This window comes from Symsagittifera roscoffensis, chromosome 8 (genome assembly GCF_963678635.1).
Source record: "Symsagittifera roscoffensis chromosome 8, txSymRosc1.1, whole genome shotgun sequence".
NCBI classification, from domain to species: Eukaryota; Metazoa; Xenacoelomorpha; order Acoela; family Convolutidae; genus Symsagittifera; species Symsagittifera roscoffensis.
In genome coordinates this window covers 33,848,756-33,920,844 of record NC_087069.1, presented here as the reverse complement: position 1 = coordinate 33,920,844, position 72,089 = coordinate 33,848,756, and the positions used below count along the sequence as shown (strand labels likewise).

Here is a 72,089-nt window from a genome sequence, read left to right as displayed (position 1 = left end):
AGAGTAGAGCTGTCCTCACATTTCTCTTTTCTAGTCTTCGATCGTGCGTTCCTCAGCTCCACTAGCTTGTTCAGCAGCTCTTTTCTTGCTTTCTCATCCAGGCCCGTTCCTATCAGGAGCGGTTCCCCGAATCTCACTACTGCGTCCCACAGTTCCTTCTTGAACTTGTCCAGCGTCGTCTCGCTGCCCACTTCTCGATTGAATTCCCCCAGGAATTCCTGCCAAGCGTCATCCTCGAGAGATCCCAAGAATATGTCCCTGTTCCCTTCGAACGTGTTCTTCTCCCTTTCCTCCGAGCTCAAGAGTAACATCCCCATATTGAAGGTCTCACCTGCCAATGGCAACTCTAGGTTCTTCCGCGGGGACGGGTTCAGAGGTGGTGTGGCAGTATCTGCCCAATTCTCTTCGCTCAAGTCTTTCAACAGCTCTTGAGTGGTGAGTTCCTCCCCTGATGGCCCTGGTTCAGGTGTATTCCCCACCTCCATGTCTTCTCCAGCTTCACTGAGAGTTTCATCCATACTCTCTTCCTCTGATTCATTTCTTCTTCTCTCGAGAATTCTTTTGAATCGATCCTCAACGGGTCCACTCCTCTTGTCTCCAGGCGTGTCTACAGACAGTGGTGACGGTGTCGTAGGATCCAGCTTTTTATATTCCGTCAGGGCTACATGCAGTTGACCTGCTGCATCTAGTTCTGTTCCCTCCTGTGTCACTTCTACTTGTTCCAAGCCATAGGGTGCCTTGTATTTTCTCGTGGCAAATTTCATTTCGTCCACCAATGCGACGTGTCCCTCCATCACGATCATCCTGCCATCATCCCATATGGGTAGCATATTCTCAAGTCCTTCCTTCTCAAGAGTCCTCAAGACTTTCCGCACCTCATATCCAGGGGGCTGCGAACCTCTACTCTTTTTCGCTTGCGTCGTCCACGAATTTACCTTCATCTCGCTGGTGTGGAAGTAGACTGCCGCCGTGTAGCCGATGAACAGGGGATCCCAGCCATCCGTGAAATGCCTCTGCGTTTCCTCCGTCATCATCTTCGCCATTATGGAGGGAACCACCAAGGGACTATTCATTCCCAAGGTCATCCTCCTGACTGTCGGGAACTCAGGCATGGTGGCTGGTAGGATTTCTTTCTCCATTATGGCCTCCAGCTCCCTCTTGACTAGCGCAAAGCACTCCTTCCAGGCGGGGATTCTCAAGACTTCTCGTCCGTTGGCCGTCAATGGGTTTAGGTTCCAAAACTTTGGATACATTTCAATGGGGCCCTCTCGCTTGCCTCCCATTCTACATTGCATTTGTCCCCTGAAGTTGCACACCATCATCTCGGCATCTTTCACTTTTCCGAAGAGTACCGTGTTGCTCATACGCGCCCTGAGCACCTCCTGCTGACACCAATTCAGCGCTGTACCATCCAGTACGCTGATGAGACTCAAGTGCGTCACCGAGTGACGATACGTTATCACCAGGGGATCTGGAAACGCGTACGTCACTGCTGGACCATAGATGCAGGTCACCACCTCCTCTAGACCCCGGATTATCCCCATTGGGTCCGACCTCATTGCCAGGCACAGGTCCGTCAACAGAGGCATCCCTCTGTTCGCCTTCTCCCATTCTTCTCTCGAGGTTGGGTTCTCATCTTCACCCGTCATGTATCGATTCTGCATCATGAGGTATTGCACCAGCAGTGTCTTCAACCCTGCGGCACACTTGTAGGAGCTGGTTTCAATGCTCGTGTGGACTCTCCCCATAGACAGAGGTTCTCCATATTCCATTAACCGATGAAACGATACCAATTCCCCATGGGTCAAGAGTACTAGTGCCAGATACCCATCAACTCGAAGTGTCTCCACTCCTCGACTAAACATGTATGCTGGGCCCATGTTGAACAAGTATCTGGGGTAAACCAAATACAGGGCCAAGAGCAGGCTGATGGACATGCCCAGTATCTCCTGTACGAAGGCTCCGAAGATAGTCGCCGTGGTGCCGAACACTCCTGCCAAGAATTCTCTCTCCCAGCAAGGACTCAAGAACTTGAGAATCTCGTAATCTCTCCTAGTCTTCAATTCGCCGTTGGCGTGCTCTCTCCAAAATCCTCCAATCGTCACTTCATTGGCGGCCGAGACAAATCTAGCCACCGTCATGTTTCTCGTTTCAGCTAGCTCCAGTTGCTTCTCTAGAAAACTCCAGATTTGTTTCACGAGGAGTGGTGCTTCCTCCCTCGTCTTACTCGTGACGTTCTCCAGCCTTGGTGTCAGGAATGGCCACCAGCCATTCTCTTGAGTCAAGCGATATTTCATCGATTCTAACTGTTTCTCCGTCTCGACCACATTTCTTCTCTCGTTGCTGGGACCTCTAGTCCTGCTGGTGGAATTTGCGACTTTCACATCCATACTCCGGAACCACAGGCTGGCCGTCAACTGGTTTATCGCCGGGTGGTCGTCCCCGATGACTGGGCTGAACTTGAGTTGTCTAGCAAAGTTCGATATCTCTAGCAAGAGTACCTCATCCAATACAATCAGGACGTCGGCCAGTCCGTAAAAGCCCCTCAGTGCATGAGATATGTCAGCCCATGCGGCCGGCAATTCTGATTTGTAAAGCCTCAAGTTCAATTGCTCCAGCTCTCGATTGGGGGCTGCCATCAGAATCCGTCATTCACTCCCTTCTGCTATCAGGATCAAGACCGCGTACACGAATTGTAGGGCGGGTGGCATATTTGCGTATCCCGGGGATGTGGTAAACACCACCTTCGTCTTGGACCCAAATCTCGAGGCTACCTTCTCTTGTACCTCATTCATCGCCGCAAATAACGCCTGAATAGCCTCCCATATCTTCTTTGATGTCGGAATCTCCTTGCCCTTCAGTTGCTCAAGAAGTCCCATCGCGTGCAGGTGATCATTCATTCCTGCAAACATTAGCAGCTCAGGTTCACAGGGCATCTCCGACTTTATTGCCACCACTAGAGTCAACATTTGGTTCAATTCGGCTCCTGGCAAGGAGTATACCAGAGTCTCCGGCCAGAACAACTTGGGAGACGTTCCTTCGAAGTCCGATCCCGCCACAATGACTACTCTTGCAGCAGCTGGATCTGCTCTATCATAAACTGCCAGAGTTTTGGCCAGTTGGGTGCCACCACAGGGCTTCCCGTACCTGGGATCTTCTGCCAACTTCGGACCTTCGTAAGCGGCATCAGGCAATTCCATTCCCCCCGGATTGAGTAGCTTGTCTACCACCTTCAACTGCGCCGGTGTTGCCAACCTGATCCTAGCGATGCCAGTTCGGTGCTTGGGAGGTTCTGTTATAAGTCCAGGACCCCCCAACAGTTTGAGAGGCCTGTAGTTAATGGGTCCCATGATCGTTTTTGTGGGAATTCCAGTCAGGTCTGTGGTCTCCATTAACTTCGCTCTCGAGAAGTGCGCTTCGTGAGCTTTCAACCAGTCTATGCAATGATGTCTATTCAAATCCTCGTGCGACACTCGTTCGTTTGACCTGGCTCCCTTCTGTGCGTCAAGCTCGCGTTGTCGCTGTTCTATCCTTTCCAACTCCGACTTCAGTTGATCACGATTTGCGACGTTCTCCCGCACCCTCAGCTCCTGCTGATGTTCAGCCCTTAGCATCTCAAGTAATTTCGACGTCTGATCTCGCTCGTCGACTGCCTGGTCTCTCTCCAGCTGAAGCTTCTCCCTGTCCAGCTTCGCCTGATCCCGATCGAGGTTCGCTTTATTCCTTTCCTTCAGCGCCTTCTCGAGCTCTTTCTTTAGAACCCCCAGATCCGGATATGCCTCTGTCGTCTGTTGCGCTCGCGACATCGACGGCACCTTACTCGAGCTCTGGCCTGTGGATCTTGCTGTTGGTCTCGTCGGTAGCGGAAACTCTCCTGCGCCGTGTTCGGTGTTGTTACTCAGGCCAGGATTTCTTGCCAAGTCAAAGCCCCTTACTCCTCCATCCGCATTCCAAGATAACCATCTGGTCTGTTCTCGATTTGATATGCCCTCGGTGGTGTAGCCGACCATCAAGACAGCCTCCGTCGCAGACTCCCTGCACTCACCCTGGTCCTCCAACTGGAGGATCGCATTCAGCATCACCGCCATTCTCTCGTCTATCTGGGTGTAGTCCAGGTCCCTCAAGCGTCTGTACAGCTCGTCAAGAGTGGGCTTCTTCAGAGCCGCGGGCACGGAGTTCCAGAATCGGTCTGCCATTTTTGCAACTTCGGGATGTATATAGGTAGATGTTAACCAGCTCAAGAATTACCTTACCAACTCAAGAATTACCTTACCAACTCAAGTATTACCCAATTCAAGAATTCTCTAGAAATGCTCTCTTGCAAGTACTTGCTGTAGATTCGGATTATTGCGTGTTCAATCAAGATTCTCTCTTTCTGTTTCTCGCTTGAGTGTAGTTGGATTTTCAACTTTGTTTTTCAAACTCGATCTGAAAACAGAAAGCTCATTAAAACTTAGCATGTCACGTTCCTAACCTAGAGACCCCCCTTCTACCCATATGGTTAAAATCTTATCATTCTCATATCACTTAAAGCAATTCGATTGGATTTTCCCTTAAGAACATGCAGATTCATTTTATGTTTTAGCACCATCAATTCTTTCTTTTAAAATTCAATTGTCATGCCAATCACATCTTAAGATCCCTTTACCTGCGCCGCACCCCAGTACCTAACTCAAGACTCCTCCCTCACACCCGACCTGATACCTCCATGTACCCGACTCAGGCAATGCTCAAGTAGTACTTCTTGTGAAGATGCACCATTATCTCTGTTTCTGCAAAGACCACATGTAGGATAGCGTACAATTCCCTCGAGCTCAGTTTGCCCCTGTTTGGGTCGTACACCGGCATCGAGACCTCCACTATTCCTCTTTCAATCATCAAGTTACGTAGTCTTGTCAGTGCCAATATCACGTGTTCGGGATCAATTGTGTTTCTGTCGTTGACTCTCGTTACTAGGAAGCAGAGGTATTTGCCCGGGACTTGTGCCACTGACGGTGGAAGCGCTGCTATGCCTCCCAGTCCTGGCCTCTGTCTGAACAGAAACTCTACGTTCTGGTACTCTCTTTTGAAGTCAGCCTCCAATCTTGATTTGAAACTCATGTCCGCCGTGATGCAGATCGCGCTGGTCCTGTTTGACAGGATGAAGTCGCTATCCGTTATCATGATGTTCTCTGAGTATTTATTGGGTATTTCGAATTTCGTTTTGAAATTCCTTCCTATGGTAGGCTCTGGTTCTTCTTCCTCCAGTTCCAATCCGCTTGTTTCCCTCACTTCCTTGAGCTTCTTTATCATCAAATTTTCGGTGTGGGTAAGTCCTACCCCCACTCCCCGGACAAAAATATTTATCGACGTCCCCGTCGATGTAGTCGGGTCTGAATTGTCCTTGGGGATGTCCAGTGGCCTGTCTGTTGCTGTCCATCCGAAAAGAGGGTCCTCTGTCTTCATGTAATTTGCTGCTGATACATCGATTTGCTGAATGCTTTGTCCTTCGCGGCTCTCGTCTTTGACATCACGCATCCACTCTAGAATCCTCAAGTTCGTGTTCTCCCTCCTTTCTATTTCACTCTGCTCGAGATCCGTCTCCAATTCTGGCGTCGAGTAATCATCCTGCGGATAATGTCCACCATCGTCAATGACCTGCCATTCCTCTTCGGCTTCCAGTTCGCCTGCACTTAGTAGTTCATCGCCCAACTTGTCTGGCTGTATCTTATCGATCAAGAAGTCATCCCCGTACCTATTGTACCTCATACCTGTTCGTTTACGATTGCCAGTCCTGGTTTCCGGTGGTGTTGGTCGATCCGGCTCCATCCACTTCGGTACCTCGTTTTGCTCTGGGTCGTTCCAGTCTTCTTCTACAAATGAACCTGCATCCGACTCCACTTCTATCTTTTCGTTGTCGTCCAAACTCAAGTTCTCATTACCATCATTTTTCTCTCTAGTGCCTTTCTCATTCACTTCGCACGCTGGTTCCACCACCAGGTACTCAAGACCTTCCATGTCTTTTGGTAGGCACCAGTCCTCCGGGGACGGGACGTGAGGCTTCAGATTTTCGTAATGTGCTGCTCGCCCTGTACTCAAGCGATAGAACCGTCCTTGTTGATGTACTTCCGTAATCATGAACGGTCCTCTCCATTTCTTGAGTAGTTTCTTTGTTCCCTTGGGCGGTATGACATTTTGGAAGACCCACACGTATTGGCCCACTTCGTATGGCTTTGCTCTTAGTATCTTTTCGTCATATTTCTTGCGTTGCCTCATTTGCGCTTGCGCCGTGTTTCTCCGACATAGCTCGTTTAGCTCTTGTTGTCTTTTGATCGCTTCCTTCACGTATGCTTGAGGTGACGTCCTCTTCCCCTCGTACTCCGGGTAGAAGAATGTTATAGGCATTGCCCTTTCCCTGCCTGTCAACATCATGAAAGGACTGATACCCGTCGTTGAGTGCTGAGTACTATTATAGGCTCCTACTACCTGTGGCAGGTATTTGTCCCAGTCCGTCATGTATCTCGAGCAGTACACCCTGAGCATGTTGACCAGTGTCCTGTTCTGTCTTTCTACCAACCCATTGGTCTGTGGATGATAGGTCGTCGAGTGTGCTTGAGCAATGTGTGATCTCTTCATCAATTCTTTTGTCAAGTCCCCCACAAAAGCCTTGCCGTTGTCCGACTGGAAAGTCATTGGACAACCATACCGCGATATCCAATGCGTTATCAGGTGATCACATGTCTCCTCTGCTGAGGCTGTCTGGCACGGAACCGCTTCCGCCAACTTGGTGAAGTGATCTATTATAACTAGTATTTGGTTATAACCCGACTCCGTCATGCAGATTTTCTGATGGTCTATCTGCACCACCTCATTGAATTCCGAACTCTCGACAGACTTGAGGGGAAACTTCATCTTCCTTGGGTCTTTTACTTGAAGGCATGCTAGGCAGGCATTCACCCATCTCTTTTCTCATTCCCGGCCAGTCAAACCTGTGAAGTATCCTTTGTTGTACTTTATCTATCCCCTGGTGGCCCATCTGGTCGTGTGATCTGAAAAGCACCTCCGTTTGGTACAATTGTGGTAGTATGATGAGGTTGTGTTTGTGTAATATTTTTTCCTCATCTCTTCTCTTGCACGCTACCACCCCTTCAGCTGTGTGATAAAGTAAGTCTCTCTTTTCTTTGTAGAACTGGCTCAAGATCTTGTAGCTGTCTTCCTCAAGTTCCCCCTTCTCCTTGACTCCCAAATGGATCCATTTGGAGAGGTTACTTGTCATTTTGTCATTCTTCTGGGCCCTTATTAGGTCAGACAGCCTGTATCTCGCCTTAACGTGCTCCTTTAGCGCCATGATCTGTCCATTCATCTCACCAGGGTTGTGGATGTCATCGCTCAGTTTCACACATATCATCCTTTTCACGATTTTCATGTCGTCTTCTGGTACCAGATTCGTTCTGACGTTTGAGTTGCACGATAGTTCCCTTAGTGGTTTTCTTGAAACTGCTATTTTCTCGAGCTCTTCACCACCTCGTACCTCTTGTATTTCCAGATTGTACGTCCCTGAAGATGGATCCGTCTGTAATTCCCTGTCGTGCTGTCTTATCTTCTCTTCCGCCAGTATCATGCATAGACTGTCTTGGTCTTCGCTGCTCTCATCCGAGTCTTCATCCCATTCTTCACGCTCCCCGGACAATTTCCCTTCTCCGGTTTCGTCTTCTTCCATGAATCTGGACCACTCCCCGGACTCTTGATCTAGTCCCAGGTGTTCAACTTCTTCTCTGAATGTTACTTTCTTATCCCTGACTTTTGTCTGCTCCAGAATTTTTTCGGGGATTTTTTCAACTAGTGATCGCACAACTTCCTTGCTATCAGTGATGCTTCCTTTTGAGACGTCAGTATTGTTCACTGTTTCTTCTCTCCGAAGTATGGTTAGTTCCGGTGCCTCCTGACCTTTCCCTTGGATCACGGGCTTGTCATCTGATAGTTTCTCAAGCAACCTCATTAAGTCTTCATCTATTCGGACCGTTCCCTCCTCTACCTGGATGAGATCATAACCTTTTGCCTTGAGTGTTTCCCTCACGATCTTGGACTTGAGCATTATTCCTATCGGAATCCCTCTGCTTTTCTTCAAGATGGTCTTTTCAAGAGGCTCTTTCGGCAATTCGGGATGATCTTCAATCGGTTTGCCTGATTTGTCCAGCCATCTCGTGAGTGGAAGACTGTCGTACGTTTCTTTGTCCATAAAGGAGAAGCCGTCTTTGATCTCAGGTCTGTCCGCCTCTCTTTGTTCTTGCCTCTCGTAGAACTCCGTCTTCTTACTCAAGCTGTCAGCATTTTGATGTTTATCTCGTGTTCTGTGCTCAATTATCATGTTGTATCCATCCAAGCGAACTATCCACCTCCCAATATAGCTCTGGTCCATTGAGTACGTTTTCAGCCAGCTTAGTGCTCGGTTGTCGACTCGCAGCTTGAAGGGCTCACTGCCTAAGTATGCTCTGTATTTTTCGACAAAGGTGACCACCGCGAACATCTCTGCTTTCGGTGCTCCGTACTTCATTTCTGTGTCACTTAGGACCTTGCTCCCGTATGCTATTGGTCTCAAGACTGTCTTCCCATTCCATTCTTGTTCTTGATGGAGAATCCCAGAAATAGCGACTACTGACGCATCCGTGTCTAGCACGTACATCCCCTTCTCAGTCGGCATACCCAGTACTGGTGCCTCACACAGCTCTTTCTTTATTCTCTGGAATGACTCTTCTGCCGCGTTGTTCCACGTGAACTTCTTGCCCTTATGTCTCATTAATTGTTGCATCGGGTATACCTTGTCCGCATAGCCCTTGATGAATTCTCTATAATAGTTGGCGAAACCCAGGAAGCTCATCAGCTGGTGTTCCGTCTTCGGTGATTTCCAGGTTAGGACTGCTTCCACGGCGTCTGGGTCAGGTCTGATACCGTGTTTATCTACCATCCTGCCCAAGTATTTAATCGAGTCCTTGAGTATCTCGCACTTTGATGGTTTACACTTCAGCCCCGATCTTTTCATGCACGCGAACACCTCGTCAAGCCTCTCGATGTGGTCTTCTAGTGTTGGCGTTGCTATTACCACGTCGTCCACATAGCACATTACCAGGTTGCCGTACTTCTTCGTCACGCCTATCAACGCGTGTGCCATCAGCCGCTGAAACGTGGCTGTTGCATTGCAGAGTCCAAACGGCATCCGTTTCCATTGAAACAGACCCAACTCGCAGGCGAACCCTGTCTTGTCCCTGTCTTGCTTCCTTAATGGTACCTGCCAAAAGGCCGAGCCTAAATCAAGAGTCGTAAAAAATTTCGCATCACCTAACTTCGAGAGGCTCTCATCAATTCTAGGTATGGGATAGGCATCCTTCACCGTGACGGAGTTCAGGTATCGAAAGTCACAACAAAACCTTAACTGGTCGCCTTTCTTTTTGGCCATCACTACTCCACACGCCCACGGTGACTTGGATGGTTCTATCATGTCATACTCTAGTAACGTTTCGATTTCTTTTCTACACGCGTCCGATTTGTGTGGGGTCATGCGCCTCGCCCCCTCCCTGTGTGGCACCGCGTTTTCCTCAAGTTCTATTTCATGTTCAACAAAATTACAACACCCGATATCCGCCTTATGCCTTGAAAAAACCTCCTCGTTCCGCTCTAGTACGTCCTTGATAGCTTCGAGCTGTTCATCTTTCAGTTTGCCCCTTAAATGTTCAATCTCCGGCAGAACCGGTTTATCAGTTTGCATTTCATCTAGCGTGGGTCGCTCTGGAAAGTTCGAACAGCTCGAAAGCCCATCGTCCGTTTCTGACTTAAGTGATTTGATAAGACTTGAAGAATCTTTTATTCTCTGCAATCGTCTCAGGATACAAATTTTGTCCCTGTGATTAGGACAATCAACAACTTCATTTTGTTTTGAGTTTTCAATTGTTTCGTATCGAGTTTTAACTGGTAAAGCATATCCCAGCTTCCTCCCTCTCTGTATCGTGATCGGTATATCAAGGGTATTCAACAAGACACTGACGCAGAGGCCGCTCTTCGTTATCGAAAATGATCTTCCTAAAACAGCAGCGCTTTGACTATTGGGATTCGGAACTATACACACTTGCTTGTTGTCACTTAGTTCATTATAATTTTTCATCCTCAAGCTTACGATTGCCGCTTCATTAGCTTTTAACCTCACTCTCCTACTCAAGAATACCGGTGCTTTGTTTTCATTCGCCATTATTAAATTTACCGGTTTGATTGCGTACCTCCTATCCGGGTTCCGTATCCTGAACATTGCATTATTTAGATCAATCGTTACGTCGAAATTCCTGATGAAGTCTCTGCCCAAAATGAATTGGTCAGATTCATCTAGGTTTTCTACCACGATGAAGCTCATCCACAGGTTACGTTCCCCCAAATTGAGGGCTATTATCGGCGTCCTGCCCAACACCCGAAGGGCCCCTTTGTTTGCAGCTGACAGCCGTATTCTCGAGTCTATCAAGTCACCTTTGTCAAAGCCCATCTTTTCCCATGTTTCGATTGGTATGACGCTCAAGACTGCTCCCGTGTCGAGTAATCCACGTAACTGAGTCTTTTTGCCATTTATGTCTAGCACGTGCCCTGTCACGTCTGCTTCCGTCCCGATGTGCATTGCATCTTCTTCGAGCATAGCACAGTGTCCAATCGATCTTACTTTCAATTCTTCTTTCCCTACATAGATTTGTCCAATTAGGTCTTCGTCGCATGTTATCATCGTCTTGGTATAGATGTTGATTCCATCTATATTTAGCATGACCTCGTGTGGACCATAAGCTTCAGTGTACCTATTATCAACACGTACCGATTTGCTGCCCCCTCTCGTGAGTAGTGCCCTGAGCGCTCTAGAAGTCGTTTGTGGACTTATTCCACTCAAGTAGTCTGCATACACGTCAATGTGCATTATCGTCTGGTCGCTCGGCTCGCTCAAGTTTCTGGTTACCTCGTGTCCGCCCACTGTGATTATCGACATTATTCTTGCTCCGATTTTCGATATTCCAAAAGGTTTACCTGTCACCATTTTCACGGTGTTACAATTCCCGGTCTTCATTGAGCCCGTTCTAGCCTCTGGTATTGAGTTCGATCCGGTTAATGCTTCGTTAAAATTCTGTCTTTCGATCTCCAACTTTAGTCGTTGCTCTATTTCTTTCGCAGCCAGATCTTGTTTCACTTTGGCAATTGCTTCCGTCGCCGCTTTCTCATAATTTATCTCTAGAGAGCTTCCGGCCGCGGACTCTAACGCACCGCTAACATGTGTAACAGCTTTCACTGTCTTCGTCGGCAATTCGGTGTTTGGTGCCCCCAAGTTCCTAGATTCAAACTCGTTTTGCCTGTTCCGCTGATTCTGCACCGCCGCTAATGCCAACTTATGTTTGGGGTGATTCTGGTCTTTGACCGCTTCCCAGAACAAGGGACAATCCATTCTGAAGTGCCCCTCCTGGTTACAGAAGAAGCATCTGGCGCCTATCTTGATGATTAAGCCATTATAGTACTCGTGTTCCTCCATCTGGCTCATATCCTCTTCATCCGGTGCATAACCTAGGCTCTTCATGCCTTGTTTGTACGTTGTGCAGTCAGCCACATGATGATCCGCTGACCCGCAGTTCGCGCATGATCTGCGCTTGTCCATATCATCTCTAGGTTTGTACCATGATGACCTCTGGGGTTGGCTTCCCCCTTGCGTGTTCCTGTTTTCGGAATATGAGTACTTCTTAGGTTTCATCAGCATGTATTCTCTTGATTTCTGTCTCATTTCTTCTGGGGTGGGTGCGCTGTCCTTTGACAATGTGTAGTATGTTGCTAACATTGTCCTTAAGTCATCACTTTTCACCCCATCGATGAACTTCGAGGCAATGCTAAAGTTCCGTCTATTTGTCGACTCCTCTGGGTCACTCCTCCTTCTCAAGCTCTCGAGGTCATCTAGGAACCGATCTATTGACTCGTCGTCCCTCTGCCTTCTCTTTTCAAATCGCATCATCGCTTGGTGACCCTTCATGCCTGACCCGAATCGATTCAGCAATATCTCGAAGATCTTGTCCGCGGTGTCGCGTTCCTCCTCCTTCTTTGCGACCACGCATTTTAATGCCGTTCCTTCCAAGTTGCTCAGTATGGCTGTACATGCTTGTCTTTCGTCACTCAAGTTGTCTTGTTCTAGATGTAATCTCATCACTTCCACCCAAGTGTCAATGCATCCATCGGAGTCGTCCTTGAATTCTTTTGGCTTCTTGAATGTCTTTCTTGATTTTCCCTCTCTCCTGTCGCTCGAGTCAGTGTTCCTCGTGGCGAAGGCCTCTAGAGTCCTGTTCATCATCTCCCAAGTGCTGGCCCATGTCATAGCATCCGGTCCTGTGTTGCTGTTAGCTGTTGAATCTCCCGGAGCAGTCGTTGTATTCGACGTTCCATTCTTCATTATTGTTTTCGCAGCTGTTGGTGCTATGCTTATCGCATCCCTGGTTAAGGGCAACGGTGTCGATTGCCGTTTGTTCCTTTGTGGTTCTACAAAGTCAACTCTGGTGCTTTGCGTACGATCCGCTGCCGGTCTTTCTTGTGGAGTGGAACCTCTCAAGATTGCATCCAACTTCGCCTGTATTGCACACGAACTCTCGGCTTGACTCTTGCTCATTGTGTCCATTCTCCTTTCCAGGCTCCCTAATTGGCTGTTGACATCATCATATCGGTTCTTCAACTGTTGCATGTCTGTTTTGATGTTCTTTTCTCGTTCTTCATTGGTGGCTTCTACCTTATCTGACATTTCCTTGAGTCTCTCATCTGTTGCCTTAGCTAGGTTAAAATAACTGTCTAGATACTCGTGCTTGTTGTATCTTATCTCCTTTTTTATCACCTCTCTGTCTTCTTCACTGTGCTTAAGTCTTTTGTCAATCTGATTTAATTTCGCCAACAAGTCACCCAGCTCAATGGTAGTCTCTTCATGGTCAGCTGTCGGTCTCTCTTCGGCCGTAGCCTCTGCTTTAGCTTGTTCCTCTCTTGGATTGGCTTCTGAGGTCTTCGTGCTCACTGTCCCAAATGTTCGTGCTCTTTCTGCTTTTGGTTCTTCAGTCACGTTTTCTTTTGTTTTTATTCCGAACATTATTCCCAATTTTTCCGTAAAAGATGTCCTCTTTACTTGAGAGTCTTCTTTCACCGTTTCTTCGGTGTTGCCTATTGCATCTTCCGCGTCATCTATCGGTGAGAACTCTATGGGTTTCTGGTTCGGTTCCTCTGCATTGGGCATTGGAGTTGACTCTGTCGCCATCTTCCTTGTTTCATCCACACTTTGATCGGGTGTCTCTAGATCAATCTCGATGGTGGGTTCTACTCGCTCCCCTTCCGTGCCCTCTTTCGCCCTGTTCTCCGCTGTACTCCTTGTGCTGACCATGTTAACTGAAAAGTTCGTCTTCGTTATCTTTGGGCCCGTTGATGTCGTTCCGCGCAGCGATGAATTATATTTCGTGTTTGATCCACTTGACCTTTTTTCGAGCACCGGTACCCTACTCCGCCTCATTATTTCTATTTACAACTGCTCCTATTTACAATTTTATTATATACCCGATTCTATTCTAAGGGTAAAAAAAATATTTTTTGTGGTAACAAATTCTGTACAACGTGTTAAAAACCTTATCCAATTCTCTTTCTAAAACCTCCGAAAAACTTTCCTTAATTTGGTCTTAACCGTACCTATTTCAATTTGTCTTATTCTGTCTTAAGACACACTTGTTGTGATTCTACTTCAATTTTTATACCGTCCCAAGACTATTCGTCACTATCACAGTACTCTCCGCTAGTGTCCTAAGACCCTTGTACCAAGACTACTGTCCCAAGACTAGTGTCCCAAGGCTAGTGTCCCAAGACTACTGTCCCAAGACTACTGTCCCAAGACTAGTGTCCCAAGGGTAGTGTCCCAAGACCAGTGTCCCAAGGCTAGTGTCCCAAGACTAGTGTCCCAAGGCTAGTGTCCCAAGACTACTGTCCCAAGACTAGTGTCCCAAGGGTAGTGTCCCAAGACCAGTGTCCCAAGGCTGGTGTCCCAAGACTACTGTCCCAAGGCTAGTGTCCCAAGACTACTGTCCCAAGACCAGTGTCCCAAGACCAGTGTCCCAAGGCTAGTGTCCCAAGACTAGTGTCCCAAGACCCTTGTCCCAAGACCACTGTCCCAAGACCACTGTCCCAAGACCCTGTCCCAAGACCACTGTCCCAAGACCCTGTCCCAAGACCACTGTCCCAAGACCCTGTCCCAAGACCCTGTCCCAAGACCACTGTCCCAAGACCCTGTCCCAAGACCCTGTCCCAAGACCCTTGTCCCAAGACCACTGTCCCAAGACCCCGTCCCAAGACCACTGTCCCAAGACCCTGTCCCAAGACCACTGTCCCAAGACCACTGTCCCAAGACCACTGTCCCAAGACCCTGTCCCAAGACCACTGTCCCAAGACCCTGTCCCAAGACCACTGTCCCAAGACCCTGTCCCAAGACCACTGTCCCAAGACTGCTCTGTCCCAAGACTTCTTCGGTACTGTCCCAAGACTCGTCACGGAGTGTCTTCCTCGTTGTAGGGTCTTCTTGAATCACCGTACCTTGTACCACCACTCAAGCTCTAGTAAAATTTTCCCAAAAACCCTCTCTTAAAAGCCAAATGCTGACCCCCCTCTTCTTTTTGGTTGTTTCTATTTCAATGTAGGTGCGCAGGTATCTTGTGATCACCTGTTCGTATAAAACCAAACACAAATCCTCACTAAAATGCAACAAAAATCTAAGTAAGAAAAATAATAAAAACAGAAAAATGAGCCCACCTGAAATTCAAAGGTGACCAATGTCTACCTTTCGTCGAAAAAAATGTCTGGTACCTAATTGCCACGCGTTTTCCTCCCCCCACTAGTGATCTTATGGGGTTTCACAAAAGCTGTTTATATCCGGTCCCCCCTACCAAACCAACCAGCGTACCAGTCTTAACTCGAGTTGAATTTTGGATCTCCACCTAATATTACCAACGCGTGTTAATTTCTAATGTAACTAAGTCAATGATGTCGACTAATTAGTTACTCTAATTTCCCCCTTTTTACAATTTACAACCGCCAACCTCTAACTTAACCAGTCCCCCTTCTAACCTCCCCCCTTTCTAGCCCCCCTTCTTAAGCCTAAAAATTACTTTAAGCGCCGGGTGCTAAACCTCTCAAGAGAAAACCGTAGACCTGTTTCCAGGCCTGCTCAATTAAAAACGTTCCTCAAAACTGGGGGATTTCGCTTATCCAATTTTACACTTATCTCCTATAATGTAATGTGGATTCTAACGATACCCGTTCTGCCCAACTTGAGAACTCGAGAATTGCCAAATCCTTCTTGGCTGATTTCCCACTCGACTGGTCACCTGTTCCAGTCCAGTCTCCTATTGGTTCAGCTCAAGTGTCCCTGAACCACTTTCCCACTCGGCTGGTCACCTCTTCCAGTCAAGTCTCCTATTGGTTCAGCTCAAATGTCCCTGAACCACTTTCCCACTCGGCTGGTCACCTCTTCCAGTCAAGTCTCCTATTGGTCCAGCTAAGTTCCAAGCTATCTGAAAACCCTTGACGACGCCCCACTTCGGGCACTTTATTCAGTTTACTGGTTTAAATTGCTAGGTTGATCGAAACGATGGAACTTGTAAAACAGTATGGGTATACTATTTAATTAATATAAAGGTTTGATCCAACTAATCTGGTGTCAAAGTCACTGTCTTTTTTCGTTTTATGGTTTTTATTCCTTTTTCTATTCTTTTTTGGTTTTTGTTTTGCTTTTTGTCTTTTTGCTCGTGTTTTTGTCCCCCTAGTTGCCCCCTTTACTCGGTTAGCTAAGCCTCGTTCGGAGAGCGTACCAGGAAATTTTCTCGAGTTTTCTTAAAAAGCTATCACGGTACAACCGGAAGGTTTGCACGTTCCTGTCGAACCGTACCGCCGGTACTCTAGAATGGGCATTCAGCCCGAAGCTGTCTCAAGTGGGTTCGACTCCGTAGTCTTGATGTCGTAAACACCCAGGAGCGCCATAAAAACACTATGTAACATTCGTCTACTGCAGTCACACATGAGGCTTAAGAAAAATAGGCCCTATAACCACTGGCTCAAGGGTCAGGGACACTATCTCTTGTGTTTTTCTACCTCAAGAACGGTCGGAGCCAGTTCGGTTCGCTTGTGACATGAGACTACGACCCGTTACAGCTTAAAGGCTACTACTAAAATATCCCCCCACTCTAGAATTAGAAACGTCCCCATACTTAGGTCTCTAGATACCCAAAATACATGAACGCCGTTAAAAACCGGGTTGGAACAATCCGTTAAGTTGCTTTTTTCTTAGACAGTGGAACTTTGATCCATTTCAGATGGATCAACCTAAAACTCGCCTTACCTCAACATAACAATCATAAAACACACTCTAGAAATTTAAATTAAGTACTCACATTGTAGCACGCTCAAGAACCAGGAAGTAAATAAGTCGGTAAACAACTCAAGAATTAATAAAGTAACTAATATGAGTTTAATGTTAGTCAGTTTTAACAACAAGAACAAGTTTTTACTCTAGACTGCAAGTTCTCGTGAACCATTGGGACACTCAAGCTGTCCACCTTTCCACCGAAGGTTCACTCTAGTCCAGTCAATAATAGTATTCCAATCGTAACAATCCAATTCGTGGGAATGCTCTCGTCTCTGTTTCAGATGGGACAGCTCTACTCTAGGCTATTATTGCTATTGAAATTGCGAATAGCAATTTCCCACCGATTTTTCTAGCAACTTTCCCGCGATTGTTATTCAACTGTTCTGAAATTGTTCTGATCTCTTTTTCTGATTTTCAGTTCTCGCGAGAAAATCGTGCATGACAGGTTCCATTCGAAATTTTGAAAAATTAAATTTCACTCCAAAATCAAGTGTTTTTTTCTTCTCTCAAGGTCAAAGTTCCAAATATGACCGACTGGCACATTTGGCAACTATTTTCTACGCTCGATTGTTTTTAAATTTTCATCAAACGCTGTCGAATGGGTTTCAGAAAGTGTTTTCCGCAAATAGAAGATCCTCCCAGACAATTTTCGAAGTTTTTTAATTGTGGTTTTATCGAAAGTTTTCCGTTTTCTCTGGATTTAATCGCTTCCTTTCCTGTCTGCTAGATTGGAATGCTACTTGTCTGGTATCGCAAGTGATGCGAAGCTCTGCTTGGCCGCTGTGTATAAAAAAAGAAATTCCCAATTTTTTCGAATGGATGAAAGGATGAAGGATTAGTGTAGTAACTTCGGTTACCATGATAATTGCGGACCTTCTGAATTATAAAAGTTTATCGAAGGAGTTAGAAATGTAATTTATGAAAGTTTTGGCACATAAGTGCATCACCAGCTTTGAAAGAATCAAAATTTTACAGAATAATCCTCGATAATAGAATTATCCTATAAAACACATAAGTTTATCAGTATTAAAAATGATTTTTTTTTCAGATCCATGAGAAGCTAAAGCCGATGAAGAAGGTCCTCCCGTCCCTGAGTGGTGCCGACGTATCGTTAAGAGCTTGCGTGGAGTCCACTCAGTCGTTTGGATTGTTTATAAAATTTTTGCTAGTTGAAGTTACCCTTTTCTATTGCCTGTCATTTATAAATGGTATCGAAGAGCATCTTGGTATTACTCCGGGAAATCTCATTCCGAGCTTCAAAGTTTGGACTTTGTTCACATACGCTTTGATCGATGTGCATATTTGGAATTTATTCAGAAATTGGTTGTTCATATTTTTAGCTGGCAGATATGTGCAACCTTTGTGGGGAGATTTAGAGTTGCTGTTATTCTACTTGATTACAAATACCATCAGTGGGCTATGGACAACCTTCATGTATTTAGTCTCCTTCATGGCAGTTGGGAACGAACAATTTCTTTTCGAAACCAGAGTTTGTGGCCTAGCTGCCTTTATAGGAGGAGTCTTAGTGGCCCTTAAGCAGCTGCTTCCTGAAGAAGTTATTTCTTCACTTCCCTTTCTGCATATCCGCGTAAAACATCTCCCTTTTACAGCTGTCATCGTTTGCTTGTTGATGACATTACTTAATATAACATCAGGTAATAATTTTCTTCAAATTTAAATAGAACAAGACTGCTCGTATCAGGGCGAAGCTCGTATCAGTGCGAAGCCCTGAATGTTCCGACTGCCTTTTAAGGCTTATGGAGCAGCAGTAATAACGTAAAAAAATTAAATGAAATAAAATAAAATGAAAACTTTTTTTCTAAAATATGAAATTTTTTATGAAAATTATCCCCCACACGCCATATAAAGATTTCGTTCCTTGCAACAAATCAATTTTGGCAAATAAGCTTCGCTCAACCATTTTGGAACGATTTCTAGAACGGATTAAATCTCCGCTTACGCGTTAATAGCTCGAAATATATCGCGCGTTAATTGTCCCAAATTGGCCAAAATGGCAATCTTTAAACCCCCATAATTTTACGAAAAATGATCACAGGTGAAATGTGAAATATCTTTTCAAATTTAAACTCAGGACAACAATACCTTTTGAATGATAAAAAAAAATTGCGTCAAAAATGGATAGTTAAAAAGTCAAAATATGCCTGAAAAAAACCCACCCCCGAGCACAAATATTCCGTTACTTTCGTATCGAAAGTCGGAACAATATAACATGCTGATGATGATAGAAATCAAAAAGAGCTCTTTTCTGATCTTTAGCTCCAACGCTCCTGTTGCTGATAAATGGTGTGCTAGTCAGCTGGATATACTTGCGCTTCTATCAACTTCATACCAGCACAAGGGGAGATCTGTCCGATGGATTCACTTTTGCTTCTTTTTTCCCAGAAATTGCACAGCCCATTGTCGCAGGTTCGTGAAAATTTAAATTTTAACAGTCTATGATATGTTTAATTGATTTGATAGATTAGTAATTCTGGTTTCTCTTAGTTTTTAATTCAAAAGTGGATTTTCATCCTTGCGATAAACAATGGTATTGCAATCGGGTACGTGACTTTTTCTCCCGTATAGAAATTTTTTTTCACAGGACTCATCTACTGGGCCTTTCTGTTGCAGCATTTATATTTTGAGCGGGCCTTATCGAAGTTTGCTCTTTTTGTTGATTGTTGTTTTAAATGCATTGAAAAAGATAGGGAACGTAAAGTTTCTTTCTTAGTTAAGAATTTTTTCTGGCATGAAAAGTTTCTGCTCAAATATTGTCGGCTTTGTTACCGCTTGGTAACTATAAATTCAAATTCGGTCAACCATCTGGCGTACAGGTAACTCAATTGTTTGAGACGGCGAAGGATTGTGGTTGGAATGCGGCCGGGACCTGTAATTTTTGTAAACTAGAGTTTTTGTGATTTTTCCGGCTATCATCGGTCCGTTTATTTTTGTCGGCTTAGATCCCGTAGCGCGGTTTTTTTAAAAGTGGTAGGTTTAACTTTTGAAAGTTCAACTCTCTTCCTATTTGCTGTAACACCCATGCTTGAGACGACAAAGCCAGGGAGTTCCGATTCCAGTCGAGACCTGTTTGCAAGCTGGAAATCGAGACCTGGAAATCGAGACCTGTTTTCGGCAAATATAGATTTCTGTCTGCAAATTTTTGTTCTGCGGAAAGGACGTTTTGAAAATTCGGCTTCTTTCTAGCATTACGAAAGCTCCTTGTAAAGTTGCTAATGATGCGCGTAATTTTGTTCCAGATATCTTGGCTTGTGTTGCAGTTTTTAATTGATTGTGTTGCAATTGATTTTTAGAAGTTTTTTTGTTTTTTTTTTTTTCATTTTTTTTTTCTGTGATACTCAGCGTAGTCATTCATTTTTGTAGTCATTCATTCATCTTTACTGCAAATGCTACAAATATAAATAAAAAGAGAACGTACGAGGTTGATCGAAGGCAACAAATGCGCCGAGCAAACTGATCGTGACCACATCCAAATTGAAGTTTCTAAAAGTCGACTCTACAATTACGCAAATCCGGCGACTTGGGAAAACTACGGGACCTAAATCGGGGAACCGAATAATCTTAGCTACACTCTCAACGATATGTTCAGCACAACTTTCGCTCGCAAGGGCCAAGAGTCTGAAAGCATACAATGAAAAAGTATGTGTCTCGTGTATTGGATGACAATGAGATGGCGATTGAAAACAAACTACTGAAATTGCCGAGACAAGTCCTCGATAAAGGCGCTGATAGACAGAAACTGAAAATAAAATCACCGAAGCTGCTGTACGACGATATCGAGATAAAGGTGATTGAAGATTTCGACATCAACGCTCAAGAATGACATTCAACTGACTTGAAAATTATAACAATCAATACTCGCAGCCTTATAAAACTTGAGGAAGACTTGCTTTTAGCAAAGCAATTGTACTTAGCAACCCTGATATTTTCAATGTGACTGAAACTTGGTGGACTGATAATTTCTCTGATGAAGAACTCCTACTGCAAGACTATCATCTTCACCGCAAAGAGAGATCACCTACATCTTCCAGCGAACATGGAGTTTTAATTGGGGTTAAACGCCAGTTGAGACACTGCTTTCTGAACACTGGTGATCTCGACATCATAGCTTGTCGGATCGACACGCATCTGCCGTGTTCGATTTTCTGTGCTTATAACCCACCAATAGGAAGCTCATATAGGTGGACTGAATCAAAATGGGATATCTTCTTTAAAGCTATCGCAGCCGACTCGAAACGAAACCTAATTCTCGTGGGAGATCGGAACTTGAATATCAACAGGAGATCTTTGTGCCCGCAAGACAGTTACGAAAAATTGATCGTTTACTCACTCAACTTAGTTAACTTAACACTGACTGTGGACTCCCTGATTACTAATGCGAACACTTTCGACCTTATGCTATTCAATTACGACTTTGTATTGAAAATTGAAAACGACTCTCAGCTCGATCGAGCTTATACCTCATCAGCAATTAGACAATGTCAGATCACAGAGCTGCTGGGAATCTGCACAAGGGAATCTGCTGGTCAAATCTGAGCATACTTTTGTATGAATGGCATTCACTGCTTTCACCAATTTTTGAAAGGAGAGTTCCTACACGAACCAATCATAGAAGGAAACTCAAACCGTGGAAGTCCAGCGAAACTTCACGCAAACTGAAAAAACTTGAAACGTTAGAACGCAAACTGAAACGCAAAGAAACAGAAGAATTCCGAGTTAAGCTTACAAGCAAACAGGTAGCATTAAGCAAAGCCTGTGAAGACGACCAAACAGCTTATGAAAGTAACCTCGCCAATGGTCGCAGCTCGCGCTCATTGTTCAAGTACTTCAAGTCATTAGGGAAAGGCAGCGATATTCCGGAATCAGTTCACTGGGGTAACAATTCAGCTACAACGAAGTCATCACAGGCAAATTTGTTCAATGCATATTTTCAATCGGTGTTCACTATAAATCGAGACTGCGCATTCAACGAGGAACCTGCTTCAGCGCCATAAGTTTTTATTGACACTTCGGAGGACAAAATTCTGAGTATCCGCGGATGCTTGGACGAAATCAAGTCGAAAGGCCCCGACGCAATACCTCCACCATTGTTCAAAATTTCAAAAGTTTTGTCAAAATCGCTGAGCCATTTATTCAGAACAAATTGTCGAACTTGCATCTATCCAAACCAATAGAAAATTGATTAAGTCAAGTCATTATTTAGGAAAGGCGACAATTCGAGCGTAGTCAACTACAGGCCGGTGACTTTATTGAATAGTCTCGAAAATTTTCGAGAAATGTGTTTTGATGCTGTACACCCAGTGATAGTGTCCCATCTAGATGCATCCCAACATGGCTTCCGGCGAGGTCACTCAACAGTAACGATTCTAATTTGACTACGCAAGCTGTCTATCTCGATTTTGCTAAAGCTTTGGACACTATTATTCATGATGTCCTGATTATGAAACTCCGAAAACTTGGTATCACTGGGAAGACTCTGAAACTTATTAGAAGCTACTTGAGTAACAGAAAACAATTTGTGGACATAGATGGATACCATTCTGGATGTTTAAGTGCAACAAGTGGTGTTCCACAAGGATCACTACTGGGGCCGCTGCTTTTCTTTGTTAATGTTTACGATCTTCCGGATGAAATAGTCAATCAAATTTTCTCTTTCGCCGACGACACGAAACTTCTGGCTGCTACCCACAGATCAAGCAATAATATGCAAGATGGCATCGATAGACTGCAAAATTGGAGCACCGCAAGCTTTATAGATTTCAACGTAGAGAAGTGTGCCGTTCTGAATTTTCTGTTCTTCGCCAACAAATGTTGGTCTGATGCTTGGTGAAGAGTCTATTCAAACGAAGTCAGCGGAAAAAGACTTAGGTGTTATTGTAAACAAGATTCTGAATTGAACAAATCTTGTCGAAGATGTTATAGCGAAAGCAACAAAAGTATTTTTTTTTTCAAATAAAAAGAAATGTTTCACCAGCCGTATGTATGCAAACCAAGTTGAATCTCTACAAGTCCATGCTGCTTCCGATTCTTTTATACGGCAGCCCTGCACGGTGTCCCTCAAAAATGAACATGAACACAATCGAAAATTTTCTACACTACGCGACATGCTGGATAGTAGAAAGACTGAAGATGCTCAATATCTTTTCGATTCTCTTGTTTCTGGAACTGATCGACATGTTTTTTCTTTTCAAAATTTTTAACGGCCAAATATGCATAGACTGGACCATGTATCTGATTCCGAACTCGAACCCCAGGTTACCGAACAAACTTTTCTATAGAAGTAAACTATTTGGAAGAAAATGGACTCAAAAGCCGATTTCTCGACTACTTGTGGTCTTACTTTAAAAACATTTTTTTTCTGAGACAAACCTTTGGACATGGCGCACAGTGTGCCTGTGCAAGGATTGCCGACAATTGACGTTCTGACTTACGATAATTTTGAGGGGAATGCCCCTTTCAACTCATGTCGTAGAGTCGTAATAATAATAATATCAAGTTTTGTGAAGCTCAGCTTCGCCTCTGTGTTATCCAGTTTTCTCAAATGAGGATAGTTTTATTGACAAATTGAAAGAGCTTTGGGGTGGTACATTTTTTCAACCTTGCAAGGGTGTTGTAAGCGCGTTCTAAGAGATTTTCTCCTAAAACTTTTTGTTCACAGAGTAAACCGAATAAGAAGTTGTAATTTTTGATGTACCACCTATATTAAGTTCGTGTGTGCTTGCTATGCGGGATGTACTAGCAAGTGTATGCAATGATACTTTTTCTTGGTGCTGTCTGAATTTTTCAGTTAGTTTCTCAGCTTATTGGGTGTCGGCTTTAATTCTGACGGCTTATGCACTTAATATTTTAAAACTGAAATAAGATTGAATCCTTTGATAATGATTTGACTCGCATAAATTATTTTGAATGGTTCAATTCAAATTCTCAGAAACAAATCTATTTTATTCCCCCAAGTCGCAAATAAATTACTCTTTTGGTTTGTGACAATTTGCTTGTGGCTTGCTTACTTTTGCTGCATACCGTTATATTTTTCTATCTGGATTTTTAGTGAGTAGTGTTTGACGACTGTCAAGAGACCATCGCGCAGTTGCTAGGTTTTGTGAGTCTCAGTCTCGAGTTCGGGAGTTCGATTCCCCCACCCAGTAGAACTTTAATTAGTTTTATCCATTTCTTTTTTGTTTTTCGTTTTTGACATTTTTAGAGCTACTGTTTGCTGTATTCTTGCTCAATTACCAACTTTGTTCTGGTAGTTAAACCCTGATACTCATAAATCAGATCACCAACTGCAATTCAGCAAGTTTTAGGTTAACGCGAATCTAATGACACTAAAATAAGATCATAAATAATTTATAATGAGTTCGTTATCGGGCTGTCTATAATGAGATCGAGATGATCATGAACGTGCTGTGTCTAAACTTGGCGATTCAGCAAAACGTCTGCTGAAATAAATTTCTTCTCAGTTATCTAATTGTGTTTTAAATGAGCTAGTTCGATTTTATTTTCCGTCAGCCTGGTCTCGAATACGTTGAGCTTAACTAATCGTTTCCAGGAATTACACAGACGAGCGACTACGATTTTTTTTATTTACTGCGTACTTCGCATTTTATCTTGCATGTCTTTTTAGCGACAGAAACTCAAACTCCATGTTGCTCGTCAAAGCACAAGCAAGGTTAAGGGACCCGCTATTTTTTGCCTTATCATAATGTATTACTGCGTCATGTGAGCAACCATGAGAACCTTCCATTTCTACCAATTAAAGATAAATCTGATTCAATATTCATCTGAACCTAAATGCACTCAAAACTGAATTTTTAACACTCAATTTGTAACTGAAAATAACTTTTTGTATTAGATGCCGAACGCATTTTTCGGAAAAAAGATTTCGGTGAAAAAGAAATAGGATGAATGAATGTAAAGATTAAGTATCAAAGTGGCAAACAGTTCACTGCTAAATTAGATTTAGACGTTCCAAAAATTATGACAACAGCCATAAAAACCATTATTTAATCAAACGGCATCTACCGGTCAAAACATTAATTTTGCTTCTTTAAAATCTTTTTTGTATTTATTTAGATTAATAAGTGTCAATGATTTTTTCTTTTTGGGAAAAGGTCATAAATTTTGTTCACGTTCAATTTTGATTTTTTTTGCGTTTTGACTTCTGATTTCGTTACTCTTGTGCTAGCAAGTGTGTTGCAACCGGTTTCAAGATTTTTTCCTTGTATATAACTTTGTTCATAGACTTCAGCAGGTAACGTCATAAGCATGCAGTTATTGCATGTCATGTGCAACCTATTACGTTTGTGCAATGGTCTTGAATTACCGCTATCGATTCATTCGATTACCACATCTAATACAAATGTGGTAAAACTCGAAAATTCTTTAATTCAGTTTTTTCGACTTCGGTTTACTTTTTGTCGGCATAGTTTCCGATTCCCTTGTAAACCAATTCTATCGTTTAGTTCAATACTAGTCATGGAGGCTTGAACGCTGAGCAGCTTTTCGAATATAAGTTTCATTAAGCGTGCGATTAGTAAGCGTTATCAAATCGGAATATAGAGTTTTTTTGGTTAACAGCTATTTAAATAAAATGAGTTGGCATCTTTGCTTTGATAAAATGCCTGGACAACAGATATTTTTTGAGCACATCTGGGTTTTAAATGGCCGTCTATTAGAATTTTTAAGAGTCGATGAACGTAGTGAAGACTCTTATATAGGTCATGGTAACTTTTTTTGTAGGTAACTTTTTTAATTAGGAAAAATCGCTAAAAATTGTTCATGCACAAATATAATTTTTCACGGTTTGACTTTTGATTCCTTTTCCTTGCGATAAACAACTTTGTTCCCGTGAAAGTTACTTGTGTTGCATTTTGCTTGATTATAAGTTCAAAATCAACGAGTTATCCAGCGCATCTGGTGTAGAGATAGCTTATCTGCTTGAGACGAGAAATACTTGTGTTCGAATGCAGCCGTTACCTCTTTTTGTAGAGTATAATTTTTCTGCCTTTTCGAACTATCGACCGTCTGTTCATTTTTGTCGGCCTCTTTTTGTAGGTTTCTTCTAAATTTCTGAACGTCATTTCTAAAGCCCCGTTGGTAAAGGTAATTGAGTTGCTACATTTTAAACGGATTTTAGGTTGTATCTTTGAAAAGAATTAAAAAGAAAATTATTTAAAAAGAAAAACTCTGGTTTTGCATATTTTTCGTTTTTTAAGATTCAAGATCGTAATGAGTAGTCTTTTATAAGTCATAGTGTTTTTGCTTGTTTTTTTTTCAGGACAAATTTGTTCACGCTCAATTTCGACTTTTTGCGGATTGGGCTTTGATTTCTTTATTCACTTTATTTCCTTTGTTCACACTAAACACTGAAAAAAAAATTGTTTTTTCAAACAACATAACAATAATGAAAACTCGATTTCAGAAATTTTCTAAGTCACAATTTTTTTGAAATGAATAATTTATACATAATGTTGCTGTATGCTTTCTAGTTAATTTCTTGCAAAACTATTGTGGATGCCTTCAGTTTGTTATATTCCAAACTATTACTGCAAAATTGTATCTATTTGAATTTGGTACCAATTTTGCTGCATAGCCTTGGCATTTTGATAGCATAGGTAGCTGCTTTATTTGTGACTAGTGTTTGCCGGTTGTTAAGCGTTCGTCGACGAGAGGGCAGGGCGTGAGACTCCTGTTCTCGAGCTCGCAGATTCAAAGCCCATGCCCATACGTAGCAAAATTTTACTAAATCGAGGCTGATTTCTATCTTTTTGATCTCACTTTTTTGGGAAAAGGTCATAAATTTTGTTCACGTTCAATTTTTATTTTTTGCGTTTTGACTTCTGATTTTGTTACTCTTGTGCTAGCAAGTGTGTTGCAACCGGGTTCAAGACTTTTTCCTTGTACATAACTTTGTTCATAGACTTCAGCAGGTAACGTTATAAGCATTCAGTTATTGCATGTCATATGCAACCTATTACTTTTTTGCAATGGTCTTGAATTACCGCTATCGATTGATTTGATTACCACATCTAATACATATGTGGTAAAACTCGAAAATTCTTTATTTCAGTTTTTTCGACTTCGGTTTACTTTTTGTCGGCATAGTTTCCGATTCCCTTGTAAACCAACTCTATCGTTTAGTTCAATACTAGTCATGGAGGCTTGAACGCTTAGCAGCTTTTCGAATATAAGTTTCATTAAGCTTGCGATTAGTAAGCGTTATCAAATCGGAATATAGAGTTTTTTTTGGTTAACAGCTATTTAAATAAAATGAGTTGGCATCTTTGCTTTGATAGAATGCCTGGACAACAGATATTTTTTGAGCACATCTGGGTTTTAAATGGCCGTTTATTAGAATTTTTAAGAGTCGATGAACGTAGTGAAGACTCTTATATAGGTCATGGTAACTTTTTTTGTAGGTAACTTTTTTAATTAGGAAAAATCGCTAAAAATTGTTCATGCACAAATATAATTTTTCACGGTTTGACTTTTGATTCCTTTTCCTTGCGATAAACAACTTTGTTCCCGTGAAAGTTACTTGTGTTGCATTTTGCTTGATTATAAGTTCAAAATCAACGAGTTATCCAGCGCATCTGGTGTAGAGATAGCACATCTGCTTGAGACGAGAAATACTTGTGTTCGAGTGCAGCCGTTACCTCTTTTTGTAGAGTATAATTTTTCTGCCTTTTCGAACTATCGACCGTCTGTTCATTTTTGTCGGCTTCTTTTTGTAGGTTTCTTCTAAATTTCTGAACGTCATTTCTAAAGCCCAGTTGGTAAAGGTAATTGAGTTGCTACATTTTAAACGGATTTTAGGTTGTATTTTTGAAAAGAATTAAGAAAATTATTTAAAAAGAAAAACTATGGTTTTGCATATTTTTCGTTTTTTTTTTAAGATTCAAGATCGTAATGAGTAGTCTTTTATAAGTCTTAGTGTTTTTGCTTGTTTTTTTTTCAGTACAAATTTGTTCACGCTCAATTTCGACTTTTTGCGGATTGGGCTTTGATTTCTTTATTCACTTCATTTCCTTTGTTCACACTAAACACTGAAAAAAAAATTGTTTTTTCAAACAACATAACAATAATGAAAACTCGATTTCGGAAATTTTTTAAACCACAATTTTTTGAAATAAATAATTTATACATAATGTGGCTGTATGCTTTCCAGTTAATTTCTTGCGAAATTATTGTGGATGCCTTCAGTTTGTTATATTCCAAACTATTACTGCAAAATTGTACCTATTTGAATTTGGTACCAATTTTGCTGCATAGCCTTGGCATTTTGATAGCATAGGTAGCTGCTTTATTTGTGACTAGTGTTTGCCGGTTGTTAAGCGTTCGTCGACGAGAGGGCAGGGCGTGAGACTCCTGTTCTCGAGCTCGCAGATTCAAAGCCCATGCCCATACGTAGCAAAATTTTACTAAATCGAGGCTGATTTCTATCTTTTTGATCTCACTTTATAAAGCTGCTTTTTTCGTGTTTTCGTGTGGGTAACTCTATTATCGAACAGTGAAAGTGTAAAGGTTACGGAAAACGTGATTGACTTCTAGTTTCAAAACTGGAGTTTGATTTTCAGATTTCTCATCGAAATAAAAAGTTTGCCTATTGATTTAGTTTTCTGAAATTGGGGGGTTAATTTTATCGAAAAAGCTTCAATCATTTTTTTTGTGAAATTCAAAAAGCTTTAAGGGCTAATGTTTTTTTCTGTAAAATTCGAACGATTTTTTTTTCTGTTTCCTTTCGTTCAGTACTTTTTTCCAATAGTCAGTTGGCTAGGTTATTTCCGTTTTTTTTTGAACTCCTAAACAATGGTTTGTGGTTCTCTTTGGAAAAGCTGAAATATTCACCTTAAAATACGCTTTTAATCTTTGTCCCAGAGCATCAAAAATGCAATAAAAATTTTTAAACGTGGTGTTTAACTATATCAAGTTACCTTCTTAATCCGGGGTACAATGAACAAAGTAATGAAAAAAATTTGAGACCTTTCCTGTCATTTTATCTGTTTTTATCTAAACCTTAACCCATTACCAATGGAAATGAATAAGAAAATTTGTCTTTCCTCTTAAAATATGGCTTAGTTTTTTTGCTACCGAACTACTGCTATTTTTTGTATCGCAAATGTTGCGTCGTTCCGCTTTTGTGTATATTCTTTAAGTTTTTTGAAATCATTTCAAGAAGTAGATAAAACGTGATATTTTTTGTCAATATTATTTGTTTTCGGAATATTTCTAATTGTTTTCTAAATTTCTCAATGAACGGAGCGAAGACTCTCATAGAGTTCGTGATGTTTTTTATTGCTTTTTTCAGGAAAATTCTCTCACACTCGTTTGATTTTTTTTGTGGCTTGATTTCTTTTAAGCTTCAGTTTGATTCAATTTGGGTTAATTTTATCAAAAAATTGTCAGTCGTAAATTGATTTTCAAATTTGAAAATTTTTCAGGGCATATTTGGTTTCAAATAAGATAGTTTTTTTTCGTTTCTTTGCGTTCATTGACTCTTTTCCAACAGCTTGTTAGCTATGTTTTTGATCATAGTTTCCCATTTTGTTAAGTGATGCGTCGAATGGCTTTGCGCTGCGTGTGACTAGCTAGCTAGCACATAGTAAAGTTTGTCTCTTTGTGTAGTTGTTGCTAATGGAGTCCATGCTGGTTTTGTGAAAGTGGGCCTGTGTCGGAAGATGGTGCGACGCTATGAACTAGGCGGAGGAGTGACTGGATCTGGGGGTGGGGGCTCTACAAACACTCTCACTTTACAGATGACTCCCGCCGAACGTGCGGATAACCAAAGGAGACGGTAAGTGCTGTCCTTATTTACTGTAGCTACCGTCCAGTAGACGCCATTCATCGTCATTATCAGTTTTATATAGTCGGAGGAATCTTGATGACCTTTTCAATAGTGTTAGAGATAAAAGAGAGTTATCTGTTTTTTGTGCTTTTCTATTTAGCTTCTGTTCGATCACTTGAAAAATAAAAGTAAATAGAAAAAATGGTCACTTTTTAACAGTTTCCTTGAGTTCAATAAAACCTTTCCTACTGATTACTGGCATTTGAACTTAAAAGTTTAGCCTTTTTTATATTTCAAGGGACCTAGCAATCAAAGCTCTAGGCAAGCGCCTCGAGCAGGGATCAACCCTGGGTGGGCACTCTGTGGGTCTTGGAAGCAGTGGATCTAGCGCCTCCTCTTCCCTCGGGGGTCTCAGTTCTGCCAGTGGTATTAGATCGCCACCTGAGTGGCCGACCATAGGGGGGGTTGACAGTGGAGCAGGTGCTGTAGTATCAGGGGGACTGACAAAAAACGGCTCTGGCAGTGGGGCTTCAGCGGCGCCACTTGACTCAGTTGTAGTCGATTCCAGTTCAGCTTAGATGACAAGAAAAGATTAGTTAAGAAAAGTGAGTGACATTCGGATTGTTAGATTAAGTAGATTTTGAGCTTGACCTAGAGTTCGAAATGTAAACAAGATTAGTCGAAATGGTTTGTAGGTAATCTTAAACAGAGAAAAGTTCAAAGTTTATCATTTGAATGAAATACGTAGGACGCTCCTATATTTTAGAATAGGACGCCCTATTAGAATCCGAAATTTTTTAAAACCGTTTCATCGAAAGGTTTACGCTCAATGCTGCTCATAGATTTTACGGTATCTTACCCCGTAGACGGAACAAAATTGTTGGAAAAATATGAAACTAAATAGCTTAACATCGCGAATTCGAAGTTGTGCGAAACTAAATAAAGGCGCGATTTTATCGTAAATCATCTGTAAATTGGAAGCATCATAATACTACATTTGAATTGTTAGCCAGAACATTAATTGCAATATCTAAGTTGAAAATTTCATAGGCTAAAAAGTGTTGCTCGTTTCAGTTTTGGATGTCAATACAGTTGCACAACCTGCAGTTCGAGAAGCGATGATGAAAGATTGAAAACTAGCGAATATTGGCGAAATAGACACTGGTTTTATTAGTGTGATATATACTGCTCCAATATATCAATTCGCATGATCAAAAGCTTAAATTTTTAGTGTAACCCTCATTTTGAAATGGCTGATACGTTAAGCTTGCATTATCATGGAGTGAAATCGAAATGTTTAGAACTGCTTTTTTAAAAAAATGTATTAATTGGTCAATGATGGTGAGTTTCTTGTCAGGTCGAGTTATTCGTCAAATAACTTACTACTCCTATCTCAGCATAGAGCAATATATCACAATAAAGTTTCTTAATGTTTGTCTAAAAGGTCTGTCTTTCTAAAAGGTCTGTAATATTGCCTACTATCTTATATTTCCGCATAACTTACAGCGTGGTAGTATAATAAATCTATGCTAACTTTTCCTATTAGCAGACTTTTGGGACAGGCCTTTTCGTGACTGCAGCATTTCTGGCTTTAGCTATTTGAAATTCCAGCCTCAACGGAAGTGTTATTCAAAATTAGTTGTTTAGTTATTATGCTTAACCGCAAATTTTTAAAGAATTTTATCAAGTGATATCACACTTTTAATCATATGAAAATTAAGATTTGCTGGGTAACGCTTTCCAGGTCAACGTCTTTACTTTGGCAGCATTTAGTTAATCATGTAATGATATTAATGTACAAAAACACTGTTTGCAATGAATTCAATATTACGCCATAAAGTATCGGTTTTTGAGAAACGAAGTTTAAGGTTACTAATTTTACGAAGTTTGAGATTTCTTGAACTTAGTCAAACTTGTTTGTCTTGTTGTTTGTCCGACCAACTCGCTAGGTCATCGGAAAAAACTCTGAACTAGGTTGTTTCTTTGCACGGAAAATCAGGTACCTCGGAGAGCGCTTGTAAGTTATTGTCTGTCTTTTTTTCCAGTCTAAGTCGCAAATATTGTTGCGACAAAATGTGTTCATTTTGAAAGTGTCCATTTTGATCAATAACCACCTATTGATTACAGCCAATGCTAAGGTTACTAGCACAGACTATTATATTGAAAATAGCACTTTAGTTTCAAGGTATCATAGCGTAGAGGTAGGTAAGGAGACCCGCAGCAAAATAAGAGGGTTCGAACCTGGGCAGGGTCGGATATTTTTAATGAACTTTTTCGTATACTAGCTTAAATGCGTCAGCTCTAAAAATTGAGGCATGTTAGTTGGTAAATTTCTTTTTTTTTCAAACTGACTGGTACTGCTAATACGTCATAATTGGCTTGCGTTAATTTGCAATTATGTAGACTCATAATTAGCGAGCGTTACTGAAGAAATTTTGTTGACCGAAAGATTTACTCATTCAGATTTTCCCAGTAGTGTTATCGGTCATATTTTTGCTTGTGTATGCGAAATGCAACTTCGCCTCTGTGTAGAAGTGCATTGAATTTCCTGTCATTTTTATTATAAAAAGCTGTGGTCGAGATCTTGTTTCCGAAAAGAAATTTCGAAGTTGTTGTCATCTCGAGAAATTTTGGCCTGCATTTTGTCTGTGTAAAAGAACGAAGTTTTTTCCACGTAATAGCTCTTGATGATTTTTTCGGTTTTTTTTTCCAAGAAGTCTTGATGATTTTTTCCGTTTTTTTTAAATGCTCTAATAACTACAAAAGTGCGGTTTGAGGTTCCGTTCCTTATCGGAAGTGGATTTCAAAAAGTCTCAATTACTATTTTTTCTTGAATTTAAAAGAGGTTTAACCTGGTATATTATACCTTTGAAATTTGAAAATGCTTAAGAGTAATGAACGTAGTAAAGACTCTTATATAGGTCTTGCTGATTTTTTTTGTTTTTTTTTTCAGGAAACAATTTGTTCACACTCAATTTTTATTTTTCGCGGTTCGATTTTTTGTAAATTTTTCTGTGTTTTATTGTCAAAAGGAAGGCAAAATCCACTATCTAACAGCAAAAATGTAAAGTTAACGAAAAACATGATCGAAAATGAAAATTAATTATCAGATTTCCCAGCGAAATAAAAATTTTGCCTATTGATCTAGTTATCTCAAATTGGGTTAATTTTAACAAAACAGTGTCCAGCATAAATTTTTCTACTAATTCAAAGAGCTTTAAGGCCATCTATTTTTTTCTTCGAAATTCAAATTTGAAGACTCTTGACAAAGCAAGTCAGTTTTTTTCAGTTTCCTTGCTTTCATTACTATTTTCCAACTGTTAGTTGGCTATGTTCAAAAACTTTCAGTGGTGTCTTTTGTCTTCGCACCACGAATACAAAAAAGACAGTAATTAAAAAATTGTAGTTTTTGAATGTGGTCGGAACAGTATCTGTTTCTTGCACAACAACGGTCTGTCTTCGTTTTTTCATTTTCAGTTGTTTTCATTTTCGTTTTTTCCCTTATCTCAGATCAAAGCAATCACTTTAACGTTTCAAAAGTAGCCTACAATTGTTAAGTGTCAATGAAATAATTGAAGATACGTAATAAGGTCGTGTGGTGTTTCAATTATTTTTATTGGAAATAGTTCAAAATAAGTATTATTCAAATTTATTTGCAAATGAAAGGCAAATTACGCTCTCCAATAACAAAAAGGAGATGATGAGAGAGAAAATACGATAACTTCTAGTTTAAAAATTGGTTTATAGTTTTACCAGCTGAATAAAAACTTTACCTATTGATCCAGTTTTATTTAATTCGGTTAATTTTAATATAAAAAAGTGTCAATTGAAATTCAAAGAGTATCATTGCCATATACTATAATTTTAACGAAGCCGAAAAACGGGACAGAACTATGACGAGGATGTATTTTTTGCATTGCTTAAGGTTCTAAAAATAAAAGGTATGTCGAAGAAGAGCGTTTTTTTTTTGCATTTTTCAGACTTATTCGACAGCAGTCTGAGTTGTGGCACGCTCTGCTACCTTACGCACTTTCGTTGGCTTCGCAGTTCTTTTTTAAAATAATTTCTAATTATTTTTTCCCTTATTGTTCTAAAGTCAATTGTTTAAATAAAGTGAAGGTTCTTATATAGGCCTTGATTTTTTTGGTTTTTTTTTCAAGAAAAAGTCTTAGAATGCTCTTATAACTACAGATGTGCATTCATGCATATTAATGCATATATGAATGCACCTAGGTTTATATGCACTTTTTGAGTTCAATTGTAATTCATTTGCTGAAAGTTACATAACTAGCACAAATACGAACGTGGAAATGGCGCGAAAAAAAGTGATCTTTTTCTAATTTCGAAGGTGGAATTTAATTTTTAGATTTCCAGCTGAATAAAAACTTTACCTATTGATCCAGTTCTCTCAAATTGGATTAATGTTATCAAAATAGTGCCAATCAAAAATATTCTCGAAATTCAAAGAGCTTAACGGGCGTCTTTTGATTTCTTTGAACTTTGAAAAATGAAATTTTTTGAAAGTCAGTGTTTTTCTTCTGTTTGCTTGCGTTCATTTCTCTTTTCCAGCTGTCATTTGGCTATGTTTTTAATATTCCAGTGTGCAAACTAAAGTGATACGATAGCTTATACATGATAATATGTCATGTTTTCCTTTAAAAAAATGTTTCTACCCTACTATGTGTTTTTCTGCCTTCAAGTCACTTACCACTCTTAGTCTGGAGGCAATGAATCAGCCTGGGACGGCAAAGGTTGTGGGTTCGAATCTGACCTGGACCTTTTTTTCCAAATAAAAGTGTCAGCCTATTATTTGTCTGCTTAGTTGCAACATCTTAGTGTGGTTATTTTTTGCTGTGTGCAATTCTCATTATAGTTGTTGTTGGTGTCTTGATTTACTCCTGCAGTTTGTTATTCAACTAACCTTGACTTCGTATATTTTCTTTTTTTTTCGCTTTAAAACTTTATTCGACATAAATTATTTAGGTTAACATTTTATCGGCTGAGTGACCTCATTTTGGGTAGTTTCAAAAGAAACGTAATTTTTACGCGCCCTTAGGATCGCACAAAATCTTTGAATAGAATTTATTGTTCAAAGATTTCATGACAACAATTTTGTTTTCCGTTCTACTGGAATTTGAACTAAGTATTGTCGGCTCAGTTGAATTTCCATTAAACTCTGTCGATTGTGTTTCTGATGTGTTTTCCGCAAATACAACATCATTGCAGACAGCATTTTGAAGTTTTTTTTTCTAGTTTCCAAAATTTTTTCACTTTTTTTGGATCTAGTGGCTTTCTTTTCCTTGTCTACTGGCTTGCAATGCTATTTTAATTTGGTATCGCAAGTGGTGCGAGGCTTCGCTTCGCCTCTGTGTCATAAAGATGCATCGCTTGATATTTGCTGGAGTTGCAGCTACCTAAGATGAAGTTGCATAGGTTCAGTTTTTAAGTAGTTAGATAGATGTAATAGCAATTTTCAAACTCCGCTTTGTCGCCGTGTCTGTTAATGATAGGATTTTGGTTAAAACTAATTCGTGTGGCTATCACCTGAGACAAAAGTTGCTTAGAATTTTATTAGGAGCTTAGTTTTTTTCTGCGGTGTCTTGCAGTCGTAAATTTTGAGGGATCTCTTTAACTATTTCTCCCTTTTTGCCAAAAAGGAGATCTCTTACTAGGTTTATAAAATTTGCATGCAATATGCTTAACCGTTGAGTTGGTTCTTAATAGGGGTGGCGGGTTTTTTCGGTTATACCTCCCTAAATGAGAAAAAATGAAAACGAAACTTTTTGTTAAGAAATTGGATAGAGCTTACTTAAAAATGCAGGGGCTGATATCCTTAACGGCAAATCAAGTAGAAAAATGCAAAAATGGGAATTAAACGATAGTTAAAATCCCATTTGACATCTTTCTTTATGGAATTTATGTGCAGAAAAAGGCGAAAAAAAGTCAGTTTGAGGCTAAATGAAGTAAAATAGCTTCGTTTTTTTACCAGTCTCACTCATAATAATAAATTGAATTTCCTAGTAACTGTATCCCAATTTTGTTATAATTTTTTTTTCATTGTTCATCATTTAGAGGGGGAGGGTGTAGCCGAAGCTGAGCTTTGCATTACATGTTTTTTTTTGTCAATTTGTCAAAGTTTTCTGGCAGATGTGGCGTAAAGAAATGCGACTCATTATTTTTGTTCACTTGATGTCTGCCTACTTATTAAGAGCTGAATTTGTTCATATATATTCTAGTGACACGTGAACTGAGCTTCTAAGTTCATTGCTTTTTGTCCTCAGAGTTTAAACGCGCATGACTTTGAGGTTATGAACTGTTTTGTGTTCTTGCTTGTGTCGTTGCTACAAATACTCAAAATATATACCATTGCTGCAACGCCTGTCGTTTAACCGTCGGCTTCAAAAGCAAATATATTTATATCTTTTTGAGTTGTCCTTTCGGTGCTAGATTCAAATTTGTTCATGTTGGCATTTATTTTGTTCACTTTGAGAAGCCTTAGTCGTACCTTCAAAATCGTATGAACTTTGCTGATACGACCATTTGCCATTCAATAACGTCACGAGAATTGAAAACCAGGCTGAACGATTTGTGAACAAATAGTGACGCCAACGTAACGAGAACATAAAACAGTGGGAGAATAATCGGGTAACTCGGGTGACAATCTTTGATTCACGCTCCTAGTGTCAAGGCGAACACACCTGCGCAGTGGTAAATAGTTGCTTTTACTGAAATTAATCTTCTAAAGTAGCCATTAGAATGTGGTGTGTATTGTAGGCAAATACTGTATCTTCAGTTGTTTTCGTGATATTTTGAATGCTATGCATCACTCGTTGTCGTATAACAACCAACATGTGGTATCAGAATGGTAATAGTGTAGTTTGTTCACGCATTTTGTGTTCGCCGCTGAATAATCCCTTTTGTGGTATTTCTTGAATTAGCAACATAGAAGGAAAAAGAACTAAGGCCTAGATACCAATTCTGTATATTTCCTTACGATTTGACTGGTAATTTTCCTGTGTGCTTAGGCGGTTTGTTCGGACTATTGGTAGCTTTGAATTAGACTGGTGACGTTGCTCTACAAATATGACCACGAGGTCGAAATGTGAACAAATAGACGATATAAGGAGCTGTGTTGTGAACAGATTCGCGATTGTTTGACTAAAATAACCGACGAATCCGCTTTTGTTCAGACACTTTTCACGCCGCTTGATTTTGATTGGCTGAGAATGTTACACACCGTCTAAATTGTTCACGCAGCATTGTGTCATGACGGTCTAAAGTCAGTCGTACTTTGCCTCTGCTCGGTTAGAACACGTATTTATACTCAATTTTGAGGCTGAAACTACATTTGAAGCTTAGGCAGTCACACCACCAGATAAAACACAACACACCAATTATTCAGCTCGAGAAGTTAACCCTCTCAATCAACCTTCTTTCAACCTGCAACATCATTCTGTTACCATTTGTTCTTACGAACTACCATTCTTGCGATATACATTCCTGAAAATTTCTCAGTTTTGTCCGAATTTTCTTATTTCAATTTGAAATATCTCCAATTCTTAAACAATGGAGTGCACAACAGCCGTTTCGCCTGCTCATTGCGAGTACCAAGACCAAATGCATGGATTCCATTTGCATGACAGTAGCTCCTCGGAGTCAAAGCGGACTTTGGGAGCCAATTGTTCCCCACTCTGTGATGATCAGAAACACCTTCCTCTGAAGAAGCGCAAGCTGATTCAGCCGTACAGCGAGGAAAGTCCTACTGTATTGGATTTAAACAAGGATGTCAACAACAACTGCGACAGTTGTGGCAAATCTGTGGACGAACTTGACGTTCTGAGGGGAATTGTGTCCAGAAAAGGGAGTTTTTCCAGCGAATTTATGGACAATGATTCCCAACACGGGCCGTTTACGCCACCGGCACCTTTCCAGGTGTTCGACAACAATAGCAATAATTGGATACCAGGTTCTGGTTCTCCGACGCCTCTTTACACCTCAAATATGGGTAATATTAGGATTCCAGCCACATCAGTACCGGTCACGATTCCACCTCTGATTCCAATGACAATTCAGAAAACCAACAAGGTGCAATTTACAACAGTATCAGGGTCGAATCTGGAGTCGAAAGCATCTGCTTCGGAACCAGGTTCGGCGCTTCCAACTGAATCATCCGTATTTGTCCAACAGGAGAGGAAATTGAATTCGACAGTTCTTCAGTCGAACTCTGGTGCTCCTCAGATTGTTTATATCATCACTCCAGCTGCATTGGGCAAACTGCAGCTTGCAGGCGCCAAGTTCACTCCTAACGTCAACAATTTCAGGTAAATTTTAATTAAACATTCTCTTTGAATTTGAAAATTACCTGCTTCAGCGCAGTATAAAGAAAATAAACACTGGCTTTATCATTAAGCTCCATTCTGAATCTTGGTGAAAATTTTTCGTAAACTTTCAGATTGATGCTTGTTTAGTGAGTATTTAAGTTTTTTTTTATTGCAGGCAAATCAGACCGGCACCTATTGCGCCACTGTCATTGCAGCCTAGCAGACCTTTGTCGTCGTCATCTTCAGGTGGAGACTCTTTGAGAGCGTCTCCATGCAGAGATGGGGACGAGGGAGGAAATCATAGTGATTGCAGTTCTGGCAGCAGCAGTGGAGCTAGTTCTTCGGTCGCTGAGAGACCTCGACCCTTCGTGTGCAATTTCACAGGCTGTGGCAAATCATACATGAAGAACAGCCATCTCAGAGCACATTACAGAAGTCACACAGGTACATATACAGTTCATACTTGATTCAAGGCTAAAATGAAAACTACAAAAAAGAGTTATTTACTTAAAAAATCAAAATTTTCTCATAAGTTTCAAATTTTTTGAAATTTGTTTTCATTCTATTCAAAATCTTCTGTACAATTGGAAGATGAAGATAGCAATGAGCTGTTTTGATTCGACTGGTTTAAAATAAAAGTCAATTGACCGGTGAATGATTAGTTTTTTTGTTGTTTACAGGTGAGAAACCCTTTGCGTGCAATCTATGCGAGAGAGCCTTTACAAGATCAGATGAGCTGGCAAGACACAGGAGGTCACATACAGGAGAGAAGAATCATGTTTGTCCCGTCTGCGCGCAAAGATTCACCCGCAAAGACCATTTGACCAAACATATGAACAGAATTCATTGAAGCGTGCGTGCTATGGGACTGAAGTGCTGAACTATTTAATCGACTTAAATATAGCGGATCAAATTGCCCCGAAAGAGGGAAAAGCAGGCTGAACAAATTGAAAATGAAAGTCAGGAAATGAAATTGAGGGCAAAAGTCTACTGAAGGAAATACAACTACATGTGTCATTTGTACTCTCTCGCTCTCTGAACTGAATTTTTCATTCTGCAGAAGAGAATACCACTGCATATGAACATTTGAACTCTGTCGCTCTGAACTGAATTTTTCGTTCCCGAAATTTTCAAATGTTGCCTCCTTCCAATTATCATCCACAAATTTAAAATAATTTTAGTTTTGTTTAGTTTATTTTATGAATCGTAGATTAATTTATAAATCCAGTAATATAGTTTTGATGAAACATTTTTTAATGCATTGAAATCCCTTAAAATTTTGTTAACAGTTCGTCTGAGAGGTTTATCACAAAAGAGGTGCAAGAAAAATCAGCTGCGAGTTGAGATCAGCTGCAACTTTGTGTCGTTGGTGAAATGCCGTGGCAGGGTCAAACCATTCTCAAGCATACTTGGCAGAAATTTTTTGATAATAAGGCCTTAGTGAAGTAACGAAATATTCACACCCGGTGCTGCAGAAAGTGGGATGATACCCCGCTGTCCCAAAATTACATCTGCAGGCTTATTAAGAGTCGATAAACGTTAAGAGGCGATATAGGTCGCGATGTTTTTTTTCAGAAGTCTTGAAATTTATTCAAGCTCAAATTTACTTTTTCGCGTTATGGTTTCTTTGTAAGTTCAGTGCATCTCCTTTGTTAAAATTCCACTATCGAACAGCGAAAGTGTCGAAGTCTTGAAAAGCGTGATCAACTTCTAGTTTCGGAGGTGGAATTTTATTCCAGTTGTCTCAATTTGGGCTAATTTTATCATAAAAGTGTCAATCATACATTTTTCTAGAATTTTAAAGAGCTTTACGGCCATCTATTTTTTTCTTCGAAATTCAAACACGTGTTTTCTTGCGTTCATTACTCTTCCGTGTAATTCAATTTTTTGAAACTTTTGCGCTCCTAAGGTCCAACAAGCTTAAATGGTTTGGTTCAAGTTATGTCGGCTTAATGGCCTGCGCTAGTTTCAATGCGCCTCCTCGTAAGTTTTGTCCGGTTAGTTAAATGAATGCTTGTAAAACACTGGAAAGTTTGTTGCAGTAGGTGTTTCCTAAAAAAGACATTGTTTCGAACTAATTTTCAGTCGATGCAGTTTTTTCGAAATGATTTTCGATCTGAGTTGATTAATTTTTGTCAGCTAGCTTGCCATGTTGTGTTTGACATGTGTCGCAAAGCTAGTAAATGCCTTTGTGTACTAATAGTGCTAATTCTTAGTTCAATTTTCTGTGGTTACAGCATCTGTGGTAACATCATCAGATCCACTTTACAAGAGAGGAAGTGTAAACTACACTTGAGAACTTGTGTATGTGGTAACTTCATCAGCTCAAACTAAGTTTAAATGATTGGTTCAAAGTGACAAAAACCTTGCCTGAAAAAGAAGATTTTAGCATATTTTCGTTCGAAAAAGCGAATTGGAATGAAATCGGATTATACATTGTGCAAAATCCTTTCTTGCCTTACTGCTTCAGCAATGTCGACATTGTAGTTGATTTATGGTATGATTGGCTACATAAGATATTGGAAAAACATACACCCAAAAAGACAAAACACCGAATGAGTTAACCTCCTTGGGTCAGCAATGAAACATCAAATGCAACAAGACTGCTCGTATCAGGGCGGAGCCCTGAATGTTCCGACTGCTCATTAAGGTTTATGGAGCAGTAATATCATTAAAAAATTTAAAGTAATAAAACAAAATGAAATTTTTTTTTCAAAAATTTTTAATTTTTTTTTAAATCATCCCCCACACGCCATATAAAGTACAAAATGATAGATTTCGCTACTTGTTTTAAATCAATTATGGCAAATAAGCTTCGTTAAACCAATTTGGAACGATTTCTAAGACGGATTAACTCTCCGCTTACGCGTTAATAGCGCGAAATATATCGCGCGTTCATTGTCCCAAATTGGCCAAAATGGCAATCTTAACCCCCATAACTTTACGAAAAATGATCACAGGTGAAATATCTTTTCAAATTTGAGCTCAGGACAACAATACCTTTCGAATGACATAAAAAAATTCCGTCAAAAATGGCTAGTTAAAAAGTCGAAATTTGTCTGAAGAAAAAAAAACCCACCCCGAGCACAAATATTCCGTTACTTTCGTATCGAAAGTCGGAACAATAAAAAGGAGGAATACAATGAGAAAATGGATGAATAAAAAACTGTTCCCGAATAACAATCTAAAGCTGGCAACACTTGAATCAAGAGTTAGTGAACTTTTAAACGAAGATCAAAAAGAGTTTGAACACTTAGTTTTCGAAAATGGAACATTTTCACAAATACAAAAGTATTTTAAAAGCATTCAAAAATCATCTCAACTTCCCTCAAAAATGTACTTAAATGATCAGATCGCTGTCACCGATAACAAAAAAGCCCAACTCTTAAATGAGTTCTTTCAATCAGTCTTTACTAATTCGGATTATCAAAGAACCTCCGATAACTCCAAACCTTCAAAAGTAGATAAACTCCACTTTACAAGAGAGGAAGTGCAAACTACACTTGAGAACTTGTGTATTGGGAAAGCAAAAAGTCCTGACGGTCTAGGAAATCTACCTCTTAAAAGTTTAGCTAAATACTTGGCTCCTTCACTGACACTCGTCTTCAACATAATTGGTAATAAACATGTCTACCCTTCCTTATGGAAATTGAGTATCCTTATACCAATATTTAAAGACGGAGACAAACAAGACATTTCAAATTATCGTCTCATTGCGCTCTTGGCGTGCCTCTCAAAAGTTCTTGAAACATTAATTTTCGAAAAACTATACGTAGCCATTGGACTCAATATCTGCAAAGAACAACATGGATTCACCAAATGTAAATCCACAATGACTCAAATGATCTTATATCTCAGTGAAAGATTTGACCACTTCGGATTTCAACACTGACTGCTCTATACCTCGACTTCGAAAAGGCGTTCGACAAGGGCAGTCATGAAAAATTGCAAATTAATGGCATTACTGGAGGAGCTTTGGAGCTGCTTGAAAGCTACTTGAAAAGTCGAAAACACCGAGCAAAAGTTGGAAACTCGATCTCTTCAGAACTCGAAGTCAAAAGTGGAGATCCACAAGGCTCAGTACTGGGTCCTCTGTTCTTCATAATCTTTGTAAATGATCTCCCAGAGTGTATCATGTCAAGTTGTTTCGGAAGCGTCCAACGGGCCTGCGAAGTCTAAATTAATCTCTTCATTAGCGAATGACAGTTCCGGTATTTTGTTCACTTGATCCGATCCCAACAACACCCTAAGGTTCTTACCGGCTTTTGAACATTGTTTGCAAGATTTGCCGTGATAAAATATTTCCCTATAATAATGTGGCCACCAGATGTGTTCAGCCAGGAATTTCATGCCAAACTGGTCTGGATGTGACTCGTGCAGCATCGAACTGAATGCCCCTCGGGCCGCGGCTGGTATTACAATTTTGTTGTCCTTGAAAAGTAAATCATCTCTGGTATGTTGGTCCTTCTCATATTTTTTCATGTATGAACCATGAATTCCCAATGAGCATCCAGTCTTCAGTGTCATAATTACATCCTTTAGTTTTTGTCTCAGATTTTGTCTACCTTGGTCATTATTTGTAGTAACTACTTGGAGCAATGATTTTCTGGTATAATTGGGGAAGAGGGAGAAGATAAGTTAGCTTTGTAGCGTTTCAATAAGTTCAAGTGGTCGTTATTAAGTAGGTCGTCTTTGAATTTCAAAGCAATATTGTGTTCCTCTGTTCAGCATTATGAAATATAGTAGGGCTTTATCCGAAAACGAAATTATTTTGTACTTAAAATGCGAATTATCTAACGGAATACACTTTGATGTACAATTTTCTGATCTGACGTGTGAATAATTACAAATTTTGACCTACTTGGCAATACAAGAAATAAAAGCAGCATTAATTCTAAAATTAAATGAAGCTAAAGAGCTATCAGTAGAAATTCGACTAATCTCATTGCTTGAATTACTTGTTCCCGACGAGAGAAAAGTATTTACAATTGAATTTACCGCGACCGAAGGTCGGTCTAAGAATTTTTTATTTACAACGGTAAAATTTTGTGACTTCGATAAAATATTACGAATTTTGTCAACAGAAGCCACAACAAACTCTTCATCCTAGTGGGAGGGAGGTAAAGCTTTGCCAGAAGGTAATCAAAAAAGAAGGTCTGTAAATTCCATATCTTTACCCGGAAGTGAGAAATTTTAAAATTTAAGGCTAGCAATCTATTTACCTATCGTGTTAATCTGCTATGCATTGTTTTGTTGCTATGGTTTGTGGAAAGGAGTGCCCTGTGGTCTATAACAATTTCGAAATCTGAGCCATATAGGTAGTTTCTGCAGTTCTCGCATGCCCAAACTACGCCTAAGAGTTCGAGTTCGTTGGTTGAGTACTTGATTTTGTGGTTGTTTAAAAATCTCGAGGCGAGTGCTATTGTTTTCCAATCTCCCCCTTGGAACTGTTCAAGTGTGGCTCCTAGGCCATTGTGTGAAGCTTCAGTTTTCAATCTTGTTTTTTCTTTGATATCGAAATGACTAAGTAATATTTACAATTTCGAATTTAAGGTTTCGAATGCGATGGAATGACTGTTGTCCCATTGGTACATTGATTTTTTCTTCAGAAGAACTCTTAGTGGGTAGCTTAAAAGAGACAGATTCGGAACGAATTTAGTATATTGATTACTCGAGCCGAAGAATGAACGAAGTTCAGAGATGTTCTTTGGGATTGGTAGGTTTGCTTATAGCATCGGCCTTTCCGACCAATGGTCTTACCCCGCTTCTGAAATCTTGAGCCCGAGCCTTTCTATCTCTTCCTGGAAAAATGCGCATTTCCTTCATTTCACTCCCATTTTATTTTTGTCCAGTGTTTCCAGAATTCTTTTTACAATTGCTTTGTTCTTCAATAGTTCCTTTGGAGGCAAATAATGTCGTCTATGTAACAATTTGTAAAAGGTATTTCTTTTAAAAGTAGGTCCATGACTCTTTAGAACTCGTTAGGCATATCGCCCAATCCATAAAATCTGGTTAAAAATATGTAAGTACCAGTAGTTTCTCCCCCTGCTGTGCTAAAATTGCATTATTTACTTGTCTTTTTGCATAACTGAAGCTGACTATACGCGTTCTTTAAATCAAGGTTACTGAACCAGACCTGCCCGTCGGTCTTCTCTGATAATTGTAAGACTACCTTATCTATCAATTCGTTGATATTGGGCATCTGGTGATTATTTTTAAAGATCTGTTCGTTCAACAGTTTTGAATTTAGTGCAAGTTTGATTGAGCCATCTTTCTTTCTAGTAATAACTATTGGACTTATAAAACAATCTTCGTCGCATTTGGCCAGTTTTTCTATCTGGCCTTCTTTTTCCATCCTTTCAGTTCCTCGTTTACTTCCGATAACAAAGGTAACGATACCCTTCTGCCTTTTGCTTGACCGGCTTAAAGGGGAATGGAATCGTGTACTTTTACGATCGTTTGCTATCTTTCCGATTCTGTTAAAGAGATTCTTGAAATTCTTAAAAAGTTCGTTTGTTGCATATTCCAAGTATTTTGACTTACTCTCCCCGGTGGGTTACTGACTGCACAGATCAGCACTTGACACTCCTTCTGTTTCACTTCAATCTCCAGTTTCGGAAGGTTGTCGTTGCCCAGGATGTTTTTTCATGTCCATCGTAATAAAAAAAGGGGTCTCTTCGCATATCCACCCGTTGGATTGTGTTCGGACTATATTTTTTCCCAATATATTGATTGTGCTGTCCGTGAAACCGCAGTACAACTGTTTCGTACGTTTTTCAACCGGATGAATCTTTAAGTTGGGGCAACGGAGCTTCAATTTATGTGATACTTTGTTTTAAAGACTCGTTGGGTTGGAAGAATCTACAGGCATGTTCATAATTAGAATCATTTCCCATCCAAGTCCTATGTTCAATAAATTTTTTGTTTTCAATCCGTTTTGACCGTAAATTGTCCTCAGGCTCAATACTGAGAAATAGTCGTCATCGCTTTGACAGTTTTCGTTTCAGGCGTTAAACACTCCACAAGTTTCTTCTTGGTTCTAGCTCCAGGAATCTTCCGACGGGACGTGCTTACAATTCTCGGTATTGACAGAGTCATTTACAATATTTACAGATGGTCTTTTGTTCTTTGATTTACATAATTTTGCGAAATGGCCTTTATTGTTACAGTTTTTACAGATGATCTTTCTGGCCGGAGAGACAATTAGATGGCCTTTAGTAAAAGAGTTTGCGCATTTCTTGTTTTGATGTTTAATTGCTTCTTTCGATGTTTAAGCTTGGTTCCTTTTTGACATGATTGTTTCCGTGAAATGGTTTAAAACTTGACCCGTTGGTCGCTTTTGCCATTTTAGTTAACTTCTGGTGATTAAAGAAGCCTTTTTCGTCTATTAGGACCTGGTTCAAAGCTTCCGATTGGCCGACGGTTGACGATAGGAGTTTCCGTTCGGTCTCGCTATTCCTCATATTGCAAATAAATACGTCTCTAATCCATTCTGACAAATCAGATTCTCTGAAGTTGCAGGTGCTAGTTAGATCCGTCAATGCTCCCCAGAACTGTCCAAAAGATTCCCTTTTCTTTGTTTTCGATTTAGGAGTTTGTACCTCTTAAATGTGACGTTTGAAGGTTTGTTAAAAGCAAGATCTAAGAGATCCCAAAATTCTTTAAAAGAGATGGCTAAAATTTTTACTCAAGGGTTTTTCTGAGAGAATACCCTTGTCCCATCATTTCCAAGAACTAGAAATGAAATTGATTTCAACTTTTTGTCCGCTTCCGCTCGTTTCAATCCTCCAAATTTCTTTATTTCATCGTATATCCTTTTCTCTTCGGCGGTTTCGTAGGACTTCATAGTTGATCTGTTTCTCGCCTCCCGACTGGCTCGTTCATTTTTCGACCTCTTTTCTGTGGACTGTTCGAGGATTGGAATCTGACTTTCTGGTACCTCCGGTCCCATTAGATTGTCGATGTCAAGATTCTTCTACGCTATGATGGCCAATTGAAATTGGTCACTCCAGTGAGTCCAGGATTGTGGTGGTTCTTTTGTGTGGTTCGACCAGATTGCATGAATTCCCCGCAGGTTCGATTCATTTAACTGCGCCATAATAAACTCTTCCAAAATTGCTCCCTGAATTTCTAAAATTATGTACACTAACCAAGAAATTAAAAGAATAAAATGGTTAAGAATGAATTACGACTGTCTAAACTAAAAAAGCAATAAAACTGAATGATCGGCGGTATATAATTATTGCTAAAGGTCAAAAAGTTAAAACAAAATGAACAACTCACAACACTGATATAGGTTGCTTTTTTCATTCACCGGTCGGAATAATCAGTATTTTTTCCCAACGTTTTCCATGGCTGTTTTTGAGGGGAATAGTAGAAGTTTTGAGGTTAAAGTGTGACGAAATTGTCTTTTGTAATTTGCTACTAGGTGAAAACTTCTGTGTTTGATAATTGTTGGCTGCATTTTAACTGATTTAGATTCATTTTAACTAACGTTGAAAAAAGTTAAAGTGGATTTGCACAAAATACTCAAAAAGATTTTTGCTTCCCTTGTGTGAAAACCTGTCGTGTAGTTTGGACGATGTTATTTCACTTGCGACAGCGAGTGACTTGTAATCGACACATCGCTTTTTTCCCGTAAAAACATTTCTGACAAATTCAAGATGTACGTGCAGATTCAGGATTCACGTGTGCAGGCTGATATGTTCAATTTCTTGAAACTCAAACAAAAGGACCTGTTAAATCAATTTATGCAGTAGTTAGTTTTTTAAAATAAACTTATTTAAAAAAAGTTGATTATTTTCTGGTGTGTATTTTTCTTTCGGTTAGTTTTCCGTTTTTCTTTCCAAATGCAATATAAGTTATCCGGTACGCTTTTCAAGCAGTTTGTTTATGATCTAAACAGTTTTTTTCTAGAATTACCCTTTCGATAAGCAAGGATATTGCAATCGGATGCAATTTTTTTCCCTTAAATAATTTTGCTTACAGAATTTTCTCTTTTGTAGGAAGGGTAAATTACAAAACATGCTGAATTTCTCGAAAACTCAAGTATAACTACTTTCATTTACCTAGTAAATAAGCGTAGTCGTTTCCGACAGTAATAACTGTTCCAGATAAGATTTTTTTTCGGATTCAAGGTTTTCCGCCTAGTTTCTGTCGGCTCAATCCCTGTTACTTTAAGTGACATTTTTACTATCTGGCATAGTTTTTTGTAAAGCTTGAAATTTCAAATCAATTTTAAATTTTTTGTACTAAAACTGAAAGTTCTGTAGTTTGTCATTATATCAAGTCTGATTTTGAAAAATTTAAATTTCTATCAGCTTTTCAAATGACTGACTACTCACGGCTTCTGTTTTGAGGAACTTTTCAACTTGTTTTGGGTAGCTTCAAGGTCAAAAATATCTTGTTCGATAATATGAGGTGTTATGAAAATGTATGGGATTTCCTTTTTGACTTTTCTTTTTTGAGACGCTTAGGAATTTTCTTTTCACTGTTAGTTAAAATTGGATTTTTCTCGACAGTTTCTTCAAGAAAATTGATACCAAAGGAAAGACTGGCTACTACGTTGTGTGTCTGCATTTTTTTCTAATCTCTTTTTACTCTACTTCACCTTCAACGGCCTTCGAAAATTTCAAGGGGGAAATTGTTTGACTCATTTTCTTGGATTGTTTGTCAGAGACATCTCCGTCAAAATTGAGATGAAGTATCAATGAAAACAACAAGTACTGGCAATTTCTTCTGAATCAGCCGTTAAGCTTTAGTTTTTTTATAGAAGAATTTTGTGGCCTCAAAAATGGCATTTCTTGACAGTTTCGATTTTTTTCACTTTTTTCAACTTTTTCAATTCATTTTTAGGACTAAGTGTTCATCGATAAAAACTTTAGCTGGGATCTTCATGGCACAAACATCCCTATTTTTATTATGGAATATTTTGGCGTCAAAAAAGACAAGGTTTTGACATATTGACCGTTTTTGTAAACATTTCGGCTTTGCTTGAAAACTACCCTGCTGGGTTTAAGAAATTAATAACAAAGTGATTGGAGAAGCCTCCCGGCATAGATAGCTACGCTGAACTTTTGAAGTAAAATTGTATTAAATTTCGGAAACGTCAAATTTATTTGAGTTTTGGATTCATTTTGAAAGTTTGTTACTTATCTCGAAAATTACCCTTCCTAATCTGATATGAAAAATTTATTAAAATATAGAGCTGAAGTAACCCTCACTGAATTAGCTGACTTGCACTATTCTTTGTGAGATCAAAATAATTGCCTTGATAAATGTAAAGTTATGAAATTTGTCCGCTTTTGAAAAATTTTGGATTTTTCTCGAAAAGTTTTTTTTTGCCAATTTTTAGGTTAACGGTTCTATCGAGGAAACCGTTTGTGAATAATCTTCTCATTGCAATTGGATACACATTAAATTTATTTTTAAAGAAACGGTTTTTCGGAAAAGTCAAAATTTTGTACTTCTGGCCGTTTTTTTGCCAATTTCAAGAAAAACATTTGCCAATTTTAACTACCCTACCAATTTCAAGATAAGCTGTTTACTTGAAATATAAATGTTCGGGATTTCTTCACTGCTTAAGCTGGTACCTCAGCAAAAGTTGAATTTGTTTATTTTTGGAATCAATTCGTTACGAGGCCAATGTGTGTTTTTTGTGAATTGTAAGCGGATTACGCAACAACGAAGCTCCCTTTGTTCTTCTTTTGTTCTTTCATTCTCTTTGATCGTTCAGACAAAATTTTAACATGTTTACCAACTTGTCTCTGTAGTCCAGGAACATACAGACACAAAATTTTGCGCCCATGCAGTGCACAGTTTGACCTCGTAATGCTTTGGAAACTTTTTGACTTTTTTCAAAACTACCCTGCCAAATCTGAGATTGAGGGCTAAGTCAAAGGAACAGGTTGCATGAGTTTTTGCGCACAAGCGGTGACTCTTTAATTTTTCTATGAAAAAATTTATGCCCTTTCTGAAATTAACACAGTTTTTGCAATTTTGGCAATTCTCTTTTTTCTCGAAACCTACCATGGCAAGTCTAAGATTTAGAATTCAATCGAAACAACAGCTTGGGTAAATCTTCCCTGTAGAAGCAGCTACGCCTTACTTTCCGTAAAAAACTGTAATGATTTAGGAACAAACTTTTGAGATTTTGATCATTTGTTGGAAATTTTTTCTTTTCTCAAACACTGCCCCGCCAATTTTGATGTTAATGATTCAATTAAAGATTATGTTGTGGTTCAAAGTCTTATTATGACAGCAGTGTTCTTTTGGCTCAACAACTGGACAACTGGATTTCTTTTGCACAGTAATCGATTATTTTTTCAACTTAAATTTTTTCTTTTCACTCTCTTGTAACGCATAGTTTGTGTTTTATTGCAAGTGTCGTGAAGCTCCGCTTTGCCTCTGTGTTGTCAAACGTTTGTTATACCTTCTGGCTTTTTTCGGAAGAACTTTGTTTGAGCATTGACTTGGTTTCACGTATAATTAGCAGAACGTAATTTTTTTCTCACTTTTGGAATATTGTTTTTTTTTTTCAAGTAGAAAAATGCTCGCAATACAATTGTTTTAATTGAAAATTGCACAATCAACGTTTTTCGACAAAAAAAACAGAATCAAAACTTCGTAACTTCGTCGACCAAAATGTTCTCTATCTACAAAAAATTATGTTAAATTCATTGAAATTAAACAGAAAATTATGTAGAATAGTTTCTGAATTTTTTTTGATGATTTCAAGAATCAAGAAGATCAAAATGTGGCTTTAGAAGTCTTTGACACATTTTTTTAATGTATGAAAAATGTTTGATTAGCGTTTTCCATTGACTCCATGTACGCGATTGTATGGAAAGTATTTCTGTTTGGAGCCCAACTCGGGAATCCATGGCTAGGCCTGCGAGAAACTTCCCTCATATCTGACTTTCTCTTGAAGTATTTTCTGTCTTGATCCTAATTTCCCAGTTTTTGCTTTCCAATTGTTCCGTTTTCTTCATATCTTTTCCCCTATTATTCAGGCATCGCTATGCATGCATTCTTCATTATTTTTTCCATGATCATCGCTGAAAGTGTGGAGCATATCTATGACCTTAATTTTTGTATCGTTAGTAGAAATCTGTGACGAAGATTCTGTTTGAGTTTGAGATTGTGACAATGTCAAAGTCTTCATTATCTTCGTCACAAAGTCTGCCTGGGCGGATCTGCTTTTATGGAATTAGTTTGAAACGAATCCTTTGTCAAGTGATTTCGAATGATGAATAAATAAACTACAGAACAACAGATAAGAAAGAGCAAGCATTTTGATGTGGTATACTCAATAACTTTCTTTATTTGTGTAAGTATTAAGCTTTAAGCAAAAGAAATCCTACTGAGGGGTCAATTAATCTTAATCTTCTTCGCTTTGATATTAAATCAAAGCTAAGCCAGATTTAACAGAATTTCCTTCGAATCACTCATCGATTCAAATTTCATTTTTATTTATTGTTGAATTTTTAATTTTTATTTTCTGCGAAGATTCACTGGTCACCCAATTTTATAAGACATTCCTTGTCTAACACGTTGGAAATGCTTTTAATCGTCTTTAGATCGTCTTTTATCTCTCCTTTAAACTAATCAAGCAAGAATGTTTTGCTTGCTTGATTAGTTTTTCTCGAAAACACAAAACTTATTTTAATTGTTAGAAAAGTAGTTTTTCCTTTAGTTATCTAGCAATTTATTGAAAAACAAAACAGTTATTTCCAAAAGGTTTGATATATGCTGAAAACAAAAAAGTTAACCGAAACGATGCGTATAACGTGATCTTTTGACTTTAGGAAGCAAGTTAACATCCTCCCCCAAAGAAATTTTGAGCAGGGAGAAGATTAAATTGAAGTTGGAACTTCCAGCCAATTAGAATCAAGCATTTTAATTGCAGTGCTTAGAAAAAAGGTTTCAAATGAAGGACAGGAGCAGAAGATTCTAATTTAGTCTAACTGGGGGAGAAGGGGGTGGGGAGGTTAACTTAATCTGGTTTTACAAAACAAACTGTGATCTTCATTTGGTGATCTTCTCAAACTGTGATCTTCAAAAAACAAACCAAACTTTGATTTTCACACCTATACTCAGGAAAATAAAGTTTTCATGATAAACAAAAATTTGAAAATAATTTTATAAAGTGAGAAAGTAGGAAACACTCATTTATATCATTACCCTTGCGATAAGCAAGGGTATTGCAATCGGGTACTAGACGTTTTCCCATAAGCAACTTTGTTGACAGGACTCATCTGGACATTTGGGAATCTACCTTATTTCATAATGTATTCAAATTTTTTGCACGTAAATTTATGACCCTAGGAATAGTCAAATTTTTTAATTTTTGATTGTTTCGTGGATCTTTTTGACTTTTCTTGAAAACTAATGTCTCAAATCTGATTTTGTGAGTACAATGAGATAAAAGGTAGTGGGAAGCTCCTCTACATCAACGGATATAAACAATAATTTTACACAAGAAATTATGGCCCTTGGAAAAGTCTTATTTTTGATTTTTTCAGTGTTTTTTCAAACTTTTTGAATATTTTCTAAAATTACCCTGCCATACCTGAGATTTTGGGTTTATTTCTCAGAACTGGCTTCATGAAGCTCATTTGCTTATGCGACTCTGTCCACATTTTTGACCCTAAAATTTGGACCCTCGGAAAAATAATGCTTTTGATTTTGTGACAATTTTTTTTTCTAATGATTTTGATTTTTCTCGAAAACTACTCTCCCAAATCTGATGTTGTGGGTTCAAGGAGATAAGGGGTAATGCGAAGTTACGCTGTTTTAGCAGTAACTAAGAAAATGTTTTACATTAGAAGTTATCGCCCTCTGAGAAGTCAAAACTTTGGTTCAACTAGTTTTTTTTCAACGTCTAAAAAATTTTTCGAATTACGTTTTTTATTTGTTGTATTGTATCGCAAGTGGTTTAGAAAGTTGCTCTAATCCAATCTGTAATCCACGATGGTTTCACAAAATGTTTTGAGTTCGTAGCATTTCTTGTTAATTGTTTAAAATCCCAACTTCCCAACATCTTACTATTGGAAAAAACTGTCAACAAAAAGCTTTCTAAAAACAAGAACTTCAGACACTTTCAAGATAGTTTTCCAAAAAATTTAACCTCGTTGTTTTGACTTTTGAAGAGAGTGACAGTCCATTTGTGCTCGGAGTGGTTTTTGCTCCAGAAACATTTGAGTTTTTGACCAGCCATTTGCCATTTTTGACGGATTTTTTATATAATTTGAAAACAATTTTTGAAATACAATAAGAAAAAATCACATGTAACCTGCAATGCAAAAATATGAAGGTAAAAGTTGAACCAAATCGGTCAATTTGCAAAAATTTCTATGCCACATTTTTGTGCTAGTCAATAATTGTTTTTATGCACTAATTTCACTTTTTTATACTTAAAATAACGTGTGGGGGATGACTTACAAAAAAACCCATTTTGTAAATTTTCCTTTTTTTGAGAAATTTAGACAATTTTTGAAAAACTTGAATACAAATTCACAGATGACAAAAAGAGGCAACCAAAAAAATTAAGCTGCAACCAAAATAATCAAGCTGATTAAAGTAGACTTGTTTCTAATTTTCCGCAACCCGGATCCATTTCATTAAAGCTGAAAAAAGGCCATTTACAGAGGCTGATAAGCATTCTTTTAGCTAATTATAACTAATTATCGTGGAGTTTTACTAAACTCTGCAACGTTTTGCAACGATTTTTTTAAATAGTTATAAGTTTTTGTTAGATACGATATTTTTAAACGATATGATATTTTTAAAGACATTAGAGGAAAATTCGCACACAAGCCAACTTTTCGTTTTTGCTCGTTTTTCGATTTGAAAAATTGATATTTTTGTGTAAATAACGAAAACCAGAAAGTAGATACGCAAAACGCAAACACAAAATCGCGAGCAATACCACCATAGTTCAATCATTTATTTTGAAAAAAGTTGAATTTATATCAAACTATGTGACTTATAGCGAAGTTTTTTATTCCATAAGATATGCTCTCTTTTCTCGTCTGCGTTTGGTTTACATTTGCATACAGTAAAAAATTAATATTTGGGTTTTCTAAGCAGACTTTCAAATCTCAAACAATTGCACCTTCGATTTAAAAACCACTTTCTTACTAAAAATCTCGACCAACTTCAGCATTTCGCACACATTTACATCAAATGATTACTAACGTTTGAAAACAAAGCTGCTCGTATCAGGACAAAACCATCTATGATTCCGACTATCTTGTAAAGTCTTTGAAGGAAGGTTCGCTTTGAAAAATGATGAAATTTTTGAGAAAAAAAACACTGTTTTTCACTTTTTTAAAAACAATCCCCTACAACATACAAAATGATATGATTCGCATGCAGTGAAGTACTAGTAGCGTGCCTCAGTTTATTTTCTAAGAATTTCTGGGACGGCTTAAGTGTTTATTAAGCGTTAATAGCACAATCTTTAAAACCCATACCTTGGCAAAAAAAGAGCACAAAAAATATATATTCTCAAAATTGATCTCAAAACAACAATACCGTTCGGTGGATATTTTAGTGGAGAAATCAAATTATTGTCGAGAGAAAACCACCCCGAGCACAGTTAGTTATTCATTTTCTTCGAAAGTCTAAACTAGAATAAAGAGATGGCCTCTATCAAATTTGGAAATTAATTTGAGCCGTATTAAAACGCTCCGAAGGTGGTTATAGTACGAAATAATTTGCGCGTTATTTGAACTTCACAATAAAGTATCAGTGGTGATCTTTCTTTAAAATATGAGTTCAAGACGTCAATATCCTTCAGACGGCTTTAAATATTCCATTCAAGAAGATTTATCTATACTATCGGAAACTGTTTGAATGAAAACAACGAGCACAGATTTCATCAAAACTTTTTAAAAAAACTCTTTGAAACACTGGGGTTTTATGCCCTAATCATCTTTCTACATCTTTAAAACCAAAAATTTGTGGTTGAATCTGATTGCCCAATTAGCCAATCAAATTCGATCAAAAAAATGAACGAAAATAGAGATTTTTGATCAATTCAAAACATTCATTTGATGTGGGCTAAGTTTTGCAAGTTATTTGAATCAGAATGATATTAGGTCAAATTTCCATATTTCCGGTTTTTCGGTTATCCTTTTTATCCGAGGGAAATGTTTATTAAAACGTCTGACCGTGTTGCAAGTATTTCAATTGAACCATGCAATACAATAACGAATAATTTTTAGCCAAATCAACTTTTGAGTTTGATCAAAACACATTTTAGTGGCAGTTTCAAAAATTAAATGAGTTAGGAGAAAATTATACGGTGGGTCACTTAGGGGGGATTGATTGTACGGTTGATCCGACAAGTATCTTATTGGTGATAGCCGATGGACAAAAAAAAGCATTTTGTTTACAGCTAGTTTTACGCGAAGACTCATCAGCAGTTGCTGACAACCATAGGCTAATATAGCTTAGAGATGACTCAGAACGAGAAAACGACGGCTGCAATCGTCTCTATAATTCTATCAAGTATCGTCGGCTCCATTTGCGGAGCTATTGGCAAAAAAAAAGTCAACTAAATGGACGAGAAATCAATTTGATTTATGGCTCGTTTACATTTTTTATGCAGTCTGCTCAGTTATTTTGCTTCAAAATACGAAAAACAATCAAACAGTTGTCACATATCAAAGAATTGGACTGTCAATCTTAAATGGATTCTTTTTCATTGGTACTTCCTGTTACTTTTTCTTCAAAGCGTTTGATGTTCTACCATACGGTGACGTAATTGCTATTACTTTCAGCACAACATTTTAAACAAGTTTGTTTTTTGAAAAAGTCCGATTCAATTACAAGTTGCCAACTCTCACTTGTATTTCGGCCTTTATTAGTTTTACTGGACTGATAATATTCTCGCAGCCTGATAGGCTGCGAAACACATTTGAGAAAGAAACATCTGAAGCTTTACAAGGTGTTGCTTTTACAGTAATTTCAGGAGTAGCCTGGGCGTTTTCGTTTTTAAACCTCAAATTTATGAAAGACATTCCTGTATGTTACGATTGGCTGTCCTTTTCGATCGGATCTTTAAGTGCAAGTATTCCTAGCTTTCTTCTGCAGCAAGGTTCGCTCACTCAATGCAACATCGATGCGAGGTTAACTCTCCTTTCGGCTTGCACGTTTTGGCCGTGTGCGTCTTTAACTTCAATTATTGGATCTCAACTATCGTTGCCATCGATAATGATGCTTCTTCGACTCATAACAATTGCGATCAGTTATCTAATGCAGACAGTTTTTCTAGGAGAAGCACTTACTTTGTGCTCAGCTGTTGGTGCTTCTGCGATTGCGTGCGGTGTTGTCATTCAAGTTGTATCTATGTATCGTAAATGAGTCTTGAAAAAATTATAAACATTTATACTTCGTGAAAAAGTGCACTTTCAGTAAATGAATTGATTAAAGTTTTTAAACCGCACATTAAAATTTGTTTTCGAGATGTCCTTATTCATAAGTGAAGCCAAATAACACCACAAGGTCAACTTAAGTAATCTAAGGCACCCCATGTAAAAACTACACTGGTGAAACATGAAGACTTTTGGATTTAGTATGAAAACCCTATGACTTAGCTTTTTCGTCATACTTTGGGATTGTAATGGTTGACTTTTTTTATAGTATGAAGTTAGAGCAACAGCTTTTCTATATCAAATAGATTACGACTGTTCGTATCACGGAAAAATCGTGAATGTTTCGACTGCCCTTAAAGTCCCAATGAAAAAGTTTTTGATCGAAAAAAAAAGAGAAATAATCGAAAAAAATGTACTCTATTTTTTTTATCTCTCACACCTAATGCCGTGTACAAAATGATACAAGACTGCTCATATCAGGGCGAAGCCCTGAATGTTCCGACTGCCTTTTAAGGTCTATGGAGCAGAAAGAAATTGAAAAAACTAAATGTAAAAAAATATATATTTTTTTCAACTTGAGAATTTTGTGAAAATCATACCCCCACACACCATATAGATTACAAAGAGATAGATTTTGCTCCTTGTAACAAATCAATTATGGCAAATAAGCTTCCTTCAACCAATTTGGAACGATTTCTAAGACGGATTAAATCTCCGCTTACGCGTTATTAGCGCGAAATATATCGCGCGGTAATTGTCCGAATTTGGCCAAACTGGCAATCTTTAAACCCCCAAAACTTTACGAAAAATGATGACAGTTAAAATATACTTTAAATTTTAGGCTCAAAACAACAATAACTTTCGATTGATTTGAAAAACTCCGTCAAAAATGGCTAGTTAAAAAGTCGAAATTTGTCTGAAGAAAAAAACCAACCCGAGCACAAATATTCCGTTACTTTCGTTACGAGAGTCGGAACAACAATAATATCCAAGAGTACTGTAACAACTGAATCAAAATGTCTGCTTCAATTCATTTCACAAATATTCAGTTTGCAGCTTCCGCTGCATTAGGACCTTATATGTAAATCTCGCGTCAGTAATGCCAATGTGTTCAAACAGACAACTTTCAGACCACCGCAACGGGTTCTTTTCCATGATCCCGCATAGTTTAACATTACGTTTCTCCTAGTTGTTCCAGTTGTTAGTTTGACTAGATGCGTGCTTTTACGTTGTAACGATTATATCTTCACAAAGTTTTGTATGTTAAACATTTAATACTTTATTTTATTCTGACAATGTTGAAACAATTGTTCACCGCAGGAAATTCTTTTCCATACTTTGGGTCTATATGATTGATTTTTTATAATTTAGCATGCGAGTTTTTATAGTTTCTCTTGCTTTGACCTTCGTTATGTTTTGTCTGTCTTTTTGATATCTTTCTTATGCACTATGGTTTGGAATTAAATCCCAAGTTGCTGTCTTTTATCACACAAGCAAAGCTGGTTTTATAGTATGAACCATCTCTTTTTCCAACCTAAGTCGCAAATATTGTTGCGATGCAATTGTTGCGACAAATTGTGTTCATTTTGAAAGTATTCATTTTGATACAGCTATTAAGTACAGCCATTGCTAAGGATATGAACACTGACTAGTATATTACAAATAGCCTTTTAGCTCCAAGGCATTATGGATATGTAGCGTAGAGGTAGGGAAGGAAACCAGCAACAAAATAAGAGGGTTCGATTTTCGGAAGGGTCGGATATTTTTAATGAATTTTTTCGTTACTAGTTATAATGCGGACTGTCTTCCAGTTTTCCTCCTTTCAAATTCTTTTTGAAAAGCTCCTTTACCGTTTTCATAATGCAATGAAAATTGGCATGGTGAACAAAGTACCAATTATGAAGAACTTTGTTCTTCGTACTTCACATCGTGACATAACTCATTTAGCCGTAATAACCTGTCAAACAAACATAAAAATCGATGTTTTGGAGGTGGGGGAGAGGAAAAGAGCCAAACTTTGTCCGCTCTATAAATTGAAGCATTTTAGTTGGTAACTTTTTTTTATCAAACTGACTGGTACTTCTAATGCGTCAAATTTGGCTGGCGTCACTCAGCAATTATGTAGACTCATAATTGGCGTGCGTCGCTTAAGAAAATTCGTAGACACATTCAGTTTTTCCCAGTAGCGTTATCGGTCATATTTTTGCTTGTGTATGCAAAGCGCAACTTCGAATTTGTGTAAACAATAGCCGGACCAACCTTAAAACTCCCCCTAATAACTCTTAAGTGAATCACCGACATAACAGATTGATTGAATATTATAACATAAAAAAAATCGTTGATTTAACTACCTTTGTAGTCCATCACAAAAGAAATTGAACGAAAAGTTTTAAAATTATTTATTTTTATTTGTTTTTATGAAATGCATAATTTATAAAGATTTCTTTTCAGAATTAAAACAATGATTGGGGAGGAAATTTTATAGTAGATCATTTAGGGGGATAAGATAGTACGGTTGATGCCGATATCGTTTTATACCAATATCGATGTAATGAATGTTATATTTCAGTTCTAAAACTTGGTTTTTTAACCTTAAATTCAAATCTAAAATGGTTAAATTTTTTCTAAAATAACATTCGTAAATTGGAAGATCAGCTTTTTCAGATCCAATTTCAGATCGATAACTTGTTTAATTTGTTGGTTTCAGAACTGAAAAAAATGTATCTGACGCAATTTGTTACAGTTTTTTTTGTTTTTCAACAATTATAGTTTCTGTTAGAATCTAGTTATTGTTTTTTGCTAGAAACTGGAAAAAAACAGGGGTTTACACGAGCGTATGAGATTCAAATTTTTTTATTGTGCTTTTGTGACTTTGAAAAAACACCAAAAAAGTCTACTAGAGTTATAGTTTGAATTTTATTTTGTGAAAAGCTCGGAATTTTTCTCCGCTATTTAACCACATTGCAAATTAGTAAAACGGAAGAAGACAAAAAATTGAAAAATCAGATGTTTAATTGAAGTGCATACGATAAACGTTTTATTAAATGCTTAATCAAGGCTTGGATACATTAAGAATGAATTAATGATTTTCACCTTGTCTCAGATCTGAATATTTGTTAACTAGTCAGTTAGGATCTGAAACTTTTTTTATACCAGATCTATATTCCCGATAGGTAATAAACAAGACTGCTCGTATCAGTGCAGAGCCCGGATTGTCCGACTGCACATAAACATCGAACAGTTTTATCATTTGAGTTTTTGACAGACTTCGAAATTTAGCAAATATTAGCAAATTTTAGGCGTTAAAAATTTGTGTCATGTTCGTAAACAATTAATAAGACCGAAATATTTTTCCTCAGTTCAACTTGGAACGTTTTTGCGGCGCTGGATAGTTTGCTACGCGTAAAAAACGTGCGTTACACTTTCAGCATCAAAATTAAAATCGAGCAGATTAGTACTATTCGTTACACAGTATTCCGAAGGTCATGTAAGTTTAGTGGTGAGCGCGAAACTTCGGATCACAAAGACCAAAAAACCGATCCCCGCGTGGGGCATCTAAGCTTGTTAATATGATCAACTTTCAACCAACGAAAGCAATATGGAGATTTTTAAGTTTCGATAAGGAGATTTGTCGATATTTTGAATCACAAAAATTTTGTTAAATTGCAAGCGTTGCCTTGATATTGGTTCAACTTTTTCAATTGAACATATATTTTTTTGAAAGATACAAAAACATTTTTTTCTTCAAAAGCGAAATTTTCTCAAAGGAAATTTCTCTGCATAATGTCCGATAGTGAAAGTTGCAATAAGCCTAAAACAGCTATGAAATCCAAATTTGATTTTCGTGTTTAAATTTGAAAAACGGGGGTCTTCATGATGGAGGGACCAAATGGAAAACTTTACGAATCAGAATCGTTAGATGCCTAACTGATTTTTACATAAAATCGAAGTTATTGCTAAAAGAAAACAAAGTTATAGCAGCACAGGCACAATAAAGTTTTGCTGGACAATTCGTTTCGATTTACAGACGAAAAAAAAATGTTCGATTTTTTTTTTTTCAAAATCAGTTTTCGGTGTTTTTTTCCAATACCCGGCATCGATTTCACAGTTCTAACAATTTTTTCATATCCATTTTATTTTACAACCGCTCACTATTAGTTTCAAACGCATGGATATGTTTTATATGTCGGAGTTTTTTGAGGTTTCTCTAAGATTGTTGAATACTCAATTCCGATTGCCCGAAAATAAATGAAAAAAAAAATTCCAACATTCAGTCAACATTCAGTACCTCAACCCCTTGTTACCACCATAAAAATTATGCATTTCGTACTTTTTGTACCTTTTGTTTTTATTGTTTGTCAATTTCTTGGTTTTTCTCATTTAGTTTTTTTTTCCATTTATTTAATTTTTTTAAATCAAATTTGTTTTACATACAAGTTTTCAAATGAGTTTTTAACCAATAATATTTTCACCTATCTTTTATTGTCGTTTTAGCTCTATTGAAATCACGCTGATAATGAATTCACGTTTTATTGAACCTGTTGGTTAAGTTTTAACATTAAAATTACTATATGATTGGTGCTGTTTTCAGGTGCAGTGGTCGGATGAAGATATTTTTTATAACAGTAAAAAGAATTAAGCAAACGAATAGGCGGTATTTTTGCAGTTGATTTTCAAAATATCAATTTTGTTGATATTGAAATCGCAGCCGAAAACTGACCATAAAAATGATGCAATTTATCAGCTAATTTTTTTGTAACTAAATAAAGTTTGTTGTCATTGTTAATGATTTGCTATTCACTTTAAAAAAATTTTATAGCAAAGAAAGAATCAACTATTTAAAATAGTTGCTTGAAGAAGAGAGAGAATTTATTTCTTATTGTTAATGGTAAATATGCAAATAACGAGAATTTAAACAAGAAGCACCAGAAACAGTGAGGGGACAGTTAACGAACCGAATTGGGTTACAGAGCACTGCCCGTTTTATCAAATGAAATACGAATTTTGAGATCTTCAAAAAGAAAAGGAAATATATATATATATATATATATATATATATATATATATATATATATATATATATATATCTGAAAACATAAAAGAAGATATTGGAAAAAAAAACTTAAGTTTGATTAAACATAAAGCAACAGATTTATGGCATTGTCTAGGCAGGTTAATGACATAAGGTCCAAGCTCTGCGTCAATTTTTAAAATGATTGTTTAATCGTAGTCGATATAAAATCAAATTAAATAAGAAAGTAGTTCAAAGTCATCTCTCATAATTTCTGAAACTCGCTAGTCGTAGGCACCCCTATTCGGTTTCAAAAACAAAACTTGAACTTGTTCACTTTACGGTTAATGCTTCTACTAACTGTGTCCCATCCCTTGAAGCCTCTCTATCACCAGTAGAACTGATTGGGGGCTAAACGGTCAGTAGATACCTAACTGAGCCCATGCGGCAGTAACCAGCGAACAAGCCCAAGTGTGGTTTTCAAAACGGCGAAGACGCATTGAAAACCATATGTAATTATAGTTAGAAAAAACTTGCAACATTCAGGCACTCCACATCTGTCATTATGCGGCATTATCCTTGCATCCAAAAAAATGTCAACAGACAACAAATTTGATTAGCTCTTCATTGCTTAATAAAAACAATCACAAATTTCGTGGGCAATGCGTTGAATATCTAAATTGGAAACTTGATCAAAAATTTTTAGAATTAGGGAAATTTGTCTAAGTAAATTAAAAAACTGAGCTTCTCCGTAACAATTTGAAGCTTTTTGAAATTTGCTTAATAGGCATTCTCGTTAGATTAAAAGTTGACTTTCTGGTCACATGCGACGGTGTATCAAAAACAAAAAGTTCATTTAAAAAAGTTTCAGAGTTTTGTCTTGCTATTGATCGCAAAAAACTTTAAGGAGTTCATACACTTGCAGCTCGTGAACTGTTAAAAAATTTTCATCATTAAAAACTTGTCGAATGCTATCATATTTTATTTTGAAAAGGTATTTGGATTTATTTTTTATTGGAACTCACGTAACAAGCATTAGCTTACCACGAGCTCTATAAGGTTTGTGTAGGAAGTGCACCCATACACGAATATAGCGTTTTGCAAATTGGGCTTGATGTTAGAGCCAAGATAATCAACCATGACAGTTTTGGGAACATAATGACGCATTTTGAAACCATGCCGATTTGTTTTCTAAGCTTAAACCGTATAAAATTCATGTGAGAATTGAATGATAACTTTGCATCTACATAAACACTAAGATATTTGCATGAACTTCAGTTTTCAAGGGTATACTAATAATAATAAACAATGGCTGGTTGGAGGCACTGTTAAGAGATACACTAACTTGTACCGTTTTGTCCATATTTAGAGATAATTTAATAAAACTAACCACTTATTTGTAGCTTCTAAGTCTTTATTGGAGCTCTCGCTTAACGGGTTGTCTTCCGAAGGATGATTTTTTGATGATTCAGCTGCTAACTTAAGTGTACTAGTCAAAAGCAGTTCAAATAATGAATAAGTCAAAAAACAGAGCAACAGATAAGAAAGAGCAAGCATTTTGATGTGGTTTATTCAATCATTTTCTTTATTTGTTCATGAAGTAAGCGAAAGAAAACTTACCGAGGTGTCAAAAAATCATAATCTTCTTCAATTAAAAATTTAATCAAAATTATGCCAGATTTAACAGAAGTTTCTTCGAATCACTCATCAATCTAAATTTCATGCTTATTCATTGTAGAATTTTTTTTCTGTGAAGATTCACTGATAGCCCAAGTTTTTAGGACATCTACCAAGTCTAACACATTGGAAATACTTTCGATTGTCTTTAAAAAAGAATTAATCAAAAAAGAATGTTTTGCTTGCTTAATTAGCTTTTTCTAATTATTCGAAAACTTATTCTAATTGTCAGAAAAATAGTTTTCCTTATGTTTATCTAAAAATTTATTGAAAACAAAACAGTTATTTCCAAAGATTTGATTTTTGCACAAAACAAAAAACTTACCCGAAACAATGTGTATGATGTGGTTTTTTGACTGAAGGAAGCAAGTTAACATCCTCCCGCCAAAGTATTTTAAATGCAGTGCTCAAAAAAAACGTTTCAAATGAAAGACAGGAGTAGAAGATCTTAATTTAGTCTAACTGCGGGAAGAAGGGGGTGGAGGTTAATCTGGTTAAAATCTTAATATGGTTTTACGAAACAAGCTGTGATCTTCATATAGATACACCTATACTCAGGAAAATTATGTTTTCGTGATAAAAAATTGGAAAATAGTTTTATAGAGTGAGAAAGTAGGCGACATCATTTTGTCATTAATCTTGCGACAAGCAAGGATATTGCAGTCGGGAACTCGACTTTTCCCGTAAAACTAGACTAGATTTTTTTTGTCCCCAGGACTCATCTGGACTTCATTTCTACCTTTTTTCATAGAATATTCAATTTGTTAGCGTTCCTGGCAAACTTAGCCTGGAGATAACAAATATGCCTGGAACGGCGAAGATCCTGGGTTCGATTCTGACCAGGATCTTTTTTTTCAAACGGGAAAAATTCGGTTAAAAAAAATTTGCCGGACAATTATTTGTCTTCTTATCTGTTGTCGTCTTAGTTGTCTTGTCACATGTTGGAATTGTTTTTTTCTACGCACATTTTTTAATGTTGTTATTAGTGTTTGATTTACGCCTACATTTTGTAATTTTACATAGCTTGACTTCATATTTCCTTCTTTGTTTCTTTTTGTTTCGCTAAGAAAATTCCTCGCCCAAACTTCTTTCATTCTATTTTTTCATCGGCATAATGAAGTAATTTTGGGACATTTCAGGTTCAACGCAATTTCAGCACTCCCCTCCACACTTTTCAACTTGGTTGTATGTTCACCAATCTGTCCAATCTATTTGTGGAAATTTTATTTTTTTTTGGTTATGGAAATTTTTTTCAATTTTTGCGAAAAATTCAGTTTTTCTCACAATCTTGTCCTGATTTTGAAAAAAGGAGTATCATTTGAAAAACCGCTTATTTTTTTGTGTACCTGCATACTCCCCTAAAGTTTTTTTTTGTTGACCCCTCTGTCTACAGGCTTCAAAAAATGTGGTGGAAATTTGACCCATCCATATTTTTGGTTCCAATGGACAGAACTGTTTTGAATAAGTGGCTTCCCTGAATAAGTGGCAACGACCAATTTTTTTTTGCACGTACAGTTATAGTTATGACTCTCGGAATGGTCAAGTTTTTGATTTTTGACTGTTTTGCTGATCTTTTCGACTTTTCTCGAAAACTAACATCTCAAATCTGATATTGTGAGTACATTGAGATAAGAGATTGTGGGAAGCTCTTCTGCATTAGCGGATGCTAATAATAGTATTACACAAGAAATTATTGCCCTTTGAAAAGTCTCAGTTTTGATTTTTCGACCATTTTTTTAAAACTTTTTGAATATTTTCGAAAACTACCGTGTCACACCTGAGATTTTGTGTTCAATTCTTAGAACGGGTTTCGGGAAATTCATTTGCTTATGCCACTACGCCCAAAGTTTTTTGACTTCAAAAGTTTTAGCCTTCGAAAAAGTAGAAAATTTTAAATTGTTTTCGTTTTCTTTTTGAAATTTTTTGACTTTCTCGAAAACTATCCTCCCAAATTTGAGATTTTGGGTTGAATCGAAGTTACCGGTTACATGAATTCCTTCTGCATAACTTTTTTGCATAACTTTTTCAAACAAAAAACTATGTCTCGGAATCGTCAAATTTTTGATTTGTTAACCGTTCTTTTGTATTTTTCTGGCTAACTATCCTGCCAAATCTGATATTATAGGCTTAAGCGAATGAACTGGTTGTTAAAAGCTTACCTTTTGTTGGCATTGCCCAGTTTTTAAGAAAAAAGGTTTCGGTCTTCAAACAAGTCAAGCTTTTTGAAACTTCGACAGTTTTTTTGGAAACTTGTTGACTTTACGCGAAAACTACATTTCGACTTTATTTTATTTTCTCACTCATTTCAGTCGTGAAACAACTAAATTTCAGGCAAATCCCTTTTTGTAATCACACTTATCATGCCGTATCAGTACAGCAAACTCATTCAATATCAAACACGTACCTCCAGCTTTAGCTGGGCCCGTAGTTGTTTTTATCGAGACATGTTAAAATTTTGGCTCACCTAATTTTTTTTCAACAAATAAAAATTTTTTCGACTTATGTTTTTTTCATGTTTGCGTTGCATCGCAAGTAGTAAGAAGCTCTGCTTCGCCTCTGCTTAAGAATTATTTTATGAAGGCTATTCTCACTTGTTCGAGAAGGCTATAATGAGAAAAAAACAACATGGTTGTGCATGTGCCTTTAAACAACTTAAATCTTATTCGGAGTTATGACTGTGTGTCATTACTACAGCATTACCATTCCCAAATATTTGCACAGGTGGACAAGTATATATTTTTCAATTTAGTCGTTCAATTCCACTTAACCTTTGTTTTTGCATAGTAAAAAACTAATAAGGTGGTTTAAAACTGGCGAAAATGTTGGGAAACTTTGAGAATAAACAATGGATAGAGGTAAATATGTGTAACTCTTCTTTCCTTGGCATTCTCTTCGGGGATTTAATGGTTGTACCTTGTCGCGATTACATAGCCAAAAATAAGTTTTTGTCGATACATTCCATTAAATTAGATTTTTTCTTTTAAGGCTGTAACGACCAGATTTGTCAAAAATTTATGCGCCGCTGATAAATTCCGATAAAAAGCAATTGTGATTGCGTTCAGGGGCAGATTTAGGCGAGGGGGCGGGGGAGGTGGACGCCCTCTTCTCAGGGATTCGACCCCCTGCCGACCCAAAGGGTCCCCCCTTTGGTACTTTTTAAGAAATCCATTTTTGGCCGACCGACTGAAACCTGATCTAAACTACATTCTATTATTGGATAAATTAGATATTTTATCACTGTAAAATATTTAATATTAACCAATCATATTCCATCTAACTAACAACCCACTTATTTGTAAGTGCTGAAATTACTTGTAATTTCAGCACCAGAGAGATTTGAATTTAACTTAGAAATTAGTTACCTCTCCAAGAACTTCAGCAATCGCAATAAGCCAGTATACTCTAGATCTATTGAGCCTAGCAGAGACTAGTTAAACACCCTGAGACTAGTAGATATAGGAGTAAGATTAGGATCGGTATTAGACTAAGAAGTTGCACGAATCTATCCGGCCGAAAATAAGATAGCGTGACGAGCAGACGGTGTACCCTATCCGAAATTACTCTATGAGTTAGACCATCGGACATAACTCATCTGGTGCGACCATAAGTCTCGAATAAGACCTTAAAAAACAAAATAGCTTAGTATAAACCAAAAGTAGATTAGAAATTAGACAAAACATTTTCAAAATGTTACAAGACAATAATTTATTTGAAATGTCTCTACGACTCAATAGATCAGAGCCGCTATCCGTACTACACAAATGTGAAATAGACGACCAAAAATATGATCTTGTAAACCCCACATACACAAACAGCTGGATACATTCGAACAAAACGACAAACAAGAAAAAGAAAAATTATAAGTTAACAAAGACAGATAACACGAAAAAGATTTTCAAAAAATAGAAATGCATTCTCCGAATCAGAAGTCAGTAGTCTCGACGCACTATACAAGTTAAAAGAATCAGTAAACAAAAATTGCCCAATCCATGATCAGTTATATTTTTCCGATTCAGAAACAACTTCAAACTCATCAAAAAGAGGAAAAATAGAATAAAAAAGAAATATAAAAACAAACCAGTACATCTATACAATTGGAATCAACCAATTAGACATATTAATAATTATATAATAACAGTCACCAAACGAAAAAATGAGCAACACTCAAAGTGACAAAAGTCTAGACGAAGAAGCAGTTTTTCCCTTTATTATAATTTCACATAGTGATAGAGGACAAACACGCTTTTGCAAAAATTTACTCATAAATTTGTTCGAACCAGGAATCAGCCCATGCAAATCAGAATTCCCAGATATAAAAATCAACACACAAATTATAGAACATTATTTGAAAGACATATGTAACCTAACACAACAATACGGAATCTACACCATAGAATTCAGCACACCAAGAACACTTCATGGTAAATACGTTATCCAAACAGACGATATTGATTTAGAATTTTCAAAAGTATTCACAGAATACATCAAAAGGATGCAATATCAAAACTCACAGAGAGCAAACTCAATATTCACCAACGAAGTTTTTGCAATAATTTATAGTTATATATCTATATTAGAAAGAACAGAAGCTCAAAGTATATCACCAGTCCAAAAATCAAAACATACAAAAGTAAGAAACAAAATCGCCGCATTCTCAACATTTTGAAACGCAATCCGTGAAAATTTTACCAATAATGATGTCTCTACCAACAAAACCAACAAAACACTAAACATGATCTACCAACAAAACACTAAACATGATCTACAAAAAATACTAGCATGGTTTACCATTGATTATTTTACACATAAAATCGACTTAATTGAACAAGCAAGAAAAAACTTTAGACCCCAAAGTACCAATGACGACGCTGTCATTGCAGAACAATCAGATTACGTTTGGGACCCCGAATGGTCTCATCCAGCATTTTTAAATTTCCCAGCAGATATCTCAAGTCAAGCAATAAGTACAATATCTTTTCACAAAGATTATGTACAAGTAATACCAATAACAATTGATGCAACACCTTTAAATTATAATACATTTTTACCCGATACACGAAATAACAGCTTAAATTCAACAGTTATACATAATGAAAATCTCAATGGAACTAGAAATCTTACACAACAAGATATTCAAACACCATCGCACTATATAAATGAAGAAATAGTCCAAACAACAGTAACAACTACACAACAAAGTATCTCACCAATACGTCCCAACCTCACAACACCAAAAAATACAAATACATCACTACCACAAGTAACCTAACAATCGACCGTTAAACCTTCGGTTGCTCCAAAATATTCACATATGGACTATCAGAGGTATAGACCAATGAAAAAACCGTCAAAAACACGAAAAACGTTCACAAGAAACAATTTTGCAGAACACAACTATAATTATGTAAATCAGTCAAAAACAAATCAACCCCCCCCCCCGCCCCCGAGAAAATATGCAAAACCTAAATCACGTATGTTCTCATTATTGGAATCTTCCAAATACATCGACCAATTCAGTAAACTTCCAAGAAAATCCACACCCTCCACAGGATAAAAGTGAAAATTACCCATTTTTTTGAACAAAATAGGAATAAACAGCAAACACCTTATTACACAAAATACTTATCATCTGATGATGATGATTATCATCAACCAGATATTTTTGCATCATATACACAAGAATATCGAACACAAAGACCGCGACAATCCCAACCATCACAAAATATAAAGATTTACCCGCAAAATCCAGCAGATATGCAACATAAACAACCAATGCATATACAAAACTCAAATCACGCACAATATTTTCAACCTATACAATCACAAAACCCAATAACTATGCATTCTTACCAACCAACTCAAATGCAAAACGAAATACCACTACCATATTATTTAAAACAACATGAAAAAACAAAAAATCAACTGACAAATTTTTCACAAATGCCAAATGCCGCAGAATCACTACAGATGACTATGAATCCATACCTCATGGGTGGATCATCAATAACATCAAATAAACCACTGATGGTATTCACAGGCACAGACCCTGAATATTCTGTAGAAGACTGTTTAAACGCAGTTACAGCAAATTTAATTTTAAATATAGGACCCGAACCATTTAATACGCCACTCCATCAAAATTGGATACATAGACGCACAGCGCTAATCCAAACAACACTAGATGGCGCAGCCCAAAAATGGTTTTCAGTACTACCTATAGAAATAAAATCAGATTGGAAAAGATTCACACAAGAATTTTCAAAAATGTTTGATTCTGAAAGAAACAAACAACATCAAAGAGTTTTATGCAACAAAATTCGCAGATTACCAAATGAAACATTTAAACAATTAGCAGTTCGAATCGAAACACTAGTTGGAAAAGCATATTCAATCAATACACATGACTACAAAAACACAAAAGTGACAGAAATTTTAATGATGACCTTAACACCTCAATTAAGGAAAATAGCTATAAAAAAGAGAGCATCACACCCCTCATCAATTCGAGAACCAGATTTAGTTTTAGAAAATTAGTAGATAAATTAGAACAAGCAGAAATCACAATGAAATTTGAAGAAATAGAAAATTTAAAACTACAGTATGTTAATCGGATTGAAACAAATACTACCCATATAAATAACATACAAGGATCAGATACACACTTGATTGAAAAAATCACTGAAATACTAAAGATCTATGAAAAGAACCCAAACTTTAAAGGGAATACATCTTTCAAGAAATGGTGTAATTATTGCCGACGATACGGACACAGTATTGCCGAATGTAGACAAAAACAACAAGACAATCTGAATAAACCTCAAAAGCACAAAGAACCAAATAAGTCATTCTATCAATATACGAAAAAAAAATCAAAACCTACCAAATAAAAATATATACAGTAATAACAGTTCTGGAAAACCACTTCCAGGTAACTCAAATTATTCAAGAAATCAATCACCATATAACTCCAGTTATAGAGGTAGATCACCCGAACGAGGAAATTCACGAAATTTCTCACAAAATAGATATAACCGATCGATTAGCCAAAATAACCAAAATAACTATTCACGATCGAATTCAAACACAACAGAATTTGTTTCTGGATCCAGTTCCCATTCAAACCCAGGGAATGACACTATTCAAACAATAGGAATAGAAGGTATTCCAACAATCGAAATCAGAACTATCTTAACAACAGATCAAGGAATATTTCATATAATAGATCAAGTTATCAAAGATCAAATGATAAATATCATAACCGATCATAAAATAATTCACAAAACCGAAACTCAAGCTACAACAATAGATACAGAAATTATTCCCAATCACCTTATAGGAATAATAACCGTTACCCCGATTCTAAACATCGATACAGAAGTAAAACACCAAAGCATCAAAGACATATCAACCAAGTGCAAACAAATGAAGAAACACCTTCAGACCCCCCAGGTATTGATAACACAGAAAATAATGAATTACAATTAAACCACATTAATTGTGAATCAACAGATACTGAAAGTGATACAGATAATACCATCTCAGTAAATATCATAACAGTCGAAAACGACTATGAACCTGTCACATATGAACAACCCTTTAGTTCACACATTTACGAAAATCAATTGGAACTTCTTCAGAATTATTACACTAGCCCCATTAATAATAATACCCGAACTACACAAGAAGTAAACGAAGTTAGCACTGTAATTAAACCTGATAAAAAAGACGAAGTAAAATGCTCAAACACAAAACATATTTATCAAAACATACAAAAAGAACAACCAAGAGAAAAAAATTGGACAATCTCACTTCTCCTAGTAAGTCCAAGAACTAAAGAATTTCAACCACCAGATCTTGAAAATGATTTTTTAATCGACTCAGGAGCAGAATCAATTATCCTTAACATTCCCACATGGAATGAAATCAAAACACTACATCCGAATTTAACACCTCTTGAAACATCTAGTAAATTAGCAACAGCACAAGGATCAACATTAGTAAATTATGGAAAAATCCAACTATTCGTTGTTCCAACAAGAACAATGGAACAAAACAAAATTTTGAATAAGCCATTTAAACAATTATTTCATAATTACTGATATTAAGCACAATATCATTGGCATACCGTTTATAACTAAATATATACCAACAATAAACATCTTAAATAGTAAAATCCATATCAAAGATAAATATACAAAAACAAAAAACACAGCCTTAACATTCTTTCAAAGATTAAACAAACAACCACCATTTTTCTCAAAATTTTACCCCTTTTATAATCAAGAACGAAAACACCTGAAACCACTATCAGGAAACGTATATAACTTTTCATTAAAACAAGTTCATCAGTACGACAAAAATCAAAACAAACAACAACTTTTTATGTCAGATTTCGAATTTAAACCCATTCACAAATTTTTCAAAATTACAATATCATCCATAAAAAACTTAAACAACACAAATTCCGATATTATTTCACTACACGTGTATAATAATACACCATTTCAAATAACACTACCCTTCGGACTATTAGGATATTGTGAAACAAACGCTACAACTTCACCTATAAATGAAGTAGCATATCAAGTAAATAATATATTACAACTATTAGATATTTGTCAATCAACAATTTTTAACAAAGAATTATCCATAAATAATATAATAAGTAATGAAAAAAGAAATACAGATTACTTCACAAAAACACCATATTTTAAACCGACATTTAATATAACAAATTACACAAAAGGACAACAAAAATTTTTAACAATGTTTAATTTTCAACATTCACAAATAACACAAGATGAATTTGACAAATTAGCTAAACAACTAATAAAATACTCCACAGTCTATGTTGGGAAAATCAGTTCATCACTACATCTCCCGTTAAAACTTGACGCAGTTTTCAAAAAACAAAGAGCAAGTAAAGTACCAATTCATTTACACGATAAGGTAATTAGTTTACTTGATATTTTAGAACAATGCGAAATTATATCACCAGTAAATACGGAAGAACAACCAAAAGGTAATACCTTCATCAACCCTGTTATCATTCTAGCAAAAGGTGAATCACTAAAAATAGTTTTAGACGCTAGATATCTCAATTCACTAATTGACGAATCGAAATGTAATTGGCCCATTGAACCAAAACAAGTTATTCTAACAAAGATAAATGGTAAGTACTTCACAACCGCAGATATGAATAGTGCTTACAATCAGATGCCACTAGATGAACAATCACGACGATTAACACAATTTGTTATTGGAAATCAACAATACGAAATTAATCGATTATTCTATGGAATATCCATAGGACCAGCAGATTTTTCAGCTTTCATGAGTAAAATTTTTAGACCACTAATACTTAAGAAAAATGCAATCACATATTTAGATGATGTTTTAATGCAATCACAAACTAAAGACGAAATGTTTACAGTCTTAGAAAAATATCACAAAATACTTCAGAACAAAAATCTGAAAGCAGCCCCCGATGAATCACATTTCTTCTTAACACGCGTTAAATTTTTAGGACATAAAATCGAACGAAACACTATCACCCCATTAAAATCACGCATTGAAGCAATTCAAAAACTTCAACCACCCACAAATAAAAAGAAAATCCAAGAATTCCTTGGAATGTTGAATTTCTTAAGTAAATATGTTTACAAAATGCAATAATATTTAAGACCTTTTTATAACATCCTCAGACAACAAAATAATTTTGAATGGACCACTGAACATCAAACACGATTTGAAGAAATTAAAAATTTTTTGACAGAACAAATTTCAAACACAATTCCAGATCCAAACCAACCATTCTATGCAATGTGCGATGCTTCAAATTTTGGCATCGGCGCAGCATTATTACAATCGTATAGTGGAACAAATAAAAAGAATCTTATATCAGCAAATTCACGATTATTCACGCAAGCCGAGCTAAGACTCTCTACTCTAATGAGAGAATGTACAGCTATAATATACACACTTACAGAATACGAATTTATGATACTTTGATCAAAACACCCAACAGTTTTATTTACAGATCACAAATCAATTATGTTTCTTTTCACACAAAAATCAAATCCAAATCATAGAGTTTATAGATTTCAATTAATTTTAATGAAATTCCCAAACTTACATATAGTTTAGACAGCAGGAAAAAAACTTGCACTACCAGATACATTAAGTAGAAATACGCAACTTGAACTACTTACACGAAAACTCACAGTTGAAATACCAAAAAATATCAAATTTTATCACGCAAAAGATTAAACATCACCCCGACTAGAATGCAAATATGCAGTAAAAACTGACATTGATCAATCACAAATAAATAATCTACGACATTTTCCACTCTACCTAGATTGCCAAAATAATCACTATGAAGTTGATTTATTAGGTACATCTCTACCTTCAAACCAATTCCATTTTCACAATGGATAAAAAATAATACTCAACAAAATAAAATAAAACAACTACCGCATTA

At 37.6% G+C, this 72,089-nt stretch overlaps 2 protein-coding genes across 3 annotated transcripts; both read left to right on the top strand.

The window, feature by feature from the left end:
- The first annotated feature begins 17,466 nt into the window (after positions 1–17,466).
- On the top strand, positions 17,467–32,139 carry LOC134853547 (transmembrane protein 115-like). Its single transcript, XM_063869546.1, has 5 exons — positions 17,467–18,069; positions 18,692–18,841; positions 29,057–29,225; positions 29,515–29,821; positions 30,291–32,139. The coding sequence occupies exons 1-4, from the start codon at positions 17,484–17,486 to the stop codon at positions 29,792–29,794; spliced, it is 1,185 nt and encodes a 394-aa protein (XP_063725616.1). The 5' UTR covers positions 17,467–17,483; the 3' UTR covers positions 29,795–29,821; positions 30,291–32,139.
- Positions 32,140–33,347: 1,208 nt separating this feature from the next.
- On the top strand, positions 33,348–38,784 carry LOC134853546 (Krueppel-like factor 6). Of its 2 annotated transcripts, XM_063869545.1 has the most exons (4): positions 33,348–35,924; positions 36,242–37,537; positions 37,713–37,981; positions 38,218–38,784. In XM_063869545.1, exons 2-4 carry the CDS (start codon positions 36,783–36,785, stop codon positions 38,385–38,387), a joined length of 1,194 nt encoding a protein of 397 aa, XP_063725615.1. In that variant the 5' UTR covers positions 33,348–35,924; positions 36,242–36,782; the 3' UTR covers positions 38,388–38,784. The 2 variants fall into 2 exon arrangements, with proteins under 2 accessions (XP_063725615.1, XP_063725614.1); XM_063869544.1 differs by having other exon boundaries at positions 33,348–37,537.
- The last annotated feature ends 33,305 nt before the right edge of the window (positions 38,785–72,089 follow it).

Coding starts and splice junctions, on each gene's coding strand:
- LOC134853547 (XM_063869546.1), top strand. CDS start 17,484: ATGAAGAAGGTCCTCCCGTCCCTGAGTGGTGCCGACGTATCGTTAAGA. Junction 18,070..18,691: donor ATTACTTAATATAACATCAG/GTAATAATTTTC, acceptor TCTGATCTTTAG/CTCCAACGCTCCTGTTGCTG. Junction 18,842..29,056: donor TGCACAGCCCATTGTCGCAG/GTTCGTGAAAAT, acceptor CTCTTTGTGTAG/TTGTTGCTAATGGAGTCCAT.
- LOC134853546 (XM_063869545.1), top strand. CDS start 36,783: ATGGAGTGCACAACAGCCGTTTCGCCTGCTCATTGCGAGTACCAAGAC. Junction 37,538..37,712: donor CCTAACGTCAACAATTTCAG/GTAAATTTTAAT, acceptor TTTTTATTGCAG/GCAAATCAGACCGGCACCTA. Junction 37,982..38,217: donor ACATTACAGAAGTCACACAG/GTACATATACAG, acceptor TGTTGTTTACAG/GTGAGAAACCCTTTGCGTGC.